This window comes from Capra hircus, chromosome 7 (assembly GCF_001704415.2).
Source record: "Capra hircus breed San Clemente chromosome 7, ASM170441v1, whole genome shotgun sequence".
Taxonomy (NCBI): Eukaryota; Metazoa; Chordata; class Mammalia; order Artiodactyla; family Bovidae; genus Capra; species Capra hircus.
In genome coordinates this window covers 73,801,093-73,873,181 of record NC_030814.1, presented here as the reverse complement: position 1 = coordinate 73,873,181, position 72,089 = coordinate 73,801,093, and positions in this window count along the sequence as shown.

Here is a 72,089-nt window from a genome sequence, read left to right as displayed (position 1 = left end):
TCAGCGTGGTATCTCAAGTGGTGTAAGGAAATTTTAAAAAGTAAAATTTTGGCTAATCTAAGAATTGATTACAGTGTTTGCTAAATTCCTCCAAAGCTAATAGTTACTCTCTAAAGCTTTTTAGATTGACACCTTAAAACTAATTGGCTTAGTTCTTTTTAAAGTTCATCACCTATAATTAATGAACTAAAAGACTGGGAACATGAAGATTTTCAGGTCTCAGTTTATAATCCCTTGGATTTTAGATTTACTTGATCTTTAGCCTTTCCTTTCCTTTAAACATCACAGTTAGGCAAAAAATGGAAGAGAAGTTGCTACTCATTGCATTGATTACCTCAGAATCTAGTAAATAGCTGAAATATATCTTTAGATATTGGAGCCTCCTTGTCCCAAGCTCTCTTAATTCCTACCTAGCACTAGTATCACTCTCTTTAACAAAACATTAATTTGCATCTTCATTTTGCTGATGACAAAATGAAACAAAGATTGACTAAAGTCCTCCATCTTAATATCTTCATAAAAATCATCTGCTGTGTCCAACACAGACCCAGACACTGAAAGGCAGTCTTAGGTTAAAAGATATCTCTTCATTTTTACAATATGACTTGATTATATGTATCCACATTATAACAGAAAATAGAATCTAAGCCTAAGTAGTAATTTTTAGAACACTATGGTTATCCTAACAAATATGATGTAAAATATATTTACAATCCAAACAATCCATTCTAAAGGAGATCAGCTCTGGGTGTTCTTTGGAAGGAATGATGCTAAAGCTGAAACTCCAGTACTTTGGCCACCTCATGTGAAGAGTGGACTCATTGGAAAAGACTCTGATGCTGGGAGGGATGGGGGCAGGAGGAGAAGGGGACGACAGAGGATAAGATGGCTGGATGGCATCACTGACTCGATGGATGTGAGTTTGAGTGAACTCCGGGAGATGGTGATGGACAGGGAGGCCTGGCATGCTGCAGTTCATGGGGTTGCAAAGAGTCGGACACAATTGAGCGACTGGCCTGAACTGAACTGAATATTAATATCATGGGCTTCCCAGTGGCTCCGTGCTAAAGAATCTGCCTGCCAATGCAGGAGATGTGGGTTTGATCTCTGGGTTGGGAAGATCCCCTGGAGAAAGAAATGACAACCCACTCCAATATTCTTGCCTGAGAAATCCCCTGGAGGGAGGAGCCTGGTAGACTACAATCCATGGGGTTGCTAAAGAGTCGGACACGACTTGGTGGCTAAACAGCAACAATATTAATATCTAGCTACAGTAATATTTATGTAAACTAGTTTAAGATTACTCTTCTAACAGTAAATAAAATATCAAATTAAAATAATGAATCTAATATAAAAATAAGAGCAATGATTTATTGAGCACATGCTGTATACCAAACACTATTCTAGAACTTTATATACACATGCTGCTGCTAAGTCACTTCAGTTGTGTCCGACTCTGTGCTACCCCAGAGACGGCAGCCCACCAGGCTATCCCGTCCCTGGGATTCTCCAGGCAAGAACACTGGAGTGGGTTGCCATTTCCTTCTCCAAAGCATGAAAATGAAAAGTGAAAGTGAAGTCGCTCAGTCGTGTCCGACTCTTAGTGACCCCATGGACTACAGCCTACCATGCTCCCCCGTCCATGGGATTTTCCAGGCAAGAGTACTGGAGTGGGGTGCCATTGCCTTCTCCATTTATACACATACTCTCTTTTTATACTCATTTTACAGGTGGGACACTTGTTTTGAGAGGTTCAGTAATTTGCCCAAGTTTATTAGACTGTTTAAAAATGAAATTCAAACTTAGGTCTGTCTGACCACAAAGCTCATCTTCCTAAATATTATACCAACTCCTCTCTCCTTCCCTTAACTTTGAATACATTTTTTAAACATATCTTACTAGACTTGAATAAAGTTTCTTAAGAATTAAGACATGCTAGCTTGTCTCCATCTGTGGTGAAAGGAAAAGATGCTGTTTTTTACAGTCAGAAGGTCTACTTTGTTTGGACACTGCCAGTAATTTCTTTTTAGAACGTGAAAAGTCATTTGTGGACTCCGAGCTCAAGCACCTTCTCTCATAGGTGATTAGGGTGGGATGGTACTATCACCCCTGGACTGCCTGGACCATCCAGACAAATGTTCATCCAAAGCCATCCTCAATAGTTATAACCACCACTATGCTCCATGAAGTCCATGGCAGAACAAGTTTAACTCCTGGCTTCACATTTTATAGAAGAAGAGACAGATGCTGAGTGTACTGTCCCCCAGAACATCATAGTGTAGAATGATTTGAGGTGCCAGGGAAACTAGTACACAACAAACTGTGAAATTTGAGATGTTTTGTGTTACTCAGTCTTAGAATACAAACCATAAAAATTAACACAATTTTCGGTCATCATTGAGAATAAAACTTCAGCACTTCTCATTGTTCGGCAAAATTTTGCCTTTATCAACACAGATTCACTCAGTCAAATTTGTCTGTCAGTCCCATGCAGTTCAGGTGGTATGTATCTATTTTGAAACTGGTATTATAGTTACATTAAATTTAGCTTGGGCTACCGCTTTGACCTTAAACACACCCTCAATTATACAACACACATGCACAGCCTAATGTGACATTAAATGAAACCTTAAAATCTGGCTGGCTGAATTTGCTATGAAAATGTCTCCAAAGGGAGAGATTGCCATTATTCTGAAAATAGGGACATGACTGAAAATGACTTAATAGGGACAGAGATTTGAATAAAAGAATAATGATGTCAGTATAATCACAATTATCTACCAGAAGAAGAATGTGACAAATAGCGAATGCTCTAAGTTGTTTGTGGTTTTGTTCTGTTTGTCTTGGTTTGGTGTGATGTGATGATGACAGGATACCCAGGGCAAATAAATACGAGGATAGCACAAACATGGTCTTGAAAGTCAAAAGCAACTAAAAAGAGGAAAAATGCTGTTTTTCTTAAACTAAAGTTAGGGATAACCAGAGAGATTTTCCATTTATGTGTTAAGAGGCAAGACATAGATAAAAGGAGTTGGCCCATTGCTTGGCGTAAATGGCTTAAACACTAAAAGGAAGCAGATTGCTTTTTTCTAGTAGGCTATCAAATAGGATAATCTTTGCCCTGAAAAGTGTAAACAGATAGGGTTAAAATTGGTGCCCAAGATAAGGAAAATGATAGTAGGTAAATACTCTGCTTAATAAAGCTCAGTCTCGAGCCCCATACAAATTACTTCTCAGCAAGTGGAGAAAACTTTGAAGATGTAATTGGCTATTCTACTCTCGATTATCTTTGAGGAATCAACTGAGTGAGTTTCCATGGGCAAGTGTTCCAAGGGTTCAAAGGGTAAATTTCAGACTTCGAGTCTGACTTGATACAGATACTAGCAAAGTTCCAAAATTACTCTTGAGCATTTAGAAAAGGGTATAGTAGAGGACTGCACAGGTATACTGCAAATAAAGAGTGGGACTTTTTTTTTTTAATTTTTATTTTTACTTTATTTTACTTTACAATACTGTATTGGTTTTGCCTTACATTGACATGAATCCACCACGGGTAGAGTGGGACTTTAAAAACAAAAATACTATACTGACATTGCAAGGCAAAGCTGTAGACACAGTGCAATATAATCCAAACAGAAATCTGATAATATCTCCTACAATATTCTTGTTTACAGGATGAGGATTATAATTGCTGAGATGAAGGCAAGGTTAGTTATACCCTCAATCTTACTCAAGAAGCAAAAACACAAGTGATGTGCCATGTAATTCTACTGTTGACCATATCCTGATCAATGTCTATGTTAAATGACATAAAAGGAATCTTGAAAAGTCAGCTTACTGAATTGATGACAAATCTCCTGGTTTGTCCAATTAATTCAATTATAGAAGGCTAATTTCAAAAAGATAATCAGATAATCAAATGAAAACATATACACATAAATATATACATAAACACAAATATTTATAAAACATTCATAAAATTATTTGCTTAATAGATGAAAGGGAAAAAGTCAGGGTAACTTGATTTAAGAGTAGTTAGTGTAAAAAATAGCTAGAGGACTTAGTTGACTATTAGCTCACCACCTAGACAGACGAATGCAATACTGGGAAGCACATTTAGGATCAGTACCCTCTGTGCTCTCTGGTTCATCTTTATCAGCAATAAAGCTGATACTGTTACTCCTCATTTACACCTGCATCAGTTTTTCCATTGGACTAAAAATCATGGGGTAGAAAGGTATTGTCAGACTCAAGCAACTGGTTTAAAAAGCTGATTGCCTCCTCCTAATCTGTCATTTTTCAGATGAGAACACTGAGGCTCAGAAAACGTGCCTACTTACCTCAAGTCAGCCCATAAGTAAACGCAGGACCTGAGCCTGGATCTGATCTACTCTAAAGCCTGTACCATTAACCACCCTTCTCCAGTCCTCCAGGAGGAGGGAGATTATAGTCCTTTCCTCATAGAACTCTTTTTTGCAGAGAAATATGAGGCAGCTGAAGTGTAGCCAAAGAAGGAAATGGGGAGAGTAGGGCTAGGGTGAAAGAGATTTGAAAACTATGTAATATGAATGCCAGCAAAAGGAGGCAGAAAAGGTTTACTCAGAAAGGAGGAGGAGACACACAAAGGACAAGGGTACTTCATCATTTCAAAGCATGGAAAACCAAAGGAGGTTTCAATGTTCTCATGGTGTAAACAGAAAGCCGATCTCCACAGGTGGAATAAATGGAAACCACAGAGGCTGACTTTCATTAATATTTAAATAAACATTGCAACTGAAACTATTCATGGTGGTCCAGTGGTTAAGAATCTGCCTGCTAATGCAGGAGATAGAGGTTTGATCCCTGGTCTGCGAAGATGCCACATACCATGGGGCGACTAAGCCTGTGCACCGCAACTACTGAGCTCGTGCTCTGGAGCCCAGGAACTACAACTACTGAAGCCCACAGGCTTTAGATCCCATGATCCACAAGAGAGGCCACAGCAATGAGGAATAGCCCCCACTCCTCGCAACTAGAGAAAGCCCATGGGCAGCAATGAAAACCCACCACAGCCATAAATAAATACATACATAGAATGTTTAAAAAATATTCCTTGCTTCTTTGAATTCCATCTAGAACAGAGGCTGTACTGTCAACTTTTAGAAGAAATGTGTGTCCTGGATTAATTTATTTACTAGAGATGAACTGAGCATCTACTAGGAACCAGGCACTCTTAAATGATGAGGATGCAATGTTGAACGAGAGACACGGAATTCTAAAATTAAAAGTATGGTGTTGAACAAGAGGCGGGACCCTACTCTCATAAAGTTCCATTCTGGAAAGAGTGAAAAAAATGCACAAGCAAATAATGAATAACATGATACCGATAAACACCATGAAACAAATCAGCAAGTCACGGTGATACAACAGAGTATGACCAAGGATAGAGGACCACTTTGTGCTTCCCTAGGGGCTCAGACAGTACAGAATCCACCTGCAATGCAGGAGACCTGTGAAATCTGGGTCAGGAAGATCCCCTGGATAAGGGAAGGGCAACCCACTCCAGTATTCTTGCCTGAAGAATGCCATAGACAGAGGAGCCTGGCAGTTTACAAAAAGTCACACATGAATGAGCCACTAACACTTCCACTTTCAGGGGATCGCTTTAGACAATTCTCAAGAAAGTCTTCTCTGACTCAGCCGTTAAAAAGAACGAAGTAAGGCATTTGCAGCAACATGGATGGACATGGAGACTGCCATACGGATAAAACAAGTCACAGAGAACAAGAAGTATTATATGACATTCTTTATAGACATGCATGCATGCTAAGTCAGTTTATTCATGTCTGACTCTTTGTGATCCCCAGGACTGTAGCCTGCCAGGCTCCTCTGTCCATGGGGTTCTCCAGGCAAGAGTAAGGGAGTGGGTTACCAAGCCCTGCTCCAGGCAATCTTCCCAACCCAGGGATCAAACTGGCATCTCCTATGTCTACTGCATTGGCAAGTGAGTTGTTTACCACTAGCGCCACGTGGGAAGCCCCATGACATTCCCTAGATGTGGAATCTAAAAAGAAACAATACAAATGAACTTATTTACAAAACAGAAACAGAATCACAGAGAATGAACTTATGGTTGCCTGGGAGAAAGAATGAGAAGAGACAGTGAGTTTGGGATCGACATGTACACACTGCTATGTTTAAAATGGATAACCAACTGTCCAATTGTATAAGTCCTGTTGCGTGGCACAGGGAACTCTGCTCAATGTGATGTGGCAGCCTGATGGGAGGGGAGTTTAGGGGGGAATGGTTTTATGTATATGTATGGCTGAGTCCCTTCACTGTCCACCTGAAACTGTCACAACAGTGTAAATCGACTATACTCCAATGTAAAATAAAAAGTTTAAAACTTGAAGAAAAAAAAAAATAGCTCCCAATGTGTGAGTTTCCAGACTTACCTTGAATGTTGCTTCAATTTTCACATTTGATTCAGCTGTATCTGAATTACATTCTTTATTGATTTTCTTGCTGTGTATTTCTGAAGTATATCTTCTGAATAAAAGAGCAAGCTGGAAAAAAAAAAAAAGTATGTGTCTAATCAATAGCTATTTAAATGGAAGAGTACCCAGGATATATTGTTAAGAGGAAAAAGAAGCTGCAATATCATGTGTATTAAATAGTATAGTTTTTTAAACTATTTTGTATTAGGGTATACCCAATTAACAATGTTGTGATAGTTTCAGGTGAACAGTGAAGGAACTCAGCCATATATATATATATATATACACACATATATATACACACACATTTTTGTCTCATTTTTATACAAACAAAAAATTGCAAAAAGAAAAAAAAAAGAGTCTTCTCTAAATGACACTCTATAAAACCAAACTAAGTGTCTCATTACAAAACAGAGCTTACAAAGTCTACAGGAAGAGTATTTCAGTTGGGCTAATAGCAGGGGAAAAGGTCCTTAGGCTCGAGTGGGCTTGTTGTACAGCAGGAAATTCACTATAAATAATGAGTCACAAGCTTACCCCACTCCAGTACTCTTGCCTGGAAAATCCCATGGATGGAGGAGCCTGGTAGGCTGCAGTCCATAGGGTCGCTAAGAGTCGGACACAACTGAGCGACTTCACTTTGACTTTTCACTTTCATGCATTGGAGAAGGAAATGGCAATCCACTCCAGTGTTCTTGCCTGGAGAATCTCAGGGACGGAGAAGCCTGGTGGGCTGCTGTCTATGGGGTCGCACAGAGTCGGACACGACTGAAGCGACTTAGCAGCAGTAGCAGCAGCAGCAGCAATGAGTCACAAGCTTAACTAAGAGGGAATGCTTACGTCTTATTCTAACATTCTTGATTTGAAAATATGTCCTTAGCCAGTCTAAATTTCTAAAACATAGATGCAACAGAATTCAATGCTATAAATGTGAAAAATTCATGACATTAGCTGTCAGTGGGAAAATAATATATTTTGCAGCAAGTTTTTAAGCTCTACTCATCAGTAATTTGTCACTTAGAAACCTATAGAGAGTATAAAACTTATTTTCCATTGATTGTAACACTGAATTCTTTGCTGAAAGTGCATTTTCAAAATAGATGAGAATGATGTGTTCTGGGACCCCTCTCAGCCTAGGCTCATGGACAGAGTATCACACAGAGAGCTGGGAGCCCCCATCTACTGTGTGTGATGTTACAAGGTGTATGATGTTAAAATCGGGTCCTAATGTCTCAAGAGTCCCAAGTTTCTCCACTTGTGAAGGGAGAGGATTACAACTTCTGCTTAACAAACTAATGTCAAAGGAAGATAAATCAGGTGATGAAAATACGACTTGAAAATTTTCAAACAAGGCAAAGATTTTAGCGGAAATTTTGCCATTATTCTGAAATAATAACAAACAAATCCTTATAATTTTTCTATGATTTTTAGAGAATTTGAAGCCCAAAGCACGCCTCTAATAAAGAAGACCTAGGAAAAGAAGCAAATTGAAATGTAAGGGAAATATTGAAAGGAAAGAGGCAATTGAAATGACAGGCATCCAGAGGAGAAGGGAAGAGAGAGAGTGTCGTTTAGAGTCAATACAGTGGCGTAAAGATAGTGATTTAGAACTCTGTAAAATGAAGAAGAAAACTGGGGTAAAACTATGGTCATACATCAAGAGGAATGTACTATAGCACTAGATCCCTTAACATTTTTTTTCTATTTTTATTAAAAGGAAAATAATGTCTTGATACCTATACTTAGCGTACAACTCTGTTACAGATCACTTTTATCTGTAGAAACAGAAAATGTATGAATTTTTAGAGGTTTCATCATATTTATTCCCTGCGTTCTCTGCCAGAATGGTATTATTAAACTTCTTTTTCCTCAAAGAAGTCAGTATTGTAATGTTGCAGACATAGACTTGGAACCCTCGTTGCCTCACTAAAATAAATAAGCAGTCTTATGTCACAAGAACATGATGATTACACAGTTTATGAAGGCGCTGTATCACTTTCCAGGTTCTCTATGTACAGAAAACCACGAAAATGATAAATTGAGGACTGCCAGGAGACAGACAAACACATAAAACCAATAAAAGATCAATACTTTAGAGGGTAACAGAGAATTAAGAAGGTTAAATGCAAACAAGGCTTTAAAATGCAACAAGTTTCTAAAGGCTGGTTAGTGATGATTTATGAGTGACTTTATGTAGCTCACATATTTCTGATATTCCTGAAGTCTTCACACAGTTCATGACTCCCAAAAGCCTAGGTGGAAAATGAGATCCGGAAAGACCTCTAATTAAACTTTCTACCCTTCCCTCGTTCTCATCACCTCCATCCTTGAAACGGTCTGAAATACTATCATTGAAGAGTCTTTTGGTTTAAACTTTATAGACTTCTAAGAGTATACTAGCGCAGGAGAAACACCATGTTCTGAAAAGTCTAACTCACAAAGTACTTCATCAGCTCAGTTTCTTGTGAAATGAATGGGAGGTACAGGGGAGTTGTGTTTTGTTTGTTGGGCAGAATAAAGGCTCCAGGAAAAGCAAGTCTGAGTAAATTAGAGTTTAGACTTTATAAGTTTCATGATGATTTTGGATTAGAGTGAGCAAGCAAAAAAAAAAATGTATGTATATATATATATATATATATACACATATATATATATGCATGCTGAGAGAGGATGTCAAAGAGATAAGTGTCAAAGCAGGACTTAATCAGTGTCACAATTATCCTCCAGGAAACGGTACTGTAGTTCTGTACCATAAAGAATAATTTTTAAACTCTCATCATACAGTACTGACAACAGAGAAGAAACAAATACATGAAATTGAATGAAGAGAGTCAGACTAATAAAAATGCATGATAAATCATATGTTTTTAAAGGCCATGAAAAAAAATTACCCTATATGCTACCTCACTAACTTGAGAGAGAGAGTATTAATACAGGTATCTCTTTGGTGTTGAGTCAGTTCTTTTAAATTATTATTTTTAAGATGTAAGAGGGGAAAGAAAAAGAAGAAAATGTCAAGTTGAGGATGGGTTGAGAGCGGAGGTCCCAGGAAGAGGGAGACAAAATGCAATGTCACAAGCAGGGCAGACTCAGCGGGGAGAGGGGTTATACACAGAAACCAGTCCAGAGCTGTTTGACATATTATATATATGTGCCAAGGGTAGTTTAGTGATTCAGGCAATTCCATGGTGGCCTTTGAAACTCCTCTCTGAATAGCTCTGCTTTCTCCCATCCCCACCTTTATCAGCACATTTCCATTTTTTTTTCCTCCTATGCTGTAGAATATGGGTTCATCACAGTGATGAAATAAGACAGAATAAACACACGACAAAAATTTTTAAATTAGACAGTAAAGTAATTAACCTTGAAAATCTATGCAGGGTGAGGGTGAGGTTTGGGAGTGGAGCCTGGGTTTCCCAGTAGGGCTGTTGACATTCATAACGCAGGAAGCCTGGGAGCATTATTACCTTTGTACCACGGATTCAATTCCCCAGTCTCTAATTCTGTGAAAAGTTTGATAAGCGTATTTTTAAACGATTTTCCAGCTTTCTCAGCCTAATTTCTTTAAAACTGATTACCATATTCTTAATTTAAACATGCAAGTTCATTTTCTTCAAATCTTAGAAAGAAACATGTGTGTGTAATAATGTCTTTTCATCCCTACATATTCAAGTGCAGAAATAACTTTCCAGGCCCAAGCTGAAGCTGCTCCTGCCTAGGGGGCCACTTCAGCGAACCTCGCAAGACTCAGATAACTCTCCTATCTGTAAATGCTCTGCTTGACCAGAAGCAGCATATCCAGTCAGCCAGTCGCCAAAGGGCCAACCGCCTGTGGGCCCTTTGACCTCAATCATGCCCCCAGCCCAATCATGTAGCTTCTAGTTTTCTCTTCCTGGTTCTTTCTTCTTCGTCCCATAAAACCTTCCTGCCTTCTGCCCCATCTTACAATGCTCTGAAAGGAGGCTATCTGCTTTATGGTGTGATAAATCAAGTTTGTTTGTATCACCTAAATTGTCCTATCAATTTTTAAACAAAAGCTTTGGAACATTAGTTGCTGCCTTATTTTATATAATCCTTATCACATTACTCTATTTTAAAAAACTGAAAGCAGTATAAAATAATGATGCTTCCATTATTTTGCACATCATAAATAAGACATTTTATGTTCCGTCTCCATTTCTTGGCCCATACTAACAAATACTTAAAGAAAAAATAAATCATGTTATCTTACTTGGATGTATAAAATAATCTTCCCTTTATTCAGTTCAGAAACTAACTTCTAATAGCATCCATTTACACTGCTGCTAATGCCAACTCCCAAACTTTGAAGGACACACAGTATGACAGCATATTTAAACAAACTTTGTATGCTTCAGAGAATTCCTAAAGTTTGGAGATCTCCATTACTTCCCCACCCCATATTTATGATTCCTCTTTTATTTCTTTCCTCTCTTTTTCAAGTTGTTTTCCCATAGCATTCTTATAGCAGGACATCTCTGTCAGCTATAAACTTTAGAACTATATTTTTAACCCTTGCATTTGTACCCTATTTCATTTATAGAACAGAAATCTGTCATACATAACAAGCCCCCTCTTTTAAGTTCCACACTGCCATTTCAGACCGACCAGTTGGACAGACACTTCATTCAGTCACAAGACAGTTTATTCTGGCCACAAGGGTGCAGCTGGGAAATGAGAACTTTTTTCCTGTCACTGAGCAATTTTTATTTGAGAAAGATTTGCTGTCTTCAAAAATGAGCTAATTTACTCCATGTATCCTTAAAGTGCTAAAAGCAATCTAAAAATTGCCCAATCAGTACTTTATTCCTGCTACGTAGGAAAAAAATAAGTGGGAAGAACAAAGTGTAAGAAAAGAGAAAAGAAACTTGGGGGGAAATGTCCACAGTGATTTATGTTTGCCACATTTTTTGAAGACAGTTGCACAACTTTCATTTTGGAATAATTGCTTTAAGAGAAACCAAATATGCTTTATTTGGCTAGAATTCACATAACTTCAGCAATGATTTATACTGGAACTAATCAATACAAATAGAAAAAGATAATGTTCCATTCTCAATAGTCTCATGAGAAATCTGTTGACAATAGATAATTCTAATTTCAGTTTCCACCTGTGCTATGAAAGCACAGAAAAGGACTTATTCCAATTTGGGTGATGTGGAGTGGGAGGGCAGGTTAGCAAACTCTCTGCTGAAATAAATCCTGACCTGAGTACTAAAGAATGATTAAATTTTATTAAAGTAAAGAAAAGGGGAAAAGCGTATTCCAGATAAAGAATAACTGGCACAGAGCTCTGAGTTTGAAGCAGCATAGTATTTATAGAAAACACTCCGTTGATCTGTGTTTCTGGAATTCAGAGTTGTGGGATATAAATTTCAGGCAAGCAATGGAACTGAAGACATGAGCAAGGTCTGGTCGCAAAAGTCCAGGGGCATCACGCTAAGAATTAGAACCTTGATCTGTAGATGAACGGAAATCATTGTAGAAACAAATATGCATTTTTGATAGATTATATCACTGGCAAAAACAAATTTTAGAGGAGCAAGATCAAAGGCAAAGATAGACAAGGAAGAAAAAATTACTTGTTTCTTCTACTCATCATAGGTTTATTGACTAGGGCCTCAAACTAGAAGGCCAAAGGAGATTAATAAAAGAGAAATAGATGTTTAATAACATTTGCATTGTTCCTACACATGGGAGTATTCAGTGATGGGTAACTCAAAGTAGTGTTTGGAACTTGGGCTTATACAGCATCTTAGCAAAGAATAAAACATCTGCAGAGAAGTAGTAAGGCAAATGAGAGGACTGTGAGCCTTTAAGGGTATAAATTGGAGGAGGAGGCAAATAGATGGAGAAAATAATGGTAGATAAATACTGGTTGGAAAGTTTTCTTGGTGTAGACTCTTTCTTGGTGCCTTCTCTGGGTTCAGAAGGCTCTGGAGGTGTCTCTGGGCTGAGAAGTCTTTAGAGTTGTCCCTGGTGGTTGACTTCTGCTCGTCCTGGTGGAGAGCAGTAGAGGGAAGGATAAGCTTTCCAAATTTACAAGAAGGTGAAGAACAACTTTTCCTGCATCTGCTTCTCCTCAATTACCTTCAGCTCAAAAGAATCCTTATGCCAAAGAAACATATTTTAGAGTGGCATTTACTGCTAGGTTTCAGATGCTAATGCAGGGGAGACAATAAATAACACATCAAACAAGAAAAGATTCTAAACAAGGTAGAGACAGTAGGGATGAATGGAGGAGGACACAGTCAATGTAAATTTATAAGACAAAAAAAATGTCCGTACTGTCTGAGCCTATAGCAAAGAAAAGGAGTCATACACACCTATATGCATGACTATATGCATGGCAGTCTATCAATGAAGGGGAATATTAAAAAATAATATATGGCCCTGAAAAAGATTAGTCCATCTTTAGATTGCAGATGCCCAGAAGGAAGTTGGATTCCTCAATATAAATCGCATGGAATGAAGCCAAGTCTAAATTAGGAGTCGGTTATGAGAGGTGATTAAAACGAAGAGTGTGCCTGAGATCAAAGAGGGGGTGCTGAATAGGAGTGAGACCAGAAATGGTCACAGACAAGAGACTTCCAGACAAGCAAGGTTAAAGAATACCAAGGAAGAGTGTCAATGAAGCAGAGGGACAGGAGAAAGGAAAGAGTTAGAGAAGTCAAGTGAAAATGGGAGTTTCAAGGACAGAGGAGGCAAAAATGTCACTGGAATGGCTATCTCCTGTCAAATACAAACTGGAACTTTTTCCTGTACTCATTTAGAGGTCCATAGGGATCTCTGAGGTGGATGGAGGGGCAGGGGCACTATCACTGCAGTGTAATGGATAATAGAGACTCAGTACTCATTTTTTAAATACACATGGTATCAAAAATATGTATTCCACAGTCAGAATATATAGTCAAAAAATTCCACTCCCCTTCACCTTTCCCATGAAAGGTTTGTTTCGTTCTTGAATGGGAGGGATGGAGCTATTCACAACATGAGGGGAAAGAGCCTGTACAGAAAATACATTGATGATACAGAGGAACAAGGATAATTTAGAAGCAGCAGGATGAGAGGCAATCGATTCTAGAGCCAATGTAGAGGAATTCTGCCTTCTAAGGAGGAAAGCCACCCAGCCTTAAAACTCCAGGGAAGGAAAGACCAGTGCATGCTTAGGTGGATGCAGTCATTGGATTAACCTGTTCAAATTTAGTTTGCAACTGTTGCTAGGCACCATCAAATGAACCAAAGCTACAAATCTTTACTTTACCATTCCCCAGGCTACTCTCAGGAGCTTAAGCATAGATAAAGGAAATGCCAAGGTCAAAGTGTGCTAATAAAGCAGAACTGCAAAAAAGTAAGCCAAAATTTCAGGCTTAGACATAGCATTAATATCAAGCAGCTAGTAATAAATATTAAGTACCTACTAGGTCCAAGGGACTGTGGTAAGCATTTATAGGCATGAAGTAATTATCCTCATTCATTAGTCACAGTAATAAAATTAATTAGTCCTATTACTGTTCCCAGATCATAGATGAGACAACTGAGTCTTGGAGAAATTAACTGACTTGCCCACTCAGTGTTTCACAACCAATAAAAGCATAAAATGACAATTATTGTTCAGGTCTGTCTGACTCCAAACCTATGTTCTTAACCATTCTATCATATCCCCACATTAAAGGTTCAACTCAACTTTCAGTCCCTTCCCTCTCAAAAGGCTATCTCTCTGCAACAGATCTAATGTTTGTGTATATGTTATATTCCTAACTTTGGATGTGGTGATACTAGGAAGTGGGGCCTTTGGAAGCTAATTAGGTCATGAGGGTGGAGACTTCATGAAGAGGATTGATAGCCTGTATAAAAAGAACCCAGAGAGCTCTCTAACTCTTGCTGTCCAGTGAGGATTCAATGAGAAGATGGCAGTCTGCTACCCAAAGAAGACTCTGTCCAGAACTCAGACATGCTGGCATCCTCATCCTTGGACTTCCAGCCTCCAGAATTGTGAAAAGTAATCTTCTGTTCATAAGCTCCCAACTCTATAGTACTTTGTTCTGACAGCCTAAACTGACTAACACTCTCTCCTTATAGATACCAAGTGCAAACACCTTAAGATGCCAACTTTCCTTCCGTTGGATGTATCTATAAAAGTACCTGTCATCCTCTCCATCATTCAGTCCAAAGCTGGCCTTTCATCCACTCCCTGATGCAATGACATGAGAAATCATGGAAGTCAACTTGATCCAGTTGTCATCACAGCTTTCAGTGACTTACAAGTTACTCATAATGAGAAAAGACTTAGAGGCAACTGAACTGAATAAAGAGCTATACAAGAAGCCTATACAAATTAAAATCTGAGGATCTCAAATAAACAGAAGGGAATGTGTGTTAAAAGGATTTATATATTAGAAAAGAGAAAGTGCTGCCTTCTATAGATCCACACCATGGAAAACTATAGGACTGGAACCTAATTATTAGTTGCCAACGGAGATGGAGAATATGATGTTTAGAATGGGTCCTTCAAACCAGGCTGCCTAGAAAGAGCGTCAGAGAAAAGATACCTGACAGAGAAAGAAGCAAAGAGGACCTGCCAACAAGGAAGCGCTCTTCTCTTTCAGAACCTATGAGCTTGGATTTAAAAATAAAAGTCTTCACCAATACATTTCTCTTTACTCACTAATCTTGCCAGAACTTTTTTATTTTAATTTTCTCCATCTTTCTGGTTAACTTGACACTGTTGAATTTCTAGCCAGTCTCATTTGAGAGGCCTCTTTCAAAACCTCTGTCATTCCATATCTTGAGTTAAGTAAAAGGAGTTTTCTATCAACAATATGAGGTGTTAGATGCTTCAGTTGGTTCTGAAGGACTCTGTGACATCTTCTCAACTTTAATTTGAAAGGATAGATTCTTTTCCTAGTTTCACTGAATCTGCCCTGATGAGAAACAGAAAAAATGAGCTCTCAAGATCTTTTGATTTTTATAAATGTAAGTAGTCATCCAAGTTCAATAGTTTTTATTCTCAGTGTCTTGAAAATAATTTTCCAGTGAACATCAGGCCTCTGCAGCTTTCATTAATGCTCTCTGCCCTTACATATACCCTTTCTATTAACTCTCTAAATTAGGGAAAGGGGAACAACTATGGCTTTCTAAACTCTCTCCCTCCCTTTTCCTTCACCACCATTTTTAAAATCAGGACTCTATGGAACCACTTTTGAGAATAAGTTTCAATGATTTATTAAGTAACTTTTGGATGTTATTTTTAATCCACATACATGTATCTTTTGTTAACCACTGAGAGGGGGGTGGTTTTGACAAAATGAATGACTGCAATCTCTTATCAGATTAAGTCAATTTGAAACTTGCCCAGTGATGGAATTTTGTTAAGTTAAACAATGTAGTTCCAATAAAAATTTTGATCATACATTTCAAGAGATGGCAACCATTTATTAAATTATAAATCACCATCTCAGTGACATACACTTACATGAGACAATCTTATTTATACATCAGGAAAGGGTCATTGTATTTATGATATACCCTTGAGTAATAATTCTCCTTGGAATTAGATGCTAAATGAGCTCTAATTTATTCATTTTCAGACACAATCCCATTTGGTTTAGAGTCATGTATACACTTTTGCAGTGAATGAACATTAAAAAATAATGAGAGCAAATTGATTGGTTCCTATTAGTTATGTGAGGCAATGCTGCGGTTTATGAGGGGATTTCTAAGATAGCTAAACAGTTGGCTATATTTATTTTCTTGATAATTGTCCTACATAGACTGATGTTTGCTATCTATTCACTTATTTCTTTCCTTTTACGCTTTTAATAAAACAAATTTCAAAAACTTGCCTCAATCCTAAAAGATAAGACTATAGGAGAAGGAACAAAAGAAACTATTAAAATGCAGAAATTATTGATTTAAGATACCAGATTAAAATAATTAAATTGCTCCCACCTGACGGTATAATAAGTAAGCTACTCTCTACATTCAAAGTGAAATAAAGGATTGTAGCAAATTTATTTGCATAAGAAAAGCCAAAAATGTCACTTTTACCTAAAATATTCCAGGTATTAATGGTAAGATGCTACTATATTGAATTTTGCAAATAATGAAAGTCTGTCATTTATAATGAATATCAAAATTGTCTTCCAGTTCCACAGCTCCATGACATTATTTGAAAACAGACATTGAGTGTGTTTTCAAGAAGGAAAACATGGTAGCCCCTAGTTGCTTAAATAAGAACATAAAAGTTAGCTTGTAAGATAAGACATTGTAACATTAGAAATAAGATTGTTAGCTAATAAAACATTTAGTTTAGTAAATTGGTTTCTAAGGTACTAGTTAAGAGTCAGGAAGATAATCTGTCCATCTTTACTATGAATGAAATAGGAACTGTGCTGCTTGTTAAAATTATCCATGTAATTAATGACCTTTTTCCTAGGTGCTGTGACAAATGGACTTGAGGGCATCTCCTATCTTGACAAGAGGTACTCAGCCTGGGTTGGCACAAGCCATGGTCTTCTTCCTACATCTAATTCTTCTACTCCTGCTGGTTTCCTGGCTCCAAAATTGTCACTGTACTTTGGACTATTACAATTGTTCATGTCTTACAGAAAAGAGCTCTATCTTCAACCTCTTGGTCTCCTCCACCTTGATTACCTAACTCAGTAGATAGGAGCCACCACATATTATTTGTTAAATATTTATTATCTTTGGGCAGCAGCTCCAAAGTACTAACAGAACTTTATGTACTGACCAGCATCTAGATACACGCTTCATAATATCTACAACAGGGCTAGCCAACAGTTTCATTTGGCATACTTTCTTTTCCCAGTTGGCAATGAAAAAAGCTGTTTTTAAATATTTATACCTGACTTCAATCAGCTATTCTTGAGAGATTTTTCATACTCTTTGAAAAACAGTGTCCTATGCCGAAAACTGTTCAAAGGTATTTATCAGAATTCATGAACCAGCATTTGCATGACTTTGAGGTGTTAGATGCTCAGGCCACAGAATGCTTATTTAATGATCCTTAACAACTAAAATTGTAACTAATGGGAGTTTAAATAGGTAGGCTTAGTGATTATATACCTCATTGCGCTGATAACACATTGATCTCACCATGTAAAAAAGTTTGGGTTTGAATCCTGCAGCTTCTAGAAAGGTTAGAAGAAAAACAAAATCATTCACAATTCCAAACACTCACACAGGTGGACCTGAATGAACAAAATAGGAGAAAATAATGATTGTCTCCTCCTCTCACAGAAGAGGGGACCCATATCAAAACAAAACAGAGATAGACAAAAGATTATGGAAAGTTTTAGAGGTCTGAACAGAGTCTATTAGCATTTCTTCATATCACACAGTAAACAAGCTGCCCTGAATCCTGCCAGCGCCAGAGGAACTTTGCAGAAGGTCATGGGACATGTACAGGCATTGAGAGATGCCTTAACTAGATCCCACACTTAGAGCCATCATATAATCTAACTCTGAAGCATTATTTCATAAAAAATGATATGTTGAGGGAGAATCACATTCCTAATGAAGGAATCCTGATGAATGGAATGCTTTTTCTTAAAGAAATTTCCAACCATGGGAACATAAGAAAATTACACTGCAAACAGGTTAAAGCTCTCAATACTTTTAGTCTTGAAACACAATCAATGGTTTCCAAAGCACAATGTCTATTTTTAAAGCTTGATTTTATTTTATAATGTGTTTCATAGCTAATGAGGAAACGCCATTACGATATACAGTTCAGTATACTATGTCACATACATTTAAAGTGTAGAAGGGTTTGATTACACATAAGTGTATGTGTGTATATATATATACATAAACTTTTAATTAACTTTCTTATGTTTTACTATCTCATCACTTTAATACCAACATCAACATCTTTAGCATTATTCATAATGAGAGGCTACCAGCACATCTATGAAGTGAGCAGAGGGACTTCTGGACAAGCTTGCTGTAGCCTGAGGTGCCACTCTATTCTAACATTTCCCACTGCGCAAGGAACTCCAGTCATTAAATTCCTCCCATTCTACATATGCAGTGCCCTACTGAGCTGGCCCACTTGTAGACGGCATAGAAAGGTACTGGGAGGAGTCAGTCTGTGGGACCTTTGTGCAATCTCTTATGGACCATACTCCTGCCTCCTTCCCCACCAACACCCAGCATCATCCCTGCACTCCTCTCAAGACATCCTCAGAGGGAAAGGAGCAGACGTAGCAGCATTTCTCAAGCACTTGCTTTCTACAATGAACACTTTCTAATCCAACCAAAATCTGTGTAGGCACTTTTGTATACGATTCCAAACCACTTGTTCTCTTAGTATTTCTCTTTCTCCCCAAGGAACAAGAGTTGCTTGGGCCTAAGAGTGGACCAGATGGACCACAAAATGGTGTGCTGATACCATTTGTGCAATGAATGGAAGGGATGATCTCAGAACTCGCTTTATTCTCAGAGGAACCAGGCCTGCATCTGTTGAGAATGGCCAAATTCAATCCTAACAGTCCAGTGGAGATACTAAATTCGGTCAGTTACTTAGACGACTCCCTGGTCGGTGCCAGTTTTTAACTAGTTTCCAGCTTTAGGTCATGATTTACAGGCCACAGTCACAAAGCAGTTAAGGTCACTACAGGAAACAAGGGACACAAGCGTCCAAGTAAGGATAACACATCCGTTCTCTTAGAGAAGAAAAGGAAAAAGCAAAAGCTGCAGTGGTAAATCAAGGGCAGAGCTGGGAGGAGGGCTCACGCTTTCTAGTTCTCACCTATGACAATGTTGAGCACTCACACAAAAGGAAAGTTGTATTGCTTATGACAGCAGTCCAGTCAAGGACGAGAACGAGGACCAACAGCTTATGTTTTTACCATTGCCAACACCCTTCCCACCATTGTTTTCAACAATATCCTTTGGTGTTAACTCCTTAAAAGCCACTCGTCAGTTTCTGTGGAGGTGACTGTCTATTATCCTCTGCAAAAAAAGTCCCTGCACAGTCTGTCTGGAATTAAAAAGGAGCAGTGGATCTCGCCAGAATCTCGATTGTCCAAGTTGTCATTGAGAAGAGACAGCAGTGGACTCAGGGCCCCTCCAGCTCATTTGAAAGAGAATCTTTGTCTTGGCTGATGACCAGGTGAAGGTAGAAAAAAAGACCAGTTGGAATACACACTCAAGGGAGGCTTAAAATCCACAGTAAAAGAGGTTGCCTCCCTGACAGCTGGGATTTCTCCACTTCAGTCACTAGGGTGGAGTACTTAGTGTTTTTCCTCACTTCTCAAATTTACAGGAGCATGTTGGAAAGGCAGAAAATTAGACTTTGAGGGGAGCTGCTCTCTGGTTTTGCTCAGTACAGATCCTCTTGTGAAATGGAGGCAGGCAGAGAGTAGTTATTCTAGCTGGAGTTAACACTGCCATGATTCACAATCCTAATGAGAATGGAGTCAGCACAGCAGGGTAGAGATGACCTAGACACAGAGGGGGACAGAGAAAGGAATACTTTCCCCAAGCCTACCTGAGCTGCGGAGAACTTACTTTCATGCCCCTCTGAGCAGAAACACAGACTTTCTTCACTTAACAGTTCCGTTTGACTACTAACTAGGGCAACTCATCTGCAGATCTAGTGCCCCTCATTCAGATGGAAGTATGTGTCTCCAGGAAAGAAGATACAGGACATAGTTAAAGAGTACAGATTCTAGAGCAACGCTGTCTGGTCCATCACTTCAGGTCCAGAATCCCTGGCACATTACTCCATCTCTGTACCCACCACCACATAGGACTCTCCTGAGGTACAAATGAGTTGATATGTGCAAAGAGCTAATAGCTGTGACTTTGTGCCTCTCTCACCTCTGTCCCTATTGCCAGCGGGAAAAGTGTCTGAATTAAAAGAGGCCTTCAACATAATTTTCATACAATTCTATTCACACTTGTTGTGAACTTACTGCAATTGAAATTCTAGAAATTAGTGGCTTCGGAGTCTGACAGTCTGGGTTCAAATCCTGACTCAGCTATTCACTACACATAATGTTTATCAGTTTCAGTTCTTTTGCATGTAAAATAGGGACAATAATGTCTAACTCTTCACTGTATGTGTTAAATGAAATATCAGCTATTGCATATTCTACCTAAACCTTAGAAACTATGAGAGAAACTGCAATAGAGCAGCCCATTTCCACATCCTCAGAGTTGAAAACAATTTCTAAGATGACAGGGAAACTGATAAGAAGAAGACATTCTTGCTCGTGATCTCTTCTACCACTTGAACAATTGTTTCTAAATATGAGTTGTCACAGGTGCATTTAAAAAAAAAAAGGAGAACTCTGTGCAGTGTCTGAATCGTAGAATTTACTAAGAGCTGCTGGTTATCAGCTGGGGGCTACTGGACATATCCCACAGCAAGTAAATTCAAACTCCATATCATACACACATATCATGCCCTTGTTCTCTGACTTCCTTGTTTGTTTGGATTTTGACTTCTTGGTTGGTTGGTTTCACTTGATTGGTTCTCTCCTGACCCTTGCCCTCATCCAGATTTCAGTTTCACATCCCATAGTTGATGACTCTTTTCCAGACTGCCTTCCAAACATCAGATTCTGCAGTAACTCCCCTCTGTGATTCCCAAACTCACCTAATCTAATCCACCATACGCGAAACATACAAATGCCTTCCCAAGCAACAACATCCCTCCTCTTCGGAAAAAAATTATAATTACAGAGAATTTTTAGTAAAATGTTTGTTACACATTAAACCCTTACTCTATGGTAGCCATATAGAAAATGGTAAGGTTGGATAAAGAAAGCTGAATAGTCTCCTGCCCACGAACAAGTCCCAGCTAGTAAGACACAGTATATTAACTCCATAGTTAAAAGTTCATGAAACGATGCACCCATGTAGGGAAACAGATAGCCATGTGCGCCAACTAATCCTTTTTAATTCTTTTGATGCCATATGCCATTCTGTTTTGGCAGAGGGAGAGGGAATAAAAGAAACAAAATGTTCCGCATTTTTCCAGCGCATACATTTCATTCTCAGTTGAGGCGAACTATCTTCCAAAAAATGTAATAGAAAGCACACGTAGGCTTTGACTTGACTGTTTGTAATATGCAGTATTAATTAATACTATTCCCTTCTTAAGTTTCCTTATGGAAGGAATATAGTATGTTTGCAAACAATCTCCCGTCCTTCCTCAAGTCACTGCTGGTGTATATGCATTCACGATTTGAATCTAAAATAAAGTTGGCAAAATCTGTTCACAAATGCATTTACTCAAAAATTTAGGTAAGAATTGGCTCTCTTTGGTTTAATCCTTCAGCAAACGCTTCTCCAGATGCACTTACTCCACCCTGTCACAGGAAGGAACTAGTAATTGTTTCTGTGAACTGATATGCTCTTGTAATTAAGGCTTTGGGGATGTGGGTAAAAAGCTGCTTGGTGTATTTAATTAAAATTAGTAGGAAATGTAAAACCAAGCAAGCATTGTCAGTAGTACTTAGTATTTAACACAAAGAAACCCAGGTGCTTTGAGATGCTCACTAGAGGAAAGGAGAGACTTGCTATATTCAGAAAGAAACATCATGTACTCAGCTTTCCAATTTCTTTTTTTAAAAACCTATAGATTCTTGGATTCTGAGTAACTAGAACTATAATTCTGTAAATCAATAAACTAATCAACCAAACTGGACTTGTTTGAGTACCTACTATGGGCTCAATTCTTACCTTAGATTCGATGTTTAATGTTGAAAGTAAAAAGAAATTAAAGAAAGACAAGAAAGTATTTCTTGTCTGGGACATGACACTAAAGAAAAAATAGGCAAATGAAAGTAAAAGTATTAAAATTAAGCACTGTAATGTGCTGCTAACTTCAAAGTACAAGAAGAATTCAGAAGGAATGACAAAACTAAGAATAGAGTCGTCAAGAAAAGACTCATCAGTCAGCATATTGCAAGGCTTCAAGAATGACAGCCAAGTTGAAGGGGCCCAAAGGCCAAATTTTCGACACTTCAAGCAAAAGAAATAATAATAATAATGATTTTTAACCCATAGATAAAAATAGAAATTTATGAGTTCATGTTGCTATAAATAATGTTTAGAAATGGATAAGAGAGAAGCGAAATTTTTCTTGGCCGACTTCAAATTGACAAATACACAAGAAATGGTGGAAACTGTATCTCATCATTCTGCAACACCACAGTAGTACTTGCTGCAAGTAAGAATTATTTTGGATCCTAAAATTAGCCAACAAAAGGGTAAGGAGAAGAGAGATATTTGCATAATTGCAAAGTAACTCCCCTCAAAATAGCAAAGATACAAAAAGATAAAGAGTAACTCCATTGAACTGGATAAAATCCCTCCCAGAAATTCACATCCTACCTGACCTCAGAAGGCAGTCTTACTTTGGATCAGTTCAGATGCAATTAGCGAAATTAAAATGCAGTTACCCTAGAGTAGGGTAGATCCTTAATCTAATTTGACTGGTATTTTCAAAGAAGAGAAAGATACAGAGACAGACGCAAGAATGCCACATGCTCATCAAGGCAGAGATTGGATTTACATTGACAAAAGCCAAAAAATGCTGGGGCTATCAGGATTTGGAAAAGCAAGGAAGACTCCTCCCCACCAAGAGGCTTCCATGGGAGAATGTCCCTAAGATAACCTTCACTTCAGATGACTAACCTCTAAAACTTGAGAGAATAAATAAGTGCAGTTTGAAGCCACCCAGCCTATAGTACTGAATACTGTTATGGCAGTCCTGGGAAACTAACGGTAACTTGAGAGAAGGAAAACCTGGCATTACTTTCAGTGATTGAAATGAACATCACTAATAAAAAGACGTGTCAACAGCATGTACCTCCTGATACAATGTACTGAGAAGGGCAAAATTGCACTTTTGCAGTACTCGTGATAAAAATATACAATATTAATCTAACAAGAAGAAAATCAGAGGAACTGAAGTTGAGAAACGTTGTCTGAAATAATTGGCCAGTACCTTTTGAAAGCTCCAAAGTAGTCAAAGACAAAAAGTGACAGAGAAGAGAAAATTGTCCCAGGCTGAAGGAGACTAAAGAATGTGACAACTGGATGGAATGTGGCATCTGGGATTCTGAACTTTGGGAAAAAAAGCAGGATTTTCCAGTTCCCAGGCGGCTCAGTGGGAAAGGATTCACCTGCCAAGCAGAGGACACGGGCTTGATGCTTCGCTATGGTAGATTTCCCTGGAGAAGGAAATAGCTACCCACTCAAGTATTCTTGCCTTGGAAACCACATGGACAGTGGAGTCTGGAGGCCTACAGTCCATTGGGTCATAAAAGAGTCGGACACGACTTACCGACTAAACAATGGTGACAAGGGATGACTTGCAAAATTTAAAGCATGTCCTTACATTAGTTTATGTCCTGGTTTAGATCTTTATACTACGATGCCATAAGATGTTTTCATATGGAGAAGCTAGGGAAAGGTATTCAGGGATTCAGTGTATTATTTTTTTCAGTTTATTCCAGGCAAAAAGTATTTCAAAAGAAAACAATTGTGAATAAAATCCAAGGGCAAAAATGGCTGGGTCAGACAAGATGGATAAGGGAAGGGTTTCTTGGCCACTAAAGGAGAGGTCTGAACAAAGGCAGGAGAGCCCAGCTGACTGGCCTGTGCTGCAAGTAGCTGGAGGGTACCAGGGAGCCTGCATATTTGCTTCCAGAATAGAAGACCCTAGAGGAAACTCACGCTGATACAGAATGGAACCTGCATAGGGCTTTGAGCCAAAGAATGATGTGATGAAAGAACTGTTAAATAACAATATGTCTGGCAGAAAAATGCAGGATTCTCCTCATCTAGACTCTCTGTGTCAAATGAATCTAGTCCCCTTTAGAACAATAGCTGACTGAGGAGTTTTAAGGGAGAGCATGTCAATCTTTCTGTCACTATTCTAGGATACTTTCTCTCTATGGTCCTATTTCCTTCTTTCTTAAATGCAGAAAGGAGGTTTGTGATGAGGGGCAAAATGCACATCAGAAATGTTGTCAGAAAAGCACTAGTAGGAAAATACATGTGACAAAACAGTACTTAGGAAACAAAAATGAAAAATCCAAACACAAAAATGTTTAGGAAATAATGTAATATTTAGTGTTTCAGTTCAGTTCAGTCACTCAGTCATTTCTGACTCTTTGCGACCCCATGGACTGCAGCACACCAGTCTTCCCTGTCCATCACCAACTTCTGGAGCTTACTCAAACTCATGTCCATCAGGTCGGTGATGCCATTCAACCATCTCATCCTCTGTCGTCCCCTTCTCCTCCCACCTTCAATCTTTCCCAGCATCAGGGTATTTTCCAATGAGTCAGTTTTTTGCAACAGGTGGCCAAAGTATTGGAGTTTCAGTTTCAGCATCAGTTCTTCCAGTGAGTATTCAGGGCTGATTTCCTTTAGGATGGACTGGTTGGATCTCCTTGCAGTCCAAGGGACTCTCAAAAGTCTTCTCCAATACCACAGTTCAAAAGCATCAATTCTTCAGTGCTCAGATTTCTCTATAGTCCAAATTTCACATCCATACATGACTACTGGAAAAACCATAGCTTTGACTAGATGGGCCTTTGTTGGCAAAATAATGTTTCTGCTTTTTAATATGCTGTCTAGGTTGGTCATAGCTTTTCTTCCAAGGAGCAAGAGTCTTTTAATTTCATGACTGCAGTCATTATCTGCAGTGATTTTGGAGCCTAAGAAAATAAAGTCAGCCAGTTTCCACTGTATTCCCATCTATCTGTCATGAAGTGATGGAACCAGATGCCGTGATCTTAGTTTTCTGAATGTTGAGTTTTAAGCCATCTTTGTCACTCTCCTCTTTCACTTTCATCAGGAGGCCCTTTAGTTCTTCTTCACTTTCTGCCATAGAGGTGGTGTCACCTGCATATCTGAGGTTATTGATATTTCTCCTGGCAACCTTGATTCCAGCTTGTGCTTCATCCAGCCTGGCATTTCTCATGGTGTACTCTGCATAAAAGTTAAATAAGCAGGCTGACAATATACAGCCTTGATGTACTCCTTTCACAATTTTGAACCAGTCTGTTGTTCCATGTCCAGTTCCAACTGTTGCTTCTTGAACTGCATACAGACTTCTAAAGAGGCAGGTCAGGTGGTCTTGTATTCCCATCTCTTGAAGAATTTTCCACAGTTTGCTGTGATCCACACAGTCAACGGCTTTGGCATAGTCAATAAAGCAGAAGTAGATGTTTTTCTGGAACTCTCTCACTTTTTTGATGATCCATTGGATGTTGGCAATTTGATCTCTGGTTCTACTGCCTTTTCTAAAACCAGCTTGAACATCTGGAAATTCTCTGTTCATGTTCTGTTGAAGCCTGGCCTGGAGAATGTTGAGCATTACTTTGCTAGTGTGTGAGATGAGTGCAACTGTGCAGTAGTTTGAACATTCTTTGGCATTGCATTTTTTGGGGATTGGAATGAAAACTGACCTTTTCCAGTCCTGTGGCCACTGCTGAGTTTTGTGATTTCACCCCTCCTACCATCTTGCTGGGGCTTCTCCTTTGCCCTTGGGCATGGGGTATCTTTTATTGGTGGGACCCAACATTCTCCAGGGGACTGTTGTTCAGCAGTGAGTTGTGGTTTTGGCTTTCTTGCAGGAGAAAATGAGTCCACGTCCTTCTACTCTGCCATCTTATGCCACATTTAGTGTTTAGGAAACAGAAATAAATATTCCTGGTATAAAATTAATAGAAACTCTGTGGGTTAAACCAAAGAACTTAGGGTGAGAGCAGTGGCACTGTAGGTAGCAAATATGACTGAAATTCTTGCAGAATTGGTGGAACAAGAAGGAAAAATGCAAACCATTCTCTGTCTGTTTAGGGCTGGAGTGACTTTTTCTAGACTACATTTTAAGATCTAGGCCACAGAGTAAAGATAGGTACAAAAACAACAAAGGATTGAAAAAGGCAAGTGACCAGGAATTGAAAGGTGTCAGGAATTCTGTAAGTAACAAAAGGTCCTAAAAAAGATTAGGGAGAAAGGGGATTAAAAAGGGACACTATCATCATAGAAGCTCATTAATTTCAGCTCAAGTAGTGGAATTGGCAATCATTTACCACAGATTAGGTTAAAGTTTACCTTTGCACTATCTCAAAGAAATATTTTGTCAAGCAGAGTCATATAACTAAATAAGGAACTATTTAAAAAGTGTTTGTGTAGACCCAGGATGCCGTAAAAGGGAAAGTAACAATAATGTTACAGAGTAAGACTCAAACTTTGCTGCTGACTTATTAAAAAGCTAAGCTTTCACTTATTTTTAATGGTGTTTATAATGAAGCTTAAATCTTACTGTCTAAAATCTCAACTTTTTTCTCTTATTGTCTCTATTGTCATTCCATAGAGAGCTCAAAGTCATGAAGCAATAAAACCTTTGTGAACCAGCTGCAACTTTTTTCTCTTGCCCATCTGCCTAGAGCGAGTCCACTTGCCCTAAATTAACCACAGGCAACTGAACATGCCACTATCCACAGGGATTTGCGGGATGGTGGGAGGATAGCCAAGGGTATGGGGATCTGTACTACAGAGGAAAGCCACTATAAAAAACAACAACAACAACTCAAAGTTATTCAAAAGGGTTATTTTGTTCTTTTCTTTCTTCAGTTCCTTAAATTAGAAAACCCCTTCCCTCCTTTCCCTTGAAATGAGCCATTGCCCACAGCCAGCCCTTCTAGGCACCCAGACTCCCCTGAGTCTTCCCACTTCATATACTTCCTTGGAGGAGAGAGTAAATCATTGCAGCTGGCCCAGTCTTATGTTCCTGGGGCCCAGTTCCCTGGCAGTCCCCTCATGAGGGTCCTTACAAATCCCAACAACCACTCCCTACACTCTGCTCTTAAAGCTTCAGAACCTCAGGCAAGGACAACACATGCAAAATCAAGATGCCTTAAAATAATGCCACTGTAGCCTCTAAGCCTGCAGTTTGTCTCATTTTCCCAATGATCCCTAATCGGAAAAACTCTGGAGCTTGTTCTAAAATACAGTTGCTGCTCTGTGGGAGCTCCGACTCAGTTCTTTTCTTTCTGTTCCCTTAGGTGTACATGTTTGGAGTTCTTGGTGATAATGAAGGCTCAAGAGAAGGCTTAGGTTATTCTTGGCTTTTACTGTTACAAGGCAGCAGACTTGCTGACAAGGGGCCTTTGTAATTGGGTGTCCCTAGGAATTCCTTAAGTACCTAGTTGTATGAAGTGCATACTTTTCCTGCCTGAGTATTAATCTGAGGGATTCTGGAAGAAATAGATACTATCATACACACACACACACAAAATTACACAACACACACAAAAATACACACACAGGTAATCACTGGCCTCTATATAGTGGTGACGTTAACATCACATCCTACTCTTCTCAAATTCCTAATTCAATAATCTCTACAGCTCAAAGGAAAACTAGTAACTGGAATATTTAAGAGGTCAAAGGCAGCTAGATCCACTTGTAACCAATGATTAATTTTATTACCTGATCCCTCAGTTGGATGAGACATAAGACTTACACATTTTTGGAAAATTAATATTAACAAATGTATTTGCCAGAAAATTTTTAGTTGCAAATGGTAGAAGTTCAACCCAAACTGGCTAAGTTGCAAGAGAAGAAGAGACATGTGGAGAGGAGTGGGCTGGAAATGGGGCAAAATATATGATAAACCCACACTTTTGCTGTTATTAGACATTGCCTTATAATATCAAATGGTGTCATGCAGAGTCTCTCTCTTAGGTCCACCTTCTTCTTCATTGACATTATTCTCACACAGATAATAGGAGAATGTCCTCTAAACTTCCAGACTTATATCTTCTTACCCAAGCAATCGTGGAAACAAAAGAGTATATCTTCACACAGGTCCAGCAAGAACTCTCAAGTTTAAATCTCAGGGGTAAATACATGTGTGCAAGCACATACATACACATACACATACACATACATACACACACACACACACACACACGGGTAAACCATACTACCACCACCAATAACAACCATCACTAACTGGCCTATCTGCTTCCTGTGCCAATATCTAGAACATGAAGTAGATCACCTGCACCACGTGAATACGGAATGGGGGTGGAGTCACTCCCCAAAGGAAAATCAAGGTAGAATTACCTGAAGTAAGGGGAATGGATACTGGAGATGCAAAAACTATGATCTCTTCCAACTCAGATTTCAAGCTTCTGATCATCATAGCATACATACGTCAGGGTTTTTTTTTCTCCCAATACCACTATAAAATCCTATCTATAATAAAATACCTAGATCCATTTTTAAAAGTTTCTTCTGTAAGATACTTGCATGAAGCACTGTGATAAAGTAACACCAATTTTTACAACCAAAATTTGTAATAGCATATGTGTAGAAGAATGAATGAATAGCCATTAGGGCCTAATAGCCATTTACTGAGGGCTCTTTTATATCAATTTGCATGACTTTGAGATTTTAGAAAACTATAGAATTCCAGTTCCTGCAATGTAACAGAGAACATAAACTGAAAACTCTTCTGCTAAAAACATTGTGACATACTAGATTAAGAAGATATACTGATATGCTTCTGCAAGGGCAGTGGGAGGAAACCTATTCCTCAGAAACAGCTGTAATTAAAATTAGTGGAAAAGTTACTAAAAAATATTTTAAAAACCATTCAAAGTCTTTGGAAGCTGTCCTAAGAGCATATAGCACATAGTAAGCTGGATTATGGCTATCAAAAGAGATCAAGTCCTAAATCCTCAAACCTGCAACTACTATAAGAAGTGTCCATCCAGATGTGACTGTGTTAAAATAGGGAGTTTAACTGGATCATCCAAGTGGCCTTAAATTCAATCAAAAGTGTCCTTACAGAGTCAGAAGGATATTTAATGACAGAGGCAGAGAAGATAATACGACCATGGGCACAGAGATTAGTAATGTGGCCACAAACCAAGGAAAGCTGGTAACCACCAGAAGTTGACGTATTCTTCCTCAGAGACCTCAGGAAGCCTAAAACTGCTGACTCTTGATTCCAGTCCAATGACAACTAATTTAGGACTTCTGTCTCTATAACTGTAATAAAATAAGCTTTGTTGTTTTAAGTCACCAGGTTTGTGGTAATTTCTTACATCTGCAATAGGAGACAAATATACAGCAAATAAGAAAATTGACTTAATCTTAGAACAGGCAGAGTCTGGGATGCTTGAACCAAACTCCAGTGTTCTTTTGATATTCAAACCAGAAAAAGACAGCACAAGGGAAAAAATAAAATCAAAGCTATAGGGTAATTACTCTTATAAAAACACCTGAAAAGCTCCTCAAACTATCAGCAAACAAAACCTAGCAAAACGTAAAAATGATTATACACTGTGAGTAAATGGAATTTATCCCAGGAATATAAGATAGTTTTAACATTCATATCAGAATCAAAATAAGGATGTCCCAACACATCAATTCTGTTTAGCATTGCACTGGAGGTTCTAACCTGGAAAATCAAGCAAAAAGAAAAAATAAAAGACATCCAGATTGAAAACTGGAGAAGGCCATGGCACCCCACTCCAGTATTCCTGCCGGGAAAACCCCATGGATGGAGGAGCCTGGTAGGCTGCAGTCCATGGGATCGTGAAGAGTTGGACACAACTGAGCGGCTTCTCTTTCACTTTTCACTTTCATGCATTGGAGAAGGAAATGGCAACCCACTCCAGTACTCCTGCCTGGAGAATCCCAGGGACGGGGGAGCCTGGTGGGCTGCCGTCTATGGGGTCGCACAGAGTCGGACATGACTGAAGCAACTTACCAGCAGCAGTAGCAGGTTGAAAAGAAAGATTTAATGTTATTTCTATGTGTAGATAACATGATCTTATATAGAGAAAATCCTAAGGAATTAACTAGAAATTATCAAAACTTAAAAATTGGCACAATTTAACAGCACATTTTAATATTTTATATTTAATTAAAACAATATTTTATTAATATAGAAAAATCAACCATTTTTCTATACTCTTGTCATGAATAATGAAGAATATATATCAAGAAAAGAATTCTATTTAAAATAGTATCAAAAATGGGTGATTTAACAAAGAAAGTACAAAACTTTCACTCTAAAAATTACAAAACAATGCTGAAAGAAAGGGAAGATCTAAATAAATACAAAGACATTCCATGTTCACTGATGGAAAGATTTAATACTAAGATAAAATTCTAACTTAATCTACAAATCTAGTACAATCCACACGAAAATCTCAACTGCCTTTTTTTCCAAAGCAGTTGACAGGCTAATCCTAAAAGTCTTATAGTAATATAAGATATCCAAATCAAAACAACCTTGAAAAAGAACAAACAAAACATGGAAAACTCTTCATTTCAAAACACTGCAAAGCCCCACTTAGCATACATCAAGACAAGGCAGCGCTGGCATAAAAACAGACACTTACACTGAAGTAGCAGAGAATCTAAACCCACACATTCGTATTTATGGGGTTGATTTTTATCAAGGTGCCAAGATTTTTTCGAGAGTCAAGAATGATCTCTTCAATAAACCTACAAGGAGATTAGATATCCAAACACAAATGAATTTAGGATAGGACCCCTTACACTTCACATCATATACAAAGATTAACTCAAACCTCATCAAATACTTAAAGGACATATAAAACTGTCAGAAGAAAGTGAAGTCGCTCAGTCGTGTCCGACTCTTTGCGACCCCGTGGACTGTAGTCCTCCAGGCTCCTCCATCCATGGGATTCTCCAGGCAAGAATACTGGAGTGGGTTGCCATTTCCTTCTCCAGGGGATCTTCCTGACCCAGGGATCGAACCCAGGTCTCCCGCATTGCAGGCAGACGCTTTAACCTCTGAGCCACCAGGGAAACAGGCGTAACTACTTGTGACCTTAGATTAGGCAATGGTTCCTTAGATATACAGCCAAAAACATAAGGAAAAAAGAAAATGTAGATAAATTTGACACCACCAACATTTAAAAACTGTATTTCAAAGAATAGCAAGAAGGTGAAGAATCAGTCCACAGAATGCAGAAACTGTGTGCAAGTCAAATATTTTATAACAAATTTGTACCTGGAATATATAGAAACACTTAGGACTCATTAAGACAAATATCCTATGAAAATACGGGCCAACGATGTGAACAGTTAATTCTCCAAATAACATCTACAAATGGCCAATAAGCAGGAAAAGATGCTGTGTATCATTAGCCACCAGGGAGATGCAAATCAAATCCATGATGGGATACTAGTTCATACCCAGGAAAGATGGCTATCATTCAAAAGAAAAATAATAACAAGTATCAGAGAAAATGTGAAGAGGGTGCAACACTTATCCACTGCTGGTGAGACTATAAAATGGGACAACTTCCTTTGAAAACAATCTAGCAATTTTTCAAAAGTTAAACACAGAGTTCTCCTAAGATCCAGCAATTCTATCCCTAAGTATACCCATGGGAAATGAAAACATGTATCCACACAAAAAAATCTGTTCATGACTCTATAATCAGTTCAGTCACTCAGTCATGTCCGACTCTTTGTGACCGCATGAACTGCAACACGCCAAGCCTCCCTGTCCATCACCAACTCCCGGAGTCTATCCAAACCCATGTCCATCGAGTCGGTGATGCCATCCAACCATCTCATCCTCTGTCATCCCCTTCTCCTCCTGCCCTCAATCTTTCCCAGCATGAGGGTCTTTTCAAATAAGTCAGCTCTTTGCATCGAGTGGCCAAAGTGTTAATAGTATTACTCATAAAAATGAAAAAGGGAAAGCTACCTAAACATTCCTCAACTGAAGAATGGATAAGTGGCATGTGGTATATCTATACTATAAAATAGCACTTGGCAATAAAAAGAAATTAAGCACTGGACATGGGGTCTCAAAGAGTCAAACACAACTGAGCAACTGGACAACAAAACTGGACCTGGTATGCATGGATGAAACCTGGAAACGTTATGCTAAGTGAGAAGTCAGTTACAAATGACTACATATTATGATTCTATATGTAGAAAATATTCAAAATAGGTAAATCAATAGAGACAGAAGATAGATTAGTGACTTAGGCCTGTGGAGGTTGGTGGAATCAGGGAGACTCTTATGGGGTTTCTTCTTGGGGTGATGACTATTCTAATTTGACAGTGGTCAAAATTGCAAAAGTCAATATACTCAAACCCACTGAAATGTTTTCTTTAAATGGGCAAATCTGTAGTAGATTAAGTATTGAAAATCCCACAGACAGAGGAACCTGGCAGGCTACAGTCCATGTGGCCATAAAAAGGGTTGGGAATGACTCAGTGAAAACAACAAAGTGCTGGGTTGGCCAAAATGTTTATTTGGGTTTTTCCATAACATCTTATGCAAAACCAAGATGAACATTTTGGCCAACCCAATATATCTAAAAAGCTATTTTTAAATGCTGAACTGAGCTTCCAAAGAAAGGAAAGGAAATCCATGGACCAAAACAAACAAAAAAGAAAGCACTGAATTAGAAATTAGAGCAGTGAACTTGTGAGAATGTAGTTTCCCTTGGCAGGATTACTGGTCTCATTTCTAAACACTGTTGTTAAAACACCAAGAAGACAAGACCTTGGATGTAGGAAAAGCAGAGATTTGAAAGGGAAGCATCTCTGCATTTACTTAGACCCTGCAAAGAGAGTCTCATTGGAAGTATCAGTTCAGTTCACTTCAGTCACTCAGTCATGTCCAATTCTTTGCGACCCCATGAATTGCAGCATGCCAGGCCTCCATCTCCATCACCAACTCCTGGAGTTCACGCAAACTCATGTGCATCGAGTTGCTGATGCCATCCAACCATCTTATCCTCTGTCATCCCCTCTTCCTCCTGCCCCCAATCCCTCCCAGCATCAGGATCTTTTCCAATGAGTTTCCCCACATGAGGTGCCCAAAGTATTGAAGTTTCATCCTCAGCATCAGTCCTTCCAATGAACACCCAGGACTGGCCTTCCTTAGGATGGACTGGTTGGATCTCCTTGCAGTCCAAGGGACTCTCAAGAGTCTTCTCCAGCACCACAGTTCAAAAGCATCTGTTCTTCGGTGCTCAGCTTTCTTCACAGTCCGACTCTCACATCCATACATGACCACTGGAAAAACCATAGCCTTGACTAAACGGACATTGTTGACAAAGTAATGTCTCTGTTTTTGAATATGCAATCTAGGTTGGTCATACATTTTATTTGGGACTCTCTAAATGACCAAGTCCTTACTTTTTAGGGTCCACTGGGCTGAATGTAACTCTGTCTTAGTATAGTCTTCATATCAAACTTCGGCACTCCCAGGTTTGGGGTACCAGGGACTGCAGCATATATCCCCTGCAGTGGCAGGTGGGTTCTTTACCACTAAGCCACCAGGGAAGCCCTAAAATTTAATGAGGTGCAGAGTATTTACATAGTCAAAAATATCTCTTCTCAAATAACCTTAAAATTATAAAAGAAAACATTAATGTTTGAGTAGGGAAATCTGGTGTAAACTACCTTAACCAAGTGATCAAAGTTGAAAGGAAAAGTGATATCATGAGCCTTCTAATATAACACACTGAGGACACATTGTTCAGGCAGTAAACACATAACTTGAGTTTAAATAGAATAAACTTTAGACAAGCACAAACTGACAATCTATGAACTAATTTACATGTACTTATCAAAAATGTCAATTTCATTGAGAACCAAATATAGCTGGGTAATTGCTTTAGGTTTAAGAAAATTAAAATGACAGGACAACAAAATGAAATGTATAATCTTGAATTACATTCTGGACTACAAAAAAGAAATTATCTAAAGGACTCTAACTGTATAATTGGTGAAATCTGTTTACATCCTCTAGCCTGCATAAGAGTACTGCATTAAACTTTGATAAATTCTCTAATTTTAATCATTGTATTGAGAATATGTAAGAAACTATCCATGTGTTTAGTAAACAAAGACAAATATATTCAAGACAGGTATGACATCTGCAACATACTATCAAATGGATTTGAAAATTATTTATACATAGAAAGAGAGAATATGATAAATAAGGTGGCTGAAGTTAACAACAGATGAATTTAGATAAATGATATATGAGATTTTTTTTTACTATTCTTAAATATTTAAATCTGAGTTATTTCAAAATAAAAAGATAATCAAAGACAAACAAAAAAATCAATTTGGAAATATAAAACCTTACTAATCTAACTATCTAAATCTTAGAAATTATCACTATCATTCAAAATAAGCTTACTGACATGAGGCAAATTTTCCATGTGTAATATATATGTGGGATGAACTATGAATTGTCAAAAATCTAGTTCAAAAAGTCAGATATAAAGTAGCCAAGTTTAGATAGCACACCATTTCCTTTTATGAAAAAATGTACCTTTGTTTCCACAAATACGTAATAGAGCTTTGAATTAAATCGTCTTAAGACTAGTGGCTGTTTTGATCTTTTCAGCAAAACTGTAAATGTTTTCAAAATATTTTTTTGTGTTAATCTCTTTCATTAAAATAGTGTCAATAATCTACCTGCAATTATTTTTCCTCTTCCAATAATATTGTGCTTTTGTTATTAAAATATTTTATTTATTGAGTAAAAATATTTGATGTCACTTGTCTCTTCATTTCTCAGAAATAAAACAGAAAAAAACAGTGGCACTCTCTCAGTTCATAATTGCAGTAAGTAGCCCAACATGGTGGCACACGAGGCTCCCCAGAGCTAACTCTATCATCACAGAGGAGGAGGCTATAAGCTAGGTAGGCCATGACCCAAGCATGCTCCCAGAGCCTCTGGCTTTCCAGGCCCAGGTCAGTGACTGGAGTGACATGATGCCCACTTACACATAACGCTGTTTTCTATTCATTGCCCTTGATTCTTGTTTTTATTTTCCCAACCCAATTTAAATCTCACTGAGTACTATAAATGTCTACCACCACCTCCTTCTTGCCCCATGAAGAACAGAAACAAAATATGGCCACCTGAGGTAAGCTTGGAAAGTACCTCGAATAAGGAATTTTACTTCTCAGTCCATATACACACTAACCATCTTTGAACAACTGGGTGGCATGAAAAATAAACTAGAACTTTAACTTTTGATATCCTAATATTAACCACCTCTTCAAACCCTGCAACAGCTAGAAACCTTACAGATTACTCACATTGATTTTTTCACCAAGAAAAATGACTTGGTTGCCTAACACCTTAGAAAGGAATCAGGTAGGATGGGATGGAAGCGAATGTAATGGATGATGACTAAAACAGAGTGGAATTTATGTCCCAGGGAAGGACAAAAGGTGGCTGTCCTCAGTCATTTAAGCATGATGAAGTATACGATCTCAAGCTCTAAAGCATTTCTCTTAAATAATAAACCTTGGTATTGTGAAGAAGTACCCCTTAACCAGAATATCTCATATAATAAGAACTCACCTTCTAAAGCTTACATACGGCAAACACAAAAAAATTGTTTTAGAAAGGTTAATTTGGGGTTTGAGCTAACAGATAGTTTGGATTTTGTGGAAAGATGTGGGTCAGAGAGGATGGTAATAATTTTAAAAGACACTGTATAATAAAAATACAGTAAGTCTCCTACTTATGAACCTTCAAGTTGCAAACTCTCAAAGATGCAAATGCGTGCTTGCACATCCAGTCCTGTAAGTTCAGGTGTCTGGCGTACACTGTCACTGTGCACATCCTCTACAAGTGGTTGTGCTTTCGTGTACTTTACTGTAGACTACTGTACAATATCATTTAAAGCCCAGGATGTCCAGAAGCAAGTGTAAAAACAGTGATGTAGCTCATACTACTGTACTATCCAAGGTACTATACTGTAAAATTAATAACGTTTTATTTTTATGTAGTAGTCACGTGAAAAGTATTATAAACCTATCATATACAGTACTGTATCAGTTCAGTTCAGTTGCTCAGTTGTGTCTGACTCTTTGCGACCCCATGGACTACAGCACATCAGGCTCCTCTGTTTGGAGTCTGCTCAACTCACAGAACTTGCTCAAATTCATGTTCATTGAGTCGGTGATGCCATCCAACCATCTCATCCTCTATTTTCTCCTTCTCTTCCTGCCTTCATTCTTTCCCAGCATCAGGGTCTTTTCCAATGAGTTGGCTCTTCGCGTCAGGTGACCAAAGTATTGGAGTTTCAGCTTCAACATCAGTCCTTCCAATGAATATTCAGGACTGATTTCCTTTAGGATGGACTGGTTGGATCTCCTTGCAGTCCACGAGACTCTCAAGAGTCTTCTCCAACACCACAGATCAAAAGCATTAATTCTTCTGCACTCAGCTTTCTTTATAGTCCAAATTTCACATCCATACATGACTACTGGAAAAACCATAGCTTTGACTAGATGGACCTTTGTTGGCAAAGTAATGTCTCTGCTTTTTAATATGCTGTCTAGGTTGGTCATAGCTTTACTTCCAAGGAGCAGCGTCTTTTAATTTCATGGCTGCAGTCACCATCTGCAGTGATTTTGGAGCCCGCCAAAATAAAATCTCTCACCGTTTTTATTGTTTCCCCATATTTGCCATGAAGTGATGGGACCAGATGCCATGATCTTAGCTTCCTGAATGTTGAGTTTTAAGTCAATTTTTTCACTTTCCTCTTTCAGTTTCATAAGGCTCTTTAGCTCTTCTTCGCTTTCTGCCATAAGGGTGGTGTCATCTGCGTATCTGAGGTTACTGATAATTCTCCTGGCAGTCTTGATTCCAACTGTGCTTCCTCCAGCCTGGCATCTTGCATGATGCACTCTGCACATAAGTTAAATAAGCACTATACTATATAGCCTAACATACACTAATATATATACTAATATACTATATATATACTAATAAGTATATATATTTATATATATAACTAAATATATATACTGATAAGTATATACAATATACTATATAACAGTATTATATAGGCAATAGCATTAGCTAGATACCTAGGCTAACTCTGTTGGGCTTATGAACAAACAGGACTTAACCAACAAAATGGACTTAATGAACATGCTCTCTGAACAGAACTCACTTGTATGTAGGAGACTTGCTGTAGACCAAAAAAAAACAATGATTTCATCCAAGCAAGAAGGAAATACATTCAGGAAAAAAAAAGAAAAAGAGAGAAAGCAACAACAGCAGTCTAGAGTAGAAGTTTAAAGCAATGCCAAGGGCAGTTCTCAAACAACAAACACTTGCTGAGAGTCTGATGTCTACAGAAGAGCAGTTTTTATCCAATCTCACATGGCTACACCTGGAAAAGACAAGGGTAAGATTTCACAGAGATAGAAGACAACACAAATGATGAATGAAGAGAAACAGACTGATATATAAGATTTATCGCATCAGATTCAGGGAAACTTTCTGAGCTTATACATTGTCTACCTGGACATATTTCAACACCCATTCTCCCAACATTTAAATGCAGTGCTTTGGTTCTCTAAATGGGTAACTATCGGTGTAATGCCAGTTGAGCTATTTCAAATTCTAAAAGATGATGCTGTTTAAGTGCTGTGCTTAATATGCAAGCAAATTTGGAAAACTCAGCAGTGGCCACAGGACTGGAAAAGGTCAGTTTTCATTCCAACCCCAAAGAAAAGCAATACCAAAGAATGCTCAAACTACCACACAATTGCACTCATCTCACACACTAGTAAGGTAATGTTCAAAATTCTCTAAGCCAGGCTTCAACAGTACGTGAACCATGAACTTCCAGATGTTCAAGCTGAATTTAGAAAAGACAGAGAAACCAGAGATCAAATTGCCAACATCCAATGGATCATCAAAAAAGAGAGAGTTCCAGAAAAACATCTACTTCTGCTTTATCGACTACGCCCAAGCCTTTGACTGTGTGGATAACAACAAACTGTGGAAAATTCTTCAAGGGATGGGACTACCAGACCACCTGACCTGCCTCCTGAGAAATCTGCAGGTCAAGAAGCAACAGTTAGAACTGGACATGGAACAACAGACTGGTTCCAGATTGGGAAAGGAGTATGTCAAAGCTGTATATTGTCAGCCTGCTTATTTAACTTATAGGCAGAGTACATCATGAGAAATGCCAGGCTGGATGAAGCACAAGCTGGAATCAAGATTGTCGGGAGAAATATCAGTAACCTCAGAGTTACAGATGAAACCACCCTTATGGCAGAAAGCAAAGAACTAAAGAGCCTCTTGATGAAAGTGAGAGAGGTGAGTGAAAAAGTTAGCTTAAAACGCAACATTCAGAAGACTAAGATCATGGCATCTGGTCCCATCACTTCATGGCAAATAGATTGGGAAACAATGGAAACAGTGACAGACTTTATTTGGGGGGCTCAAAAATCACTGCAGATGGTGACTGCAGTCATGAAATTAAAAGATGCTTGCTCCTTGGAAGAAAAACTATGACTAAGCTAGACAGCATATTAAAAAGCAGAGACATTACTTTGACGGCAAAGGTCTGTCTAGCCAAAGCTACTGTTTTTCCAGTAGTCAGTATGGATGAGAGAGTTGGACTTTAAGGAAAGCTGAACACTGAAGAATTGATGCTTTTGAACATCAATGTTGGAGAAGACTCTTGAGAGTCTCTTGGACTGCAAGGAGATCCAACCATTCCATCCTAAAGGAAATCAGCCCTGAATATTCACTGGAAGGACTGATGCTGAAGCTGAAATTCCAATATTTGGGCCACCTGATCTGAAAAATTAACTCACTGGAAAAGACCCTGATGCTGGGAAAGATTGAAGGCAGGAAGAGAAGGGGATGACAGAGGATAAGATGGTTGGATGGCATCACCGACTTGATGGGCATGAGTTTGAGTAAGCTCCGGGAGTTAGTGATGGACAGGGAAGCCTGGTGTGCTGCAGTCCATGAGGTCTCAAAGAGTTGGACGGGACTAAGAGACTGAACTAAACTGAACTGAACTGAGGAGTGCAATGTGTTCAGCATCTCTGGTGAAGAAGTCAAACGGTCATAGAAAGAGAAAGACTTCAATGTCATACCTAAGCCCTGATTTTAACATGAAACAAGAGAAAAAATCTGGCATACCCCTGATATGAAATTCAAAATGTTTATATTCGTACATCACTCTGTAGTATAAAAGTTTCACTAACAGGATGAGCCTCACAAAACCTCTTGAGTAGAGAAGGCAAATACCTACAGATTTTGAACTGTTTGCTTTCAACAAAGGAAGAACTTACGTGACTTTACTCATGACTTTGTGGATTACTGAAGATTTTATAGTAGGTTCTCTAACACTAAATCAGAAAAACAAGTCCCTGATCACAAGTATCATGGCTACACATACAAACTGGAGATAAACCTCCTAATCCCTCTTGCTTATTGCTCTTACTATCTTATTATTCATGATAGTCTATTGAACACTGACAATCTGAAGTGAAGTGAAGTACAAGTCACTCAGTTGTGTTCAACTCTTTCGTGGACAATAGCCCTCCAGGCTCCTCCCTCCATGAACTTCCAGCAAGAGCACTGGAGTGGGTTGCCATTTCCTCCTCCAGGGGATCTTCTCAACCCAGGTATCCAACCCAGGTCTCCTGCATTGCAGGCAGATTTTTTTATCATCTGAGCCAGCAGGGAAGGCATAAATCTGGAAGTTCCTAAAAAGTTACCATAAATTAAATAATCATATTAAAGTTATCATAAATCTGAAAGTTACTATAAAGACAATCTGAAAGTTACTATAACAAGACCTTCATTTATCCTCACATAATTCAGTAATTTAACTATCAGTGCTCTCCTGTACTTCAGAGAAAATGCAGAGTGTCTTGTTCAAGTTCTTACTACTAATAATTATCTGTCTAATAATAGACTAGGTAGCTAGTCTATTTGAATCTAGGTAGCTTTGATTTCAAAGTTGGTATCCTTCATGACTATGTTATACTGTGGTTAACCAGTTCATTTCACTTTCAGCCCAATAAGGCTCATACCTTGTATTGTCATTCATGACAATATAGGTAATTGTACTTTATAATTGGAAAGGTTTTACTATGTCACTATGACTATACAAACTGTGCTATTTTGATCAACTTTCAAGTTATACTAAACTGAGACCAGAAAGAGCACAGTCATAAAGCCACAGAATTACAGTCAATCCTGAGAAAATACTCAGACAATGCCTGGCTCCTATCACCGCTGTATTCACCATTATTCACTATTTTTACTGCAATCACTTGGTACTGTGTGTGCCCAGTCAAAAGGCAGGCCAAAAGAACTCCCAGGGTGGTTTATGCCCCTAGGAGCAGCCCTTATCAAATGAGACAGGACTTTATGTCTAAATATTCATTTTCCTCATAGCTAGTGTGAGAGATCTCTGGGGCATGGTCTAGGCAGTGTCCCTAGGGACCCAGTGGGAACAAGCTCCAGTTGCCTATAGCAGAGCCTGTCCATCAATGATCCTTGAATTGGCTGTCTCTTTTTTTTTACTTCCTTACTGCCCTTTCTAGGGATCACTGCTCTCTGAAAAAATACTTGGGTTTCATTGTTCCACAATATGAAGTCATCAATTTAGGAATTAGACATGGTTTTACACATTAAGAAGAGGCACCAACTGCATTTTCATATTCCACAGAAATATATTCTTTGCCCTTCTTCTCTTATAGTAAATGTATCCTCCAAAGATAATGAAGTAAACGAAATTGTCACTTATTATTATAAATCAGCATCACAGGCTGCATTGTCTCTCCTCACTCCCCTCCCAACATCAAAATCCCTATGTTGAAGTCCTAAGTACCTCAGATGGTGACCATATTTGCAGAAAGGATCTTTAAAGAGGATAAACAAGTTAAAATGAACTCATTTTAGTAGGTCCTAGATAGTATATTCAAAAGCAGAGACATTACTTTGCCGACTAAGGTCCATCTAGTCAAGGCTATGGTTTTTCCAGTGGTCATGTATGGATGTGAGAGTTGGGCTGTGAAGAAAGCTGAGCACTGAAGAATTGATGCTTTTGAACTGTGGTGTTGGAGAAGACTCTTGAGAGTCCCTTGGACTGCAAGGAGATCCAACCAGTCCATTCTGAAGGAGATCAACCCTGGGATTTCTTTGGAAGGAATGATGCTAAAGCTGAAGCTCCAGTACTTTGGCCACCTCGTGTGAAGAGTTGACTCATTGGAAAAGACTCTGATGCTGGGAGGGATTGGGGGCAGGAGGAGAAGGGGACGACCGAGGATGAGATGGCTGGATGGCATCACTGACTCGATGGACGTGAGTCTGAGTGAACTCTGGGAGTTGGTGATGGACAGGGAGGCCTGGCGTGCTGTGATTCATGGGGTCACAAAGAGTCGGACATGGCTGAGCGACTGAACTGAACTGAACTGAATATTCAAGAACCAAAGTCCTTCTAAGAAGAAATCAAGTCGAATGAAGACAGAAGGAGAAGATGGCCATTCACAAACCAAGGAGCAGAAGGCATGCTAAGACCTCAGAAGGAGACAACCTGCCAACACCTTTATCTCAAATTTCCAGCCTCTAGGATTCTGAGAAAGTATCTGTTTAAAGTAATTTTTAAAGTAACATTTAAAGCAGTGATGGAAACATTACTATGCCAACAAAGGTCTGCACAGTCAAGGCTATGGTCTTTCCAGTGGTCACATACAGTTGTGAGAACTGGACCATAAAGAAGGTAGAGTGCTGAAGGTGATGCCTTCAAACTGAGGTACTGGAGAAGACTCTCAAGAATCCCTTGGACTGCAAGGAGATCAGACCAGTTAATCCTAAAGGAAATCAGTCCTGAATACTTGTTGGAGGGACTGATGCTGAAGCTGAAACTCCAGTATTTGGTTATCTGATGTGAACAGTTGACTCATTGGAAAAGTCCCTGATGCTGGGAAAAATTGAGGGCAGAAGGAGAACAGGGTGTCAGAAGATGAGATGGCTGGATGGCATCACTGATGCAATGGACATGAACATGGACAAACTTCGGGAGATGGTGAGGGAGCGAGAGGCCTGGAGTGCTGCAGTCCCTGGGGTCACAAAGAGTCAGACATGACCAGGCGACTGACCAACAACATCTGTTTAAAACACTAAGTCTGTGATACTTCGTTGTGGTAACCCTAAGCAAAGTAATATAGTCAGAAACTGATGATATTCAGATATTCTCATTGTATTACAAGCACCAGTTAAATATATACAATAATATTAATAACAACAACAATAAAGAAATTATTATGTATATAATACCTATTATGTGTCAGCAATGAGGCTAGGCCATTTACATGTATTATTTATAGCTATGGTAACAAATGTGTATTTCAGAAAGACATGATTGTCCCCATTGCGCTAATGAGAAAATGAGAATTTTAGGAGGATAAATACCTTGCTAGGGTCCCACAGATTCTTATAAAAGAGAGAAAGACAGTGAGATTGCAACTCAGATTTGTGTATGAGTCACTTAAAATACATCAGAGTGTCTGAATCTAATCCTTATACTATTACTGATGTACAATCCAAGATTAATACTTTCATTTCTCCATGATGTAGTTTCTTCTTCTCCTTTAGTAAAAAAATGTTTTAAATGTATCTGTCGGGACAGGAATAAACTACAGGGGAAAAAAGGGTAAATTTCAGAACACATTTAAAGACACTTGCATAAAACTGGAAAAAAAATTTAGGTGAACCAAAAGAACTATTATTATTCAAAACGCCATTACAATCACACAGCAGTGACAAGGCAGCCCTTGCATGTTCAGTTTCATCAGTGTTCTCAGTGTTACATTTTACTCTTTCACTCTGAGCAGTAAGTCATCCACGTTCAGTCTCTCCATGCAAAGTCAACCTCATCAGCCAACAACAGGGAGTTCACAAGTGTACAGGGGTTTATTATTCATCATGTCTGTGAAGCAGCCCCTGTTCCTAGTGATTAAATATTTAGTGGCGGTAATATAGGCAACAGAGAAAATACTGCACTTCTTAAATGCCTTGGAAAGCATATTGAAGGCAGCCAGTCAATCACATGAGTGACAGGGCTCTGAACTACTTCATTAAAGGCGTAAAATACAAAATGTATTCCAGATCATTTCCACTCACTCTCTCCCCAGTAGGACTACTTGGGACTCTCTTGTTTGGACTTTATATCTAGTGTGGAGTGAAACAGGGGCTTCCCTCATTGCCCAGTCAATAAAGAGTCTGCCAGGGACAAAAAAGTAGAGGTGTGTCATACATGATGTGCTTTACCACCAACCCTAGCTGAACTCAATGCATCGTCTGCTGCTGCTGCTGCTAAGTCGCTTCAGTCGTGTCCGATTCTGCGCGACCCCATAGACGGCAGCCCACCAGGCTCCCCCGTCCCTGGGATTCTCCAGGCAAGAGTACTGGAGTGGGTTGCCATTGCCTTCTCCATGTATCGTCTGAGAGATGACAATGCTGAGGAGTCTGAGAGCTGCCTGTCTCTCAGAACACCAGACAGCCGACTCAAGTCCTGGGAGAGCAGAATATCCTGTGTCTACTCCACTGCCTTCTTCCCAGAATAAACTAATGCATTAATGCCCTGGCCTCTAGATTTTTCTAAACTAGATACATGCATAACTGCAGCAAGGTATGGGGGAAATACTTGCATCTTTATTCCTTGAAGCTAGTACAGGCCATCTCAAGTATGCATATGAAACTGGGTTCATGTACACACATTAGACCTCTTCAGACTCCAGAAAAGGCAGAACTGATCCAGAAATGCAGAAACTGATGGATTGGTAGATCAGGCGCATGTGCTCAAGCTGGGTTACTAGACATGGGTCAGGGTCTCACACTATGGGTTCAGGCCATATTAGGTGGGCTCACTAGTTTTGAGGGGACAGTGAGTATGCCACAGGCTAGAACTCTCTGTGTACTCATGGGGTGAAAGGATTTGGGCTCTAACTGCTGTGTCCATCTGCTACTCTATCTCAAACCCTTAAACTAGCTCCTTCTCTCCACGGGGACTGTAAGCACAAGCATTAGCAGCCATAGGGAAGTCCATTCTGTACTAAGCAGAGGGTTATAAACTCTGGGCCATGTCCCTCTGCTTCACTGGGAAGCACTGATCTGTGCTCCTCTCTTGGCTATCACAGTTGTTCTTTGCCTTGTACTGCTTGTCCCTACAAGTCTCGGGGGTCCTACAAGGAGACCCCACAGAAGAGCGTGATCACATAAGCATGTGTCTCGAGATCAAGGGCCCAACAATGACTATTCCTGGGACACAGTCGTCTTGAGCATGCATGCTGATTTGGGGCCCTTTACCAGCACTGGCTTAATCTCAACCATCCCGCTCTCCACACCCTTCTGATAACGGGGCTTAATGATTCCTCCAGATTTCATTTATTGTCTAGTCCTCCTGAAAGGACCCTCTTTTTCCTGACCTCTACAATCATTCCCGTCTTTTCAGAAGCAAAGAAAGAGCCTTAGGTTCAGTTAAGATGACGGTACTCTTAAAAATTGACACACACCTCTTCTACAACCTTTCCCGAGACTTTGAACCCCTGGTCTATCATTTCCCTGAAAGTCACGTGGGGAACGGTCCTGAGTTCACATACCTGTCCTCTGGGTCTCAAGGTCTTTGGTTCCCGCTACGCAAAATTACAAAGGAGCAGGGAGCGATTTTAAATATGGTTCCACTAACTATATAGCCACATATATATATTTTTTTAATCACACATACATTTCATTCTGAAACAGAAAGTCTAGCCCTGCACATTGGCCATGATAAATAATCAGAATCAAGAAGACAATTTTCTAATTTTTGTGTATATGAAGAATAGCTGAATCCATCAGTTTATGGTAGCATCATTAAATGCGCATTTGTCAAATAATGCCTAGAAATTCACCTTTTTAAAAAAAACTGAAGACTGCAGGGAAAGATCCTTTTTTTCATTGAAGGATCATTAATACATTTACATTTTAAAATTACATCCCGAGGGAGCTTGGAGAAACTAGTTATTTCTTAGTTTAAGTGTCATTTGGTATTCCCTTTATTGCCATTCCTCTGTAGGTCAGGACAGTATAAAGAACTTGAGATGTAACCCACCTGATGACAAAGATATAAAAGTCAAAAAGTTCCAGTAAGGACAGAGATATTGAACTTGTATGAGAATGAAATACATTACCCACAAGCGAGCTTCAGATTCTCTTTTCTGAGCTGTGAAACAAAGGTGTTTAAGTATAAGCGATGCACTGTCAAAAGGAAAACCCTTCACCCCTTCAAGGAAGAAGTCTTTCTAATGTTTTTTTTTTTTTTTTAATTGTGCTGAGTTGCTTTTGCAAACGGAGCCTGCTTTGTCCCACTGAAATAGAAGCCTTGTTTCAGAAACAGACAGTTTAAAAAAAAAAATTTTTTTTAAGCATTTAAGATGACCATGGCTTGGGTTGGCTTGCTGTAGCCCCAGGGTCCAACTTGGCACTTGAATAGAGTCTGTGTGGCTGGTTTCCATGGTCTGCTGCATCATCATATAGCAAAACTGAATTGTTTTGATGAGAGTTGGTGAATAGGCTATGTTTGGACAGACTGGGTCTGTTTTTAGCCATTAAAAGGGGCTATTAAAACTGCTGAGCTGTCATTAGAGCACATTGTGAGGTGCCCAAGACAAAGCAGCAAGAAGTAAATTGGCTTTTCCTGCATCCAGAGGCCCCGAGTCTGGAAGGACATCGCACTGTCAGGCGACCTCTACTTAATGGCGCAGAGCAAAACCAACACTTATCCAGGTGTGAGTGAAAGGAGCTCAGCTTGAATTAGACTCTGGAAAAGTGCTTTGGGTTAAAAGAAAGAAAGAACAAGAAAAACACAGCTTCAGATTTCAAGTCCTGGTCAGCAAATTGGGCAACGTTCTCCGGGTTCACTCTGCATTATAGCAAAACCTCATTAGTTTGGAATAATTGGGAGAAGGAAAAGTGTCAAGCTCTCCAAACTAAAATAAGAAGTTATATAATATTTTTGGCCCACTGCCATTGCATTACTTTATAGCCTCCAGCTAACAATTGTTATTAACCAAAGAGCCTATTTAATGTCCATAGTCTAAAAGAGCAATTTGTAATTAGCACATCACTGCTGGTACACAAAGAGAATGCTTTGCTTTTTTTTCTTCCAAGATGTCTTCAGTGGACTAAACATTCCTTTCAAACTCTCCTTACACTATTGATTTCATTGATAAAACTAGTTAAAACACGCTAATAAAACCTGTCACAAGATAAACTTCAGCTCTGTCCCCATCTGAACAATCTCGAATTCTGATGTGGTCTAAATTAGTAAGTCCTGATAAGCAAAATTTTTATGGTGTTTTGAAATAGAAGAAATTTGATTCTGCTGAAAAATCAGAAAAGCAATGTATTCCCCTTCCTGGGTCCCTTTCCTTCCCTCCTCCTCAGAGTCCTGAGCAAACAGCATTTTTCTACTGGCTCTTTCTTATCCACATTTAAACAGATTTTAGTCTTTCCTGCCTTTAATGTTCAAGTCTCCCTAAACTTCATGCCCATCTCAAGGCATCACCTTCTCTCTTTCTTAAAACCAGATTTCTGGAAAGGGTCACCTACACTTTGGCTTCCTACACTTACACTCCGTACTCCTAGGCAACTGAAATTTGACTTCCTCCCTTGTCATTCTGCTGAAATCACTCCACCTCACAGAAATACCTGACATTCAGTTCTTATCATATTTCACTTTTCTTCCTGTGCTAGAGAGGACCAAAAGACAAGATTGAATAGGAATTAGAACAACAGGCCTTGTTAGAGTATTTCCGACTGAAAAGAGAATACTTCCTTTTTTTTTTTTTTAATCAATCAACTGATGGTTTTGGTTGGTTAAGACCTTTTTTAAATAATGAGGAGGAGATTCAGATGCTAAATTAGGAAGATGTTGGGCTCTACGTCCCTTCATGAACACATCAAATCACAAGTACATAGAGAATCACCCTTGCTGAAATTGAATGGGAACTAGCAGAACAACTCTTCTGTAACCAAGGCTGTAAAAAAGATCCACATGGAGTCTGGTAGGATTGGATGAGAAACAATCTGGTTGGAATCCACACCCCTAGCAGGGGACACTGGAGAGAAGAAGGACTATCACAGGCTCAGGGATCCCCCACCCCACCCCCAAAGAGTGAGGGGTTAACCCAGTCCTCATGTCCATCACCAAGAAGACGAGCTCCCTTAGTTGGAAAACCTTTGGGGCTTACCTGAGGGCCGTAAGAAACTGAGGCTCTGCCTTTAAGGAGCAAGCACATAGACTTTCTCACTTCTGGTCACAGAGGAGACATCAGATTTAAAAGTGCCTGAGGCTCTGGGCCACTGGCCAGGACCACCACAGCACAGCCCCCAGACCACACCAGGTTTCTGTTCCAACCCCTCTTCTCTGGCACTGCTCCCCACAAAGACAGAGCCCGTCACTGCCAACAAGAGTGTGCACAAACATAGGGAATGCTGGCTCAGACCCCAGCCTCTGGCTGCCATGTGGGCACACACTTACTTACTTAGAAGGGAGAGAGGTCAGCTACGAGGTGGAAGCCACGATCTCCAGAGCATGCGTCCTTATGCATTCTCAGGAGTGAGTGAGGCTCCCACCAGGGCACACTGCCTGAGCACACACCCTAGTGCACACTTGGGAGGGAACGAGGCTAGATCAGGGGTGTGGCACTGTAACAACCTTTAATCAAGGTACACACACTGGTGAAAGGCTCCCCAGGTGGCGCTAGTGGTAAAGAACCCTCCTGCCGATGTAGAAGACATAAGAGATGCAGGTTCGATTCCTGGCGGAAGATCCCCTAGAGGTATACATGGCAACCCACTCCAGTATTCTTGCGTGGAGACTCCCATGGACAGAGAAGCCTGGCAGGCTACAGTCCATGCGGTCGCAAAGAGTCAGACATGACTGAGCATGCACACGCACTGGGGAAAAAGTGAAATCAACCCAGAAAGGTAGACACAAGCCCTCAGTACCTGAGCAAGTCCTAAACCAAGGCAGAGACTTCCATCATACCCAGCAGAAACCCAACTCCCTTGGGGCTTCTGCTCCACCCCATGCCCCCTGCTTCCCAACTGGCCAGTGATGGACATTAAGCCCAGGAGAAATCCTATGTAACTAGCTCTGGTTCTGCTCCCTCTGACTCCAGCCCTACCTCCCACCAACGTGGTTAATGCCTGCATGCCCTGGAAGAAGACCTGGCCCATGTGTACTTCAGGTCCAGCTCTCCCAGCAAAGGCACTGGGAGTGATGCTCCCACTCAAGGACATGCCTTCGAGGTAACTGTTTCACTTAATTTCACAGAGACAGAGAAAGATAAAATAAGAGGACAGAGAGAGATGTTTCAAACAAGAACCAGGATTTAAAAAAACCTGGAAAAAAAATAATGAAATCTAATGTACCTGATACAGAGTTCAAAGCAGTAGTGATAAGAATGCTAACTGAACTGTGGGAAAGAACAGATGGACACAATGAGAGTTTTAATGAAAACCTAACAATACAAAAAACAACAAGCCAGAGCTAAATAATGCAATAATTGGAATGAAAAATATACTAGAGGGACGATAAAGCCAGTATATCCCCTAGTTATTCTCATATGTCCTCTGCAATAAAATGGGTTTATCAATCCAAGACAATATTGTGTAGGACATCTGTTGATAAATCAGGTATTCTGCATGTTACTCCTTTGCAGGAAAATCCAACTCATATCCAGAACAGAAACTGATTCCAGTAAAGCCATTCTTTGCCTTCCCTTTCACTTGTAAATGAAAGAAATCTGGTTTAATTGATTGGTCTTTGGGTAAAGTGTGCCAGACAAAATGACACCTCAATTTAAATTTCAGATAAACGTGAATGATTTTTGGTAGAAGTATGTTCCAAAATGCTTATACGAAAAAGTAACATTGTTTATCTGAAATTCAAATTTAACTGGGCATCCTGTAATTTTATTTGCTATGTCTGGCAACCATACTCCAGGTAGGTATCTGATCCACCCAAAGAATGCTGCCAGATGAATTCAATATATATCAGCTGTTGGCCAGTAGGACACTTAGCAGTGGCCGTAACTACATCAGCCTTGGTGCGAGGAAGCCCACACAGTTCAACACATGAACAGCCATCATTCCTGCCCATCATTCCTGTCTCTTTGCCCATCATGATACAAGAGTGAATGAAGAGAGTTGTATGACTTCCACAGAATGAGCCATCCTGCACATTTGTTCTTTGAGAGTATTTTCTAACATGAAACATGGAGATTCAGGCATTTTCATGCCAATCCAATTAGCCCAATATCAGGCTGCTTTTCTAGAATTCCTTGACCAGCACAAACAAATTGCCATTTCCCAGGACTGCAGCATATGTCAATAACTTCAGTCAATTATCTTTCCAAACAAAGTGAATGACCAACTGTATGTCTGCATCTCTGTCTAATATGAAGATTTTAATTTCTACTCTCCTACAGTACTAGCCTTGGTGGGAACTGTAGTGGTTCATTCCAGGCTGTCACCAGTCCTGAGTTTTCCCCTATATAAGTTGGTTAGAGAGGAACCCTTAAAAACCCATAGTGCAGGCTGATAAAGAGGGGGTGGTCCAATAGAAGAGGGGAACATGCATGTCTGCCCCAGCTCTTTATGTGATTTGTTAATATCTCCTGATTCTACACCAGCTTGACCCCACGTATGGCATTTTCATCAGACAGTGGCTTGCCACTGCCTTGCCTGATTGCATGATTTGGTGCATCTGATAATACACAGCTCACAGTGGGTAGTTCTGGTTGCATAAACAATGGGCATCCTCTAGTCAGACCTTCAGTCTCTACTAGGGTCAAGCACACCAGGAACAGTGTTTCCAACACAGAGTACTTCTTTTCTGTGGAAGGCATGAACTTGCCGCGGAATTCTCCTATAGACATTTTCCAGAGATGCCTCATGACATTTTTATGCAGAGTGGATACTTTGAGCTTTGGTGCCATTATATCTGCTGGGTAATAAAAACTAAACAGCAGGACAACCTGCATCTACTGCAGAAACCTTTTGATCCTGCCCCTACTCTAATCTGTTAGCTTTGAGACTCACTCAAGAATAGGTCACAGCAGCAATCTCAACTATGGCACAGGCTGACCACAACACTCCAAGAGGTCCAAAAGGCAGATGATCTAACAACTTGCCCTTTACCCTAGAGGGGGTGTCCCACTGGGCCCATGAGACTGGCATGAACACTGTGAATGAGAGTATATTCGTTTACCACTGTTGTGTAACATATTACCACACGCTTGGTGGCTTGAAACACATGTTTTTATTATCCACAGTTTCTATGGTTCAGAGTCCAGGCATGGCTTTACTGGGTTCTCTGCCCAAGGTTCTTTCCAGGCTGCAATCCAGGTGTGACTGAGGTCTCCTTAAAGGCTTGATGGAAAAATTCACTCCCAACCTCCCTCAGTGGCTTGCTAGAATTCCTCTCCATATAGCTTTATGGCTGAGTCCTCATTTTCTTCCTAGCTATCAGCTAGAGGCCATGGTTAAATCCCAAGGCTGTTCATAGTTCTGTGATAAATGGAAAGTGCTCACAATATGGCCATTTACCTCTAGCAGGAAAACCTCTCTGTCTTCAGGAAGGGTTTAGTTCCTCTATTATGGACTTTCACCTAATTAAGTCTGGCCCAGCTAGGATAAACTCCTTTTTCACTAACTCAAAAGCAACAGTTTTGGGACACAATTACAATTGAAAAGCCCATCACCTTTGCCATACAACATAACTCAATCACAGGAGTGAATTTCCATCATATTCACTATGTCCTGTAATCATTAGTTAGGGTATATCTGTGTGTTTTGTATAAAATGTCTAATATACTAAAGGGAACATGACTTATTTCACTTGTGATCTTTTTTAAGTTTGAAGTGACTGAAATATGACTGAAACTGATGTTTCCATCTTTTAAGAATTTTTCAAATGTCTATTTTAGTCATTTGCAAAATTTAAATATTTAGAGGTTTCTCTGCTTGACAGATTTAAAACCTTAAAGTGTGCAACATTAAACAACAAAATAGTAGTAGTAAATAACCCCTCTCCACACAGGAAAAAGTTAGTGGATAATTAAAACTTGTTACTAGAGCACTAAAAATCTTGGCAATTTAATTATCCACTAATTTTTAAAAATTTAATGCCTCTTTTTAATTCCTAGGAGTTCATTTTTTTGTGATATTTACCCCAATCTTTTTCTTTTTCCAGTTTTATTAACATATAACTGGGATTTATCACTATATGATTTTTAGGTGTACAACATAAAGGTTTACATCCTGGGAGTTCTTTACATATCCTTTACAAATGTGTTTTCCCCGCCTCCCACAGTCATCTCTAGTTCTTTCCCTGTGGTTTCTATTTCTCTGGCTTCCCTGGTGACTCAGACGGTAAAGAATCTGCCTGCAATGAAAGAGGCCCAGGTTCAATCTCTGGGGTTCCCTGAAGAAGAGAACAGCTGCCACTCCAGTATTCTTGCCTAGAGAATTCCATGGACAGAGGAGCCTGATGGGCTACAATCCATGGGATTGCAAACAATTGGACCCGACTGAGCGACTAACATACACCAACTAGGCGCAACTGTGAAGGTATTTTGTAAATGTGATTCTAAGTTTATAGTAAATTGACTTTAAGTAAGGAAGATTACTTGAAATCATCTGTGGGGGCCTGATCCAGTCATTGAAAAGCTTTAAGAATAGAACTGAGGCTTCCTTGAAGAAGAAATTTCACCTGTGAACTATAGATTCAGTTGACGCCTAAGAGTTTCCATTCTTTGCCCTTCCAGATAACCTGACTTGCCATCTGAGTCACCAGGGAAGCTCGAGGAACAGAAACCACAATGAAAGAACTAGAGATGATGGGGCAGGGTGAGGGGGGTGGGGTGGTGCCCACATTTGTAAAAGATATGTAAAGAACTCCCAGGATGTAAACCTTTATGCTGTGCACCTAAAAATCATACAGTGATATATGCCAATCATATTTCAATAAAACTGAAAACAAGATCTGGAGCAAATATCACACAAAAAAATGAACTTCCAGGAATTAAAAAGGGGTGTTGAAATTCTAAAAAGTAATGGATAATTAAATTGCCAAGATTTTAATGCTCCAGTGGTAAGTTTTAATTATACAGTACGTCCCTGTTGATTATCTATCATAATCACATAAGCTGACTGCTTGCCAAAAATGTCCTTATGTTTATCTTTTACTTAGTTCACTTTTGACTAATATATATGACACTTTGTACTAGATTTTATTTTACATATATACAAGAAAAGTACATACAGGCATTGAAACTTGTGTTTACTTCCTTATTCAAAATAGGCTGAGACAGATTTTAAGACCCTAGAGAATCTTAGTAGAAAAACAGTATATAAAAAAGATGTTTTTACATTCAAGGAAACAACTACACGTTTTTTGGGAATGCGGATGATCAGTGTGGGTAGTACTCAAGAGCTGGGGCTGCAAAAAGACAGGGCTCTATACGCTCAATTACAGCCTCATTTTCTACCATGTCTCAGTTCCCCGGGGAACAGTCCTTTCAAAGACTAAATCAGCACAGTCTCAATTATGCACAACATTCTCTTTACTTCTCCCACCCCCAACTTATGGAAGAAACAGCAAGCTGGTAGAAAGATACAAAAAGGATTGAAAAGTAACAAGGGCTTGGAATATAAAGCAGGAGCCAGAACTGCAACTCAATCTTGATGGCCTAGAAAAGAAACTCAGCAGATGCCATGACTACAAATTCCATAGAGATCTTCAAGTAACCATAACCAGGAAATAGGGACTTACTTACCATGAGAGAAAATGCTAAGGTAAGGCAAAACTGCCTGAAGTTTGGTAATGAACAAAAGTACTCTTAAAGGTAAGAAATTAGAGAACATGAGTCACGCATTACTTAAAATGCACACAGAAATGGAGAGATGAGCTGTCAGCTAATTTGGTGAAGAAGTACAAATGCTACAAACATTTTGATTGAAGTTATGTATAATTATAATAAACATGAAAACAAAGCAAAACAAAAACTGTCGATAGGATTTCAACTATTTACTTAAAACTAATGATAAATTTCCACATGTAACAATGAGAGAGACTAGTTCAAAAATTATACCCTAGAAAGCTATGACACTGTCATTTCTGGTGTAGTCCTTCTAGTGGCAACAGTAGTAATATCCAGAGGCCTATTAGAGATGAAGCCTTTCAAAACAGAACCCTCCTACACTGTTCATGGGTATGTAAATTGGTACATCCACAATGGAGAATAGTTTGGAGGTTCCTCACAAAACTAAAACTAGTACTACCATCATTTCAGTTCAGTCATTCAGTAGTGTCCAACTCATTGTTACCCTACGGATGCAGCATGCCAGGCCTCCCTGTCCATCACCAACACCCAGAGTTTACTCAAACTCACGTCCAATGAGCTCGTGATGCCATCCCACAATCTCATCCTCTGTCGTCCCCTTCTCCTGCCCTCAATCTTTCCCAGCATCAGGGTCTTTTCCAATGAGTCAGTTCTTTGCATCAAGTGGCAAAAGTATTGGAGTTTCAGCTTCAGCATCAGTCCTCCCAATGAATATTCAGGACTGATTTCCTTTAGGATGGACTGGTTGGATCTCCTTGCAGTCCAAGGGACTCTCAAGAGTCTTCTCCAGCAGCACGGTTCAAATGCATCACTTCTTCGGTACTCAGCTTTCTTTATAATCCAACTCTCACATCCATACCTGACTACTGGAAAAATCATAGCTTTGATTAGATGGACATTTGTTGGCAAAGTAATGTCTCTGCTTTTTAATATGCTCTCTAGGTTGGTCATAACTTTTCTTCCAAGGAGCAAGCGTCTTTTAATTTCATGGCTGCAGTCACCATCTACAGTGATTTTGGAGCCCCCAAAAGTAAAGCCTACTTCTACTTTATTGATTATACCAAAGCCTTTAACTGTATGGATCATCACAAACTGTGGAAAATTCTGAAAGAGATGCGAATACCAGACCACCTGACCTGCCTCTTGAGAAACCTATATGCAGGCCAGGAAGCAACAGTTAGAACTGGACATGGAAGAAGAGACTGGTCCCAAATCAGGAAAGGAGTACGTCAAGCCTGTATATTGTAACCCTGCTTATTTAACTTATATGCAGAGTACATCATGAGAAATGCCGGGCTGCATGAAGCACAATCTGGAATCAAGATTGCCAGGAGAAATATCAATAACCTCGGATATGCAGATGACACCACCCTTACGGCAGAAAGCAAAGAACTAAAGAGCCTCTTGATGAAAGAACTACCATACGATCCAGCAGTCCCACTCCTGGGCATATATCCAGAGAAAACCATAATTCAAAAAGAATGTTCACAGCAGCACTATTTAAAATAGTCAAGATATGCATCTATTTACAATAGTCAATACAAAGGTCCACAGACTCAAGCCCATGGTTTTTCCAATAGTCACGTATGGATGTGAGAGTTGGACTATGAAGAAAGCTGAGCGCCGAAGAATTGATGATGCTTTTGAACTGTGGTGTTGGAGAAGACTGTTGAGAGTCCCTTGGAATGCAAGGAGATCCAACCAGTCCATCCTAAAGGAAATCAGTTTTGAATATTCATTGGGAGGACTGATGCGGAAGCTGAAACTCCAATACTTTTGCCACCTGACGTAAAAAACTGACTCATTGGAAAGACCCTGATGCTGTGAAAGATTGAAGACAGGAGAAGATGGGGATGACAGAGGAAGAGATGGTTGGGTGACATCACTGACTTGATGGACATGAGTTTGAGCAAGCTCCGGGATTTGTTTATGGACAGGGAAGCCTGGTGTGCTGCAGTCCATGTGGTTGCAAAGAGCCAGACATGACTGACTCAACCGAACTGAAGACACTGAATGTCTGTTGACAGAGGAGGGGGTATAGATGATGTGGTACACATATTCAATGGGATACTATTCATCCATAAAGAAGAATGAAATGTGCAATTTGCACCGACATGGATGGATCTAGAGATTATGGTACTAACTGAAGTACTCCAAGAAAAACAAATGCCATATGATATCACTTACATGCGGAATCTAAAAAATGCATACAAAATGAACTTATTTACAAAATAGGAAAAGACTCACAGAATTTGAGTCTGTGAGTCAAAGTCTAACACTCACAAACTTATGGTTACTAAAGGGGAAAAGTAGCAGAAAGGGATAAATTAGGAGTATGGGATTAATATACACAGTATTATACATAAATAATCAACAGGGATCTACTGTATAGCACAGGGAACTCTATTTAATAATTCTATAATAACCTATATGGGAAAAATCTCAAAAAGAATATATGTATATGTGTAACTGAAATCCTTTGCTATATACCTAAAGCTAACCCAATGTTGCAACATCAACTATACTCCAATATAAAATAAAAATTACATTTTTAAAATTTAAAAATATAAAATAAATGAAGATTCTCGGGCCCCATCTCAGATATATTCATCAGCTTCCTATTTCAGCAAGATTCCTTGCTGATACATGCACACATTAAGGCTTAAAAACAGCTAGAAGAAAACATTAATGCTCATATGCCTTTGCAGCCTTGAAGAAACTTAAAAGACATACAAGAAATTTCTCTAGTAGAAGATCATTTAATTGCCTTTTTGCCAAAATGATCTATGAAATGTATTCATGATCAGTGATGATATTAATATCAGTGTTTATCTTAGTGTGATTTCAATATTACATTCTGTGCAATATTAGTAAATTTAGGGTCTGTCATTGACTAACTCTGCTTTTTACTAATCATCTAATTTTTAATTTTATAGTCTGTGAGTAGACACATATGGTCAACAGTTGTTCAAAAATAGTAATTTAACTAGGAGAAATACACATTTTAATAAGTCAGGGTCTCTGAAGCTATGTCACTGAATGGTTTTCCTTTATGTGACTTAGTAGGGATTTGGCAGAAGAGAACTGAACCACATAAGCATGGGCCCTGCAAGAAGAGACTGGATAATTTGATGAGAAGCCCCTCAGCTTTACTAAGTCATTTCTTATCAGCCAGGTCAATTTGCTTCATCAATTCACTTTTGAGAGTTTCAGTTGACTTATTTGTAATAGAGAAATACTGTTTCCCCTTATAGATGAGAAACTAATAAAATGGTCCACATGCAAGGATTTTATGAATCCCCATGAACAGAGGAGCCTAGTAGGCTACAGTCCATGGGGTTGCAAAAAGTCGGACACAACTGAGCAACTAAGCACAATGAGGTCACGCATAGGTAGGTGGTTAACCTGCATCTCAGCGGAAGATTGGCAGTCTGTGCTCACCTGTAACCTACCAAGCTCTGATTCAGACAATCGATTTCATCGCAGTTCTGTGATCCTCAATTTCTCAAAGATTAAGAAGATTTTAAGTTTTATTCTATTTTAGGAATCTAATGATGGTTTATCTTGAGTAGAATGTGAATCCTTAGCACCAGTGTCTGGCTTTCCCTTTGACAAAGGAAGGAGTCGTCTTTGTCCTTCAGATAATCATTGAGGTCTAGGTACTTGATTTCATCAAATATTACATTCCCAGAAAACAGCGAGCCAAGGGCACTAATGTAAGTATATCTAAAATCTTTTTAAAAATTTTATTTTAACTGGAGGATAAAAAAGATGGTACTGATGGAACCTATCTATAGGGTGGCAAGGAACATGCAGACATAGAGAACAGACTTTGGACACAGTAGGGGAGAGAAGATGGGATGATTTGAGAGAATCGCATTAAAACATATACATTACCATATGTAAAATAGATGGCCAGTGGGTATTTGCTGTATGACACAGGGAACCAAAAGCCACTGCTGTCTGATAACATGGAGGGAAGGGGATGGGGAGGGAGGTGGGAAGGAGGTATAAGAGGAGACATGTGTATAGCTAAGGCTGATTTATGTTGATATATGGCAGAAATCATCACAATATTGTAAAAACCAAGTTTGCAACCTAGCATTTCAACTGTCTATTTTATTTGTGCCAAAGCAGTGTGTTTTTAAAAATTATGGCCAACCCCTAATAACAGAGATTATTCACATAAAAATCTGAATTTATTCTCAAATCCATCCTGAAAAATCAGATCAACAACTCTAAATCTGGTTGCCAATATAGTGGACAATACTCTACTATAAATGGACATGTGTATCTGGGCCCCAGGTACCACAATACCCATTCTCAGGCTCCACTCATTAATTTGCTATAGCTATAGCTATTTGACTTAATGAGTTCTGACCCTTCTGTGACTTCCCAGATTTCTCTAAGTTGCTCCCAAGTGATGGGGAGTATCTGTAGCAAGGTCAGGCTGTTCTCCTCTGAGGCTTCCCTGTCTGACTTGCTGAAATCTATGTACTCCATGACAGAGCCCAGGAGACTGAATCCCTGAGCATGAAAGTATGAAGAGCCCCTGAGCTGTGCTTGGACATTCACTCAGCTCACAAGGCATCATGTTCTATCACTTGGATGTGTGTGGACATCCTCAGGAATATCTGAAGCACTAAATACACTTCTCTTTCTTGCATATTTGTTCCTTTCTCTGAGCTCCTTATTCTTTGCCCAGGTGGACAAACTGTTCTCTGATGCACATCGCTCCTCCTGGTTCAGAATTAAAGCCATTTAGGAACAAACTTGAAGCAGGTATATCCAGGGAAATGGTGGTGACTCAGCCAAGGGAACAGGGCCTGTGAGTCATGCAGTCAGATGTTTTTCATGGCAACATATCTCTGACAGGACAGACGTAACCACAGTCACCCATATTACTTATCTGCAATCATCATCAGAAGGGTTTAAAACTGCATCAGATACAAAATGATTTCTGCTCTGCCTCTTCATCTGCTTTTTCTCCTACAGGTCTGCTGCACAAACCAAAATCAGACAGCCATCTTTTAGTTGACCAACAACAATTCTGATATCAAAACTAAAATATACCACAAAGAGAGAACAGATTATACTGAAATTAATCACACAGATTCAGTGGGAAAAAAAAAAAAAAGTGCCCGAGATAGGGTATTTACACACCTTCTCACAGATTTAATAAATGTCACTAGAGTCCAGATAATTGTATGGGTATTTATTCTTAATGTAATTAAAGTCTATGAGCTGTTATCAGAGTTGACAATAACAACACCTCAGATTGGTTCCAGTTGCTAAAATGCTGATGGGAGCACATGGCTGCATTTGACTCTTCGGGGCCACACAGAAGGGCTTATGAGGAATACATTCTGGATTAGCCACAAGCTCCGTGGATGTATGCAGGAGTTGATGAAATGTGATGGGGGACGTGTGATCTGTGCCAACTACTATAACATTGATTGTCTTATGACTGCTAGCAAGAATCTAAATAAATACTTACAGGCTCCAAATGAAATCAATAGTGCCTACAGAGGGCAGTGCTGCAAGTATGTCCCAGTTATTACAGCTTTGTGACACCTAGCCCTACACCAGGCACCGAGGACACACGGACCTTGTCTTCTAAGGTCGGGGCGATATGAGGAAACAGAGATTCAACACTCTGTTAGCCCTAGAGTCCTTACTATTAGCATCTATGGTTTATAAAAGCAGGAACTGTTGCACCCCCAAAACCTACACAGTGCCTGACATACGGCAAATGCTTTATAACTACGTATTGCTGAATGAATAAATAATAGAGGAGTGAATGAGTAAATGAATGACTCTAAAACTACATGCTACCAAAAGATAGATGAGGAAGCTTCTTACCTAGGAGGAAAGGGTGAAACCCAAAGGAATGAATCATGCAATTGACAGGCCCTGTGATACTGACACACTGTACTCCAAGGTTCAAGAGGCTGTCCTGGACCACACCCTCACTGTCGGCCTGGTGTAGCATCATCTATCCTCTTTCCTTTTGTTCATTGACTTGGATTGCAGCACCATGATCCTCATCCACTGATGAAATTATGAATTCAAAGAAAGGAAAACCACATTCTGTTTTGAAAAAAGATGAAATTCTTAAGAGTTAGACTCACAGTGAGTCTAAATATTCAAAGCTTCAATCTACAAAAGGGACAATATTAATTAGTTTATCTCTCTCTGCAGTATGCCAGAAGTTTTCTCCATGCTGTTTTAAATTTCATACTCATATAGGTGCATTACTAAAGAGAAAATCTCTTAAATGGATTTTGATAGATGTAGATAGGTTAGCCATCCTGATCTTCCTGCCTTTGGCAGAAGGTATCCAACCTTTCTTTATTGTATCTGGAAACAGTCAAACTCTGGTGTAACTGAGTTGTACCAGATTATTTCTCAAATATGGTTTTGTACCAAAATAGCACCCTGATGAAGCAATTCAGTGAGTGACATATGGCCATTAGGATCATTGCTCTGGCCATCAAAAGCCTACAATCCACCCAGATTAACTGATTCACATTTACCTTCTCCCAAAAGACTGGCCTAACAGTTCAAACAAAGCACAGTGAACCACAATGGTTCAGAATGTTTGTGTTCCTGATGCTACGTGGTTATTAACCCAAACCTTCTCACTGAACTTTCTCTAACATGGTTTAGGAATCAGCTGTTCGGGATACAGGTTTTGTATTTATCTTATTTTCTTTTTAATGCTGCAAACTAAATTCAAAAAAATGTTTCTAACTTTCAAACATAACACTAACACAAAAATAAGCTTTGCATCTCTTCTTCAAAGTAAACATCCGCTAATTATTCCAGTGCTAGAGCTGAAAAAATTCAGATTATGTGAAGATTGTACAGTTTAATAAAAGAGGACAGAAAAACAGCCAACGTGGTGGTACCATTAGACTAATTGTTTTCTGTAGATACATGGAATATGTGAATAGTAATGTTTCCCTTCTTAACTTGCTGACTTGAAGGCACAATCAAATAGTATATTTCTGATTAATCCAGGGCCCAGTCCACATAGGCACATGTGCAGAGTTCTGATAAGGTGAAGAAAGATGTGTTTCCATGTCAACAATTTAGAGGTTGGAACTATTTTGAGATGTTAATATAAACTTTTGTACTAGCTCATTGACTTTGATGGTTTTGCAAAGAATAAATTCTAACAGTTACAATAACTGCTGAAATGCATTAAATCTCTAGAGAAGGGAGAAAAACGTGTGTGCATGACAAGTTTGTCAATCATCTTTTGCTCTGATTACGTGACATTACCATGTGATTTTGCTAAAATAGAAAATGACAGTATAGTATTTCATAATGGACACATACTAAAATATTCTAAGACTCTTTATATGGTCCTCCTGTGTCTTCATGTAATGACCCCCCCAAAAAAAAACAACAGCTACATCTTGAAGCATCATACCATCTCATCAGCTTTTTAATACTCAAAAATTACATCATTATCATAGCTACAGGCAAGAATATTTTTGGCAGTAATTAAAGAGTCATGATTCCATCCCTGGATATTATTCCAATCAGCTCTTCTGTTTTTCTTCTCAGGGACTCCCTCACTCAGAGACAAAAGAACAATGATCTCGTGTCAGGACTCTTGAAATATCAAGAGGAAGAACCAAAAACAAAAGCAGAAGAGATAGTTTGTCAATGATTATGAAAAACCTGATGTCACTCTCAGGGATTTATAGAGCATATATAGAGCTCAAGGCATGTAAGTGTGAAGGGAGGCCAGAAGGAAAGAGATTCAGGGCAAAACTAAGAGCAGAGTTAAGGGTCAAGTCAGTACAGTTTAACTAGGAAGGGAAAGTGGAGGTAGATGTGGGGAAGAATGCATCAATGGCGCAGGACAGACTTAACGTACAAACTAATTATTCCCCAAATTCTCATTTCAATCTTCCAATGTCTGATATTCACAAGTAGTGGCTATAAGAATGTGCCTCAATGTTCTCTGAGTCCCCAGGGACTGTCTTCTGAAGATCCCACCTTCCTTGGCATCTTCCAGTCCCACGTCAACAATTAAGTTTGGCAGGAGATTCAGGCAGACAAGTTCCTGGGAGACACAGGACTCTTTAGAGGCAACCTTGGCTCCACAACTTTTGACGCCCCTGACAAACTTTCCTCAGAATTGTATGATGGCCTAAGCCTCTTCCATCCAGCATTCCTTTCTTCTTTCCTTCACTGAAGTCAAACCTCCACTGTGGTCTGATGATTCCACCAGCCTGTCCCCACTCCACCTCCATCTTCTCTGAGAAGCATTTCCTTAAGAAGTCTTCTATGTATTTATTCCATATGGGCATCTATTTCTTAAAAGACCAACATTCACTCACCCTTCCAACTATATTCTGTATTCCCAAAAATTTTGTGTTCAGACACTCAGTCCTGTCTCTTTGTGATCCCATGGAATGTAGCCTGCCAGGCTTCTCAGTCCATGGGATTTCCCAAGCAAGAATACTGGAGTGGGTTGTCACTTTCTTCATGAAATGAAGATTTTAGGATAAGCAATCAACATTTATTCAATATCACCTATATGCCAAGTAATTTATAGATATTATCTAATTTAAATTAATTTACACATAAATTCTGCTAGAATATTATCCTACATTTAATACTTGAAAAAGCTGTACTCAAAGAGCTTAGGAATTAGACTAAATCATATGAAAGTGCCCGTTTTGCAAGTCAGAAAATGTCAAATGGTGACAGTTTCATGAGGTTTAACCCATATAATTTTCCAAGGTTGCACAGCAACTAAGTGAAAAAAGTTAAATCTGCCTCTAAAACTTAAGTTCTTTTCACTCTACCACAGTGTTTCATAGTGCTCAAAGAAGAGGGAATATATGTGTAAATCTCCCCTAAGAGATTATTCCATGTCATACTTGACATTATATATATTGAAGGTATCAGTCCAGTCACTCAGAAGTGTCTGACTCTTTGTAAAACCATGGACTGCAGCACACCAGGCTTCCCTGTCCATCACCAACTCCCAGAGCTTTCTCAAACTCACATCTATCGAGTCATCAATGCCATCCAACCATCTCATCCTCTGTCGTCCCCTTCACCTCCTGCTTTCAATCTTTCCCAACATCAAGGTCTTTTCCACTGAGTCAATTCTTCATATCAGGTGGCAAAAGTATTGGAGATTCAGGGTCAGCATCAGTCCTTCCAATGAGTACTCAGGATTGACTTCCTTTAGGATTGAGTGGTTTGATCTTCTTGCAGTCCAAGGGACTCTCAAGAGTCTTCTCCAACACCACAGTTCAAAAGCATCAATTCTTTGGCACTCAGCTTATTGAAGGTAGCAGAGAATATCAAATGTACTAGGGACATGAACATCCTAGTTCTAAATCTTTCCTCAATGGTCCTAATAACAAGAGTTGCAAAACAATGCAATTAATACATATGTGCACAGAAAAAGCCTAGAAGCCACTGGTGGTAGGGATTGGGGAATTTTTGTTATTGTTTCTGTTCATCTATAGTTTATCTTTTCCACAGTGAGCCCATATTTCTTATATAATAAACAGTTATTAGAATAAAACATACAACTGTATTGCTAGCAAATCATTCTCCAAACACATCCATGATCCCAGCGCTATTAAGCACAGACTCTAGGCAGCAAATAGACTAGTGGATGAAGGGAAAAAGTACATCCTCAGGAAATCCTTCCTGCTCTGCCTCCAGTGTCTTCTGGTCATGGACCTTTCTGGCTGCACTCGCCTGGGCTCGTCCTGAGGACCTTGTTCTGCGTCTAGTGGAGACAGTGCACCTCAGTGAGAACAGGTCAGGAGAAGGCAGGCCAGCGAGTCACACAGAGCTCTGGGCTGTGATTCACACACCTCCCTTTGGAGTGTAGGAAACATGAGCTTTACAAAGATTCCTGGATGAATTCCTAACTCTGTTCTGCACCAAACGGAGACTACTTGCTATCCTTTGACCATTTCCAAAGACAGAATTCCAGTTTTGCTCACAGCTGTTTGTTAACATAAGGTTAAAAAAGCAGACATTTCTGTGATGACAGCCATGCAATAGAGCCGCACTGGGTAAATATTGACTCGAGTAAAGCCTAAACCAATATTTTATCTTAGGTAATAAATCTTAATAGTCAGAAAACCCAGATTCTGTTTCCTGCTGTAAACATTATTAATTTTAGAGGCAATAATAATCCCTTTATCCTGACCTTGAAATTTAATTGGAGAAAAGTTTAGATTTAAGATCAATTATTCTAAAAGAAGGAAAAGGCATTTTAGCAATAAAACCATTTGTCATTTTCTTCTATTTCCATACAGCTCTGTACATTCCTGTGGGGCAGCACAATGGATTAGAAAAATGTGCCCTTGTCTATGATCTTTCATTAGACTTGGTGCTGAGTGATGGCAAAACCCATGAACAGTCCATTAAATAACACCTCTTGTCCTTAACTGAATATGTAATACCTAATCCATACCTGGGAAAAGCTGGTTTAAAGCTCAACATTCAAAACAAGAAGATCATGGCATCCAGTCCCATCACTTCATGGCAAATAGATGGGGAAACAATGGAAACAGTGACAAATTTTATTTTTTTAGGCTCCAAAATCACTTCAGGTGGTGACTGCAGCCATGAAATTAAAAGACGCTTGCTCCTTGGAAGAAAAGCTGTGACCGACCTAGACAGCATATTCAAAAGCAGAGACATTACTTTGCCAACAAAGGTCCTTCTAGTCAAAGCTATGGTTTTTCCAGTAGTCACGTATTAATGTGAGAGTGGGACCATAAAGAAAGCTGAGCATCAAAGAATTGATGCTTTTGAACTGTGGTGTTGGAAAAGACTCTTGAGAGTGCCTTGGACTGCAAGAAAATCAAGCCTGAAAGAAATCAATCCTGAATATTCATAGAAGGACTGTTGCTGAAACTCCAATACTTTGGCCGCCTGATGTGCAGAGTCTACCCATAAGAAAAAGCCCTGATTCTGGGAAAGATTGCAGGTAGAGGGAGAAGGGGATGGCAGAGGACAAGATGGTTGGATGGCATCACTGACTCAGTGGACATCAGTTTGAGCAAGCTCCAGGAGATGGTCAAGGACAGGGAAGCCGGGTGTGCATTCATGGAGGTCACAGAGTTGGACACCACTAAACACCTGAATATCAACAGCAATCCACACCTAACAGATATACACTAAATGGAGGGGGAAAAAAAAGGGGTGAATATGTAATAAAGCATTACAGGTTATACAGAACTTTCCCGGTAGCTTAACTCATTTAATTCTTATGGGAAATGATGGAGAAAGGTGCAAGAAGCAAAATATCTACTAAATCCAGTTACATCTTTCAACATGCTAATGGCAAATGATTGACTGCCCTACTAATTTCATTGTAGCTTAAGGAAAGCATTTCATTTCCCTTATATTCAAAGAACACAAATACTATCACTATGTAATTGGTTGTGTTTGTCACTCAGTCATATCTGACTCTTTGCAACCCCATGGACTATAGCCCGTCAGGCTCCTCTCTCCAGGGAATTCTCCAGGCAAGAATACTGGAGTGGATAGCCATTCATTTCTCCAGGGGATTTTCCAAACCCAGGGATCAAACTCGTTTCTCCTGCATTGCAGGAAGATTCTTTACCGTCTGAGCCACCAGAGAAGCTCATCAAATAACCTTCTAAAAGCCTCATATATTCTCTTTAGGAATTCTAATTTTTTTTTAATATTGGATGACTTTACATTCTCATTTTCCACCCCAGAAGGATATCTACTGAGTATGCTTCTATGCTGTATAATTTACACATATTACTTTATATCATCCTTCAAATAATTCTATAAAATGTGAACCATCACAGTCTCATTTGCCAGATAAGGAACCTGAGGCCACAGAACAGATATGTGCTACTCCCAAGGTCACAGAGCTGGCGTTATCACCAGGATTTAGCCCCAGACCCTCTGGTTCCAGAGTCCTTAAGTTTATGTGCTTAGCCATTAGGTTACATTAAAAATTTCCTTTGGCTCTGCCTTTTCATTCTGTCTCTGGTGGATACACCAATAGATGGCAATAACAATCATGCCAAAGAAATGCAAACACATACCATAAAGTTTCCTCTAAAGCCTTGGTTCTTATGGGAGAAGAAAGAGCACAGAGTGAGGCTCAAGTATTAACCTAATTATTTGGGAGCTCACAGGCAATTTACTATTTATCTGAATGCTGCTACTTTTCTTAATATCTTTCTTGAAGTATTTATCTCTTCTTGAAGTACTTACCTCTAAAAACATGTCTAAAAATAAAGTGCAGCTTGCATGTACCAATGGCATGTTTTTATTGGAACATAAAGAGGGGGGAAGAAGCAGCCCATTATAGAGGCAAGTTATTGTAAACAAGGTCTTCCCAGGTGGTGTAATGGGTAAAGAATCCGCTGCCAATGAAGGAGACTCAAAAGATGCCGATTTGATCCCTGGGTTGGGAAGATTTCTTGGAGTAGGAAATGGCAACCCACTCTAGCATTCTTGCCTGGAGAATTTCACAGAGCTTAGCAGACTACACTCCACGGGGTCGCAAAGAGTCAGACATGACTGAGCGACTGAACACATACTATAAACAAAACTCTGGGACCTAGTTCTACATCATTAAGCTAAAACTTATTGCTCTAACAAAGAAGCCCTACCTTAACTCAGAAAGAAATACCTATCTAGCTGAGAAAGGTCAGTTTTTGGAAAAGGGGCCAGGTAGAGAGATTGAAAGGCTTACTCCACACAGTCATCCAAAAATCCAAAGTCAGTGCCGCCATCTTCAAATCTGGCTTCCAAAGCTATCTGGCATTGAAACCCGATCAACAGGAAAGGGCAGAAATACAGACGTACCAGCTTCTTAACCTGTTGTCTCTCCAATGACTGACATAATTTCCACTCACATTTCACTGGTGAAAACTGGCCAAATGGCCCCACTTTGCTAACAGAGGGGACAAACATCTTTTGCTGTGCACTCACTTTCTGGTAGTCACTCCACCTTGTGGAAGGGAGCTTGACATCTTCAATTTACAACCAGCCATCTCTACCACATCTTGTAAGTGAAGTCTCTAGGCTGTCTCACCTTATTTTTCCTTTTGTGAATTGTGGATATTGAACCAGATGATCTGTATTCTCTCTCCCAGGTCATAGAAAGTTCTATGACTCACCATTTTCAGGTCATACACATTTTTATTTTAGGATTTAATTTAATCTGGATTCCTGAGTATATATTCTTGGGATCATTAATGTCTCTCTTCATCATCACTGACATTAAGTGATTGAGTGCTGATGGTTCATAGCCTTTGCTTCCTCTTTAATGTCATCGTTTACACACTGATATTTTAATAGCATATTGTTTAGAGTTCAAGCCTTCAGTGCTGGGTTGAGAGTACTATTTTGAGAGTATCTCCATGTAGAGATTCCATCCTAAAGAGAATAGGCCTTCAATGGCATGGCATATATTATCATTCTAAGAAAAATGAGGGACTGCCAGCTGAAACTTCAACAGTGAGATTGGGTCTCACTCTCAAAAAGATAATCTATCTAGTACCTTGTATATATTTAACCATATTTGATCCTCACTAACAAGCCAGTGGAGAAGGAAATGGCAACCCACTCCAGTATTCTTGCCTGGAGAATCCCAGGGACGAGGGAGCCTGGGGGGCTGCGGTCTATGGGATCGCACAGAGTCGGACACGACTGAAGCGACTTAGCAGCAGCAGCAGCAGCAGCAAGCCGGTGAGGTAACAGTGTCAGTCTCCATTTTAGGGAGGAAAAAAAGGAGACTGCGGGAGAAAACTGGTCTGTAAGAATCAGAGCTGATACAAAAACCCAGGACTCCTGGCTCTCGATGCTATCTATGTTCTCTTATTGTGCTAAGAATCCTCTTACGGTACTGAGCCTCCCTGTCCCATTTGCTTCTTTCCCATTTTATCTCTTCTGACCTGATGAGCTTTTCCCTGATTCCTGTTGAGTGCCTGCTTTGCAGCTGCCTCTCAATACATGGTTAATTTCCCAGCATTTTCTGCGAGCAGATGTTCTGAAGGAGCAGAGCTGTTACCCCATCCCTGACACTATTTCCCGCAGATTACCTGATTGAACACAGTAGCTGCTGGCCATCCTTTTGATCTGAAAAGAAAAGACTTCCCCACTGGGATATTCCTCATGATGATGTAATTAGTTTCCTAGACATACCTAACAAATTTCTTTCTAATCACAAGGGATGAGCAGAGAGGAGAAAGAAGCGTTCATCTTGGACGGTGTGTGACTATCGCCATGCACGCGCATCCCCCTCGTGCAATGTCTTCTTTGGTGACTGTTCAAAGATTGAGAGGCCACAAGCTGCTCTTCAAAAGCAATGGGGGACTTCACATTCATAAAGGGGACTCAGGCACGATCAAATTGCTTTTTCAAACCTGGCAAAGACTTTAGAGCTGCCAGGCCTTTCAGCTCCCAACTGTCTTCAGCACTAAGAACAGGTGAAGCTCTTAATAACTTTTGGAGATTGTGTTCGATTCAAAGACACAACATGGAACATTCTGTACAAACAAATCGAACTGTTCAAAATTTCCAGGCCTGTGGGTACAGTAGTAGTGTATTTTTGCCCACCATTATGTCTTAAGGTATAGTACTTTTTAAAGTCAAGTACCTGCATATGAAAAAAAATTTTTTTTAACTTACATACATCATTTTAATAATAAATCACACATGTTATCTGAGGCCTGCCTTTTATCATTAATGCCTATTAAATGTTGAAACAGACAAAGAATGGAGATCAAGGATGGCTGTGAGTGTTGGTTCTGTGGATTGCTAGTGAAGAATATTGCTGAGTAGAAGAAGGGGAGATTGGTTAAAGACAGTCCAGCTGCTAACCCATTGACATTTCATTTGAGACCTAAATAGCATGGACCACCACCTTTTTTCAAAGGCATGTTTAAAACAAACAATTCACAGGACTAGAAGCACAACACTACCAGTTGTTTCTGTTATACATGAAGGCAATGAGAAAGAAAATGGCCTGAAGCCCACCTCCACCTCTCTTTGCATATAACATTTAGACTTTCATCAGAAATAACTCCCTGTGTGCACAGCTCAAGAGGGGTGAAGAGGTTGGAGAGAGGATTAAGAAGGGTTAACTGAGACAGAAACACCGGAAGACATTTAAAAGTGCTATTTCAACAAATAATATTTATATTCTGGGTTTTGTTCTTGAAGTTTTGAATGAGTCTTCTTGCTGAGATAAATTTTTAAAAAATGGACAGTGAAATTCAGTTATATGGTCAGCTGAGCACCCATGGGACTACAGGATCAGGAAAAAATAATTCATAAAACCGAATGCTAAATTTTCCAGGCTACAGAAAGTCTGTCATGTTCCTCCCCTGTCCTACAGACACTTCATTTGGGAGGCGGTGACTAATTTATGTGTCTGTTTTTCTCTTCCTAAATGACCATTGTGAGTTTTTAAGCCTTCCAAAAATTGTGCCTGCTACTGCCTGAAAAGAATCATGCTGAATTTCTTCTCACAGTAATTTTTAGAATCTCCAAATAGGTAGCCTTGGGTTCTTTATTTGATAAGGGAGATACAGATAAAATTAATAAGATAACATACATAAACTCACTCGGGGATTTGTGTGACATACGATAGAAGCTCCATACAGACAGCTTATAGATATGGGACTGCCCTGGCAGTCCAGTGGTTGAGACTTCCCATTTCCACTGCAGAGGGCACAGGTTCAACCCCTGGTTGGTAACTAAGATCCCACATGCCACCTAGCATGGTCAAAATAAATGAGTAAATAATTTTAAAAGACACCTACATTTAGAATATATAGATATAACAGACAAACAAAATACAACCTTTCTTGGTTTTTTGTCATCATATACATTCATGGGGCTTCCCAGATGGTGCTAGTGGTAAAGAACCTGCCTACCAATACAGGAGATATGAGAGACATATATTCAATCCCTGTGTCAGGAAGATCTCCTGGGGGATGGCATGGCAACCCACTCCAGTATTCTTCCCAGGAAAATCCCATGGACATAGGAGCCTGGTTGGCTACAGTCTATGGGGTCACCAAAGAGTCGGACACAACTGAAGGGATTTAGCATGCATGCATACATGTTCACATATACCTTAAATACTCACGGTCAGGCTAACATGGCAAGATACCAATAAAAATCAAAGCTGGAAATGGTCTCCAAGATAGGGCTGAAGATGTTGAAAAGGAAACGGCAGTTACATCCTCTTTGGCTGAAAGTCCTCCATTTGCCTTTCCCCTTTTTCTTATTGCTTTTCTTTAACTCAAAGAATCCTCCATATCACATGTGCTTTGGGTCCTGCAGGGGTCTCTCTGCCTTCTATGGGACGCTTTGTTACTGTTTTATTTAATACTACAGAATTATAGAATTTATGACCCATTTTTAGCATGGTTTAATAATTACTTCCAAATGAAAAGTTTTTTCTTTGGGGCGATGGACCACACACTAATTTGATTAACAAAAATGGTCAATGTGAGAGGAGGCCCTTGGACTCAGCTGTCTGAGTCAGGAGACACCATTCTCCTTCAAGCTAGAGGAAAGACAGGCTGAAATGTTCACAAGGACTCCAGGGCATGGATACAGAGGTCAATGTGTTCGATTCTGTTTAAATCATAATCCTGTTTCCAAAATAACAAGTTTAGCCAGTGAAATATCACTGCCATAATTGCTCAGTCAGTTTTCTTCCTGACATTCAAAGAATAAATTGAATGAAAATGTATGAGATTGTTGCCACAGAATTTTCTCTGGAAAACAGACATTTTTGATTTGGATTGTCATAAAATTGTCTTGAAAAACTGGCATGTGTCCAACTCTGTGGATATATGTGGATTTAAGAAAGGAAGAAATGGTAATAACAGAAAGAAAACAAATTAAAATTGAGTTAAGGTCTGCCTTCTAGACATTTCTCTGAATGGCATCTATAATCCAATGCAAACTTTTTCCACTTCCAGAGAAATTAGTGATTTAAAAATAAGTTCTATGTGCAAATATACTAGTCTATGCCTACATAAAATAAAATGAATTTTCAGGCAATATCTGAATAACTTGATCCAATAACCTCCTGTGCTGTGCTGTGCTTAGTCACTCAGTCGTGTCCGACTCTGCAACCCCATGGACTGTAGCCTGCCAAGCTCCTCTGTCTGTGGTGATTTCCCAGGCAAAAATACTGGAGTGGGTTGCCATGCCCTTCTCCAGGGAATCTTCCCAACCCAGGGGTTGAACTGGGGTCTCCTACATTGCAGGCAGATTCTTAATCAGCTGAGCTACGAGAGAAGCCCATGAATACTGGAGTGGGTAGTCTATCCCTTCTCCAGGGGATCTTCCCGACCCAGGAATCAAACCAGGGTCTTCTGCATTGCAGGCAGATTCTTTATCAGCTGAGCTACCAGGGAAGCCCCCAATAATCTCTTACTTCTCTTCAAAATTTAGGGTGGGGCTTCCCCAATGGTTCAGCTGGTAAAGAATCCCCCTGCAAGGCAGGACATGCAGATGTGGGTTTGATTCCTGGGTTGGGAAGATTCCCTAGAGTAGGAAATGGCAACCAACTCCAGTATTCTTACCTTAAAAATTCCATGGACAGAGGAGCCTGGTGGCTATAGTCCACGGGGTTGCAGAGTAAGACATGACTAAGCAAGCAAGAATCCAAACTGACAAGAGTGTTATACTATACATCTGGGCAGAACCTTCAATGTGAAGGCAGTGGATGGGTTTGAGGACATCAAAACCCTGGACAATAAAGCTAAATTCATTCAATCACACAAGTATTTCAGCTTTGTATAGACATTCAAAGTTTATTCTTTCATATAGAAATTATTTTAACACAAAAGTAAGTCCTGTCTTATCACCATCTTCATTTTTATAATACAGTTTTCATGTCAGCACAGAGCACTCTCAAAATCTCCTGAGTCTTTGGAGACTTAGAAGAAAGTCCTAGTATCTATATCTCAAATTCTGCAGTACATTTCTCTACCATAAATTATCTCTATGATGAATTCCTTATTAAGTAAATCCCATTTGAACTGATGCCTGGGAGCTGAGAAACTGACTATCAATCTAACATTCATTATTGAAGATAAATATAGTTTTCATTCTAACTACCGTGCCCAGATGCCTGCTGTGACCATGTACCTGTGACTTTCCTCTGTGAAGAGGAAATCAGATCATCTTCAAGAAAAAGGAAATAAAAATTGAGAAGATTCTCCAAAGTGTGTGTGTCCTTGGCATGATTATGGTGAACAGTTGAATAGTAATAGCCTGGCATCACATCCAGGCCCAGCTAAAGACACAGTAGAGGCAATGTGGACACAGCTTTCCCTTTGTGTGGGTTATTTTGATCTCCCCACAAGTCATTACTAACTTTATAAGCAATTTCATTCTATTTAGTTTCTGCCTCTGCTGCTGCTAAGTCACTTCAGTCGTGTCCAACTCTGTGCAACCCCATAGACGGCAGCCCACCAGGCTCCCCCGTCCCTGGGATTCTCCAGGCAAGAACACTGGAGTGGGTTGCCATTTCCTTCTCCAATGCATGAAAGTGAAAAGTGAAAGGGAAGTCGCTCAGTAGTGCCGAACTCTTAGCGACCCCATGGACTGCAGCCTACCAGGCTCCTCCATCCATGGGATTTTCCAGGCAAGAGTACTGGAGTGAGTTGCCATCTTAATTAAATGCAAAGTGATTAGAAGCATAACTGAGAAGTGCATTTTTAGCAAAGTCTGTCACAACACTACTGTTTAAACCTAATTCCTATGCTTTCCGAGTTCAGAACTTCCTCACTCCTTGCCTTATTCATCACC